This window comes from Dermacentor andersoni, chromosome 4 (genome assembly GCF_023375885.2).
Source record: "Dermacentor andersoni chromosome 4, qqDerAnde1_hic_scaffold, whole genome shotgun sequence".
Lineage (NCBI taxonomy): Eukaryota > Metazoa > Arthropoda > Arachnida > Ixodida > Ixodidae > Dermacentor > Dermacentor andersoni.
In genome coordinates, this window is record NC_092817.1 from 150,180,555 (window position 1) to 150,234,688 (window position 54,134).

At 46.9% G+C, this 54,134-nt stretch overlaps 1 protein-coding gene and 1 non-coding gene across 3 annotated transcripts; one reads left to right on the top strand and one right to left on the bottom strand.

Annotated features, from left to right (window-relative positions):
- Window positions 1–3,918: 3,918 nt before the first annotated feature.
- TRNAL-CAG (transfer RNA leucine (anticodon CAG)) lies at window positions 3,919–4,002 on the bottom strand. The gene has a single exon. It is a non-coding gene; the product is annotated as a tRNA-Leu (tRNA).
- Window positions 4,003–25,306: 21,304 nt separating this feature from the next.
- On the top strand, window positions 25,307–53,929 carry LOC126537921 (fatty-acid amide hydrolase 2-A-like). 2 transcript variants are annotated; one of them, XM_050185042.3, is made up of 7 exons: window positions 25,308–25,545; window positions 34,253–34,472; window positions 39,359–39,568; window positions 44,541–44,660; window positions 45,157–45,311; window positions 46,216–46,311; window positions 52,969–53,929. In XM_050185042.3, exons 1-7 carry the CDS (start codon window positions 25,357–25,359, stop codon window positions 53,563–53,565), a joined length of 1,587 nt encoding a protein of 528 aa, XP_050040999.1. In that variant the 5' UTR covers window positions 25,308–25,356; the 3' UTR covers window positions 53,566–53,929. The 2 variants fall into 2 exon arrangements, with proteins under 2 accessions (XP_054930507.1, XP_050040999.1); XM_055074532.2 differs by lacking the exon at window positions 46,216–46,311 and having other exon boundaries at window positions 25,307–25,545.
- The last annotated feature ends 205 nt before the right edge of the window (window positions 53,930–54,134 follow it).

The following is a 54,134-nucleotide window of genomic DNA, read 5'->3' on the forward strand; positions in this document are numbered from 1 at the left end:
TGGCTATTTATGAGTTACTACTAGAACTAACCTTGGGAGTGTTAGCCAGCGCCACCACTCACAAACCTTGGCGGCGGATGTGCAACATAACGAGGGTCTCTAATTCGGCAACGTTGATGCTTTCGGGTAGCACGTGCTGCCTTATTGACCAGTTTCCTTCACCCAGAAAGATCACGTACCCGTGACGCCTGCGGCAGGAAGGACGTTTATTATTATTATTATTATTATTGTTATTATTATTATTATTATTATTATTATTATTATTATTAATATTATTATTATAGGGCTGCCTTCACTTTTCGTTTTTTTTTCGTTTTCAGAAAACTGCGTTAGAGGGCACCGACGTCACTCTGGGATCGCGATCAAAGAGCCTGATCACGATTCTCGGATCGCGATCGTGCGGATCCGGATCTCACAAGATTGCGATCTTTCGTGACCTTGTAGCAACACTCGATCCGGATCAAGCTCAATCCTGGATTGGCTCCGATAGCGATTAGAAGTGTACGTGTGACAACTGTATTAGTCATTCGTCTAGGATGTCTTTCAACGTCTCCCGACAGCATCGCTTTTGTAGCAGACATTGTATAGCACCATTTCAGGCGCAAGGGCCAAAAACTGGTAATGTACCATAGCAGTACGTGCTGTCCGAGCCAGTAAGCAGCAGCAGCAGCCTGCGGTGCCAACGCCGCATGCCACCCACGTCCTGTGCGACCAGAGACCAAGGAAGCAGCAGCGGCCACGAAGGCCGGCCAGCGATAGCGGTACGTGCTTCCTTAGTGCTCGCTCGGGCACCGTGCGCCGGCTTCCGAGAGCGAGAGTGACGGTGACGTGGCGTCGCAGCGATGCCCTTTCCCCTCACGCAATAACTGGCGCGCTATCGAGGTAGGACGAGTTTCCTTTCGCCTGCTCTGCTCCGTCGCAGCTGCGGGGAATTTAGGTGCCGTTTCTCTGCTACGGACTACAGAGGCCGGTTTTTTCACTCAATGGGTCATTTTACGGTGTCGCATCAACACGTGTCCAGATACAAAGGAGAAAAGAAAAAACGAGGGCCACATTGCCACATACTTTAGTGGTGTTTATAACACCGTCAAATATTATCACGTAGGCGTCATGACAGGATGATTATATTGCGTAAATTAGCTGCACAGAACAAAGAGGAAGAAACGACAAAGGGGAACAACGCATCGCAAAATGCAGTGATCTGGATAATATACGTAACATCTTTCTAAGAATGACCTTATTAGTATATGCAGGGTGTGTTTCCTACAATAGATATATTTATAAAAAGCTATAGGCGCAGTGAACTTGGCGACATTGCAGTGGAGTTCCTATGGAAGTCGGACATGCTTTGCCGCTATTAACGTGTGCTTCAGAGGTCTAATAAATTAAAGCTTACTAAATAACTTTTTATTAGGTCCTGAGGGGCAACTGTTCCAAATGACGAATTCGAAGGCAGTCACATTTTATATGCACCCCCATTTTCCGAAAAAGATTATTGAAAATGACACCTAATTCAAGAAATTTATCATGCAATTTGAGTGGTAAATCCAGGCAATATCGAAACCTAGCACTGCGGGAACGCAGAAAGGCAGCACCGCTATTGTGTAAATGGTTCGGCGATTATGATTGGCCAAGACAGGGTCATCAGATTCCCTATTGTCTAGTCACCTAGGAAAGACGAGTGTTTTAAAAGCGGGCCTTTGGTGCAGTGAGTGCCTCCTGACGTGTCCTGTTGTATGCCCAGGCATGTATAGTGAGCTCAGACATATAGAGTACTCCTGCATATATAGCGGGCTTCCATATCTGGAGTCAGCGTAAGTATGTAAAATAAAATCCCATTTCTTTCGCTCCTATTCCCGGACGTACTCATCCCTGTGCCTGTAGGATTCCTGGCCTAAACGCAACCCCGAGCCGCTACACTGATCAGGACTTGCCACCCGCATGCTATCATTCAAACGTGGCCCCGCACTTTATTACGGGGCGATGCCCAGTGGGACGCGGTCACTCTCGATATTGCCTCGATTGAGCTTCGGAATTTGACGATGAATATCTGAATTAGGCACGATTCTCTAATTTTTTTTAAATGTAGATGTGCGTGAAAATGTCCCGCCCTCCAAACTTGCCGTCTTGACAACTGCCGCGAAGGCATATTATTAAAAATTTTAATGAATAAAATTTTGTTATAAAGTCTTTTGAAGCTCACTTTATTAGCGACAAAGTATTTCCGCTTCGCCTATAGCAATTCGTCTGCAAAAACGCCACGTTCGCAGTGTTCATTACTTTTTCATAAAACATGTGTATGGTTCAAAAAGCCACCCTGTATAGTCACAACCTTTAGGAGCCCAAGATGTACTGGCTCGCACTTACGCATATGAATAAATAAACGAAGTTACGAAAATATATTTGTAGAACGCACAGTCGGCACATGGGTGCACCGCAGCGCAGCCCTTGATTACTAATTGAACGCAATGGTATGAAATATTATATCTAAATATCGTATTAAGACCGCCACTACAGAGCATAATAGACCTCAGGTGACGTTGGTCTGTGACATATCTACTAATTGGTCCCTGAAACAAACTAACTGCTTAGCAAATGAAGCACTTACTATAAGCCTGATTTATCAAAGGTAGTAATCAGCTAGTAAAGCTAGGAAATTACACCGGTTAATACCTTTTTACTGTCTTTTTCCTAAGAGTGCATGTGGAATATAGCGAACAAACTTCTATGCTCAATGCGGCCGCGCACTCCGCGATCATTACCGCTTAATAGGACACACATTTTGTCATTTAATAGCAAGTTGTTTAAAACTTTGACCATCGATATTAAAGCGCCAGGTCTACGTGGTTTCTGCAAAGTTTATTCTTAAATTAAGGAACAGCGTATACGCGGACATTTTGAAAAAAATTTCTTAGTTCTTGTGTTATACAAAATTAATGCCTCTTTCGTAACACGATTCGATATCTTCTTTGTTCTTGTAGGAAGCTTTTACGCTTGAAATAAGCAATCTTCTAAACAAAGGGGTTGCTTGACACGCCCAATTTTTTTTTTTCAGTGGCTAGTGATATATATGCGCCTGTTGCATCGAAAACGGGCAAACATTTTTTTTTCACCGCCTTTAACGGGATCCTGAATTGTTCTATGACAACATTGAAAGCCAATTAGGTAGTAAGTTCAGGCATTAGCCAAGCTCTAGAAGCAGCCAGAAGCGCATAGAACGCGTAGCTATAGACTTGCTTGTGAAGTCTACGACCTGCGCTGTTCGTTCTGGCGTCATTGAAAGTTATCGCTCGTTTCGCTCCGTGCACCGTGGACGCTGTCCTAACTTTTCGCGATGGAAGCATTGCCCGAGTCATTTGATATTTAACCAGCCCCGCTACGCAGTGCGATGGTTGAGAGAGATTGACCGGCATCGACTCTCCTGACCGGGTGGCACGGAGGATGACATATGAGGCGCGGGTGCCAAACAGGAAGCACAGAAAATGAAAATTTGTTACGTAGATGTATATGTGCCCGGTGGCTGCTAAATAGGTGTCTCAGTAGATCTGTACAAAAGTGCAACTGAACAGTGGCTGCCAAGTAGGTGCCTCAGTAGACCTCTACTAAAGTGCAACTGAGCAATAAAGCTTTGTTTCTGCTTTCGACTCAATTATCTGAAAACGTCAGTTGTCCCCATCATTACAATAACTACTTAAGCTAGAAAAATGATTTTTCACCGGTGCTTAACAACTCATTACATAAGTCTACTGTAGCAGAATTATAAACATGCAATGAAAGCAATTATTTCGAAAAATATTATTATCAGATCGAGCTATTAGTACACAATACACCCGAGTTAAAGTTCTTAAATACGAGGTATGCGGTACAAGCACACGAAACATTAATGAATAAAAGGTAATCGCATAAGCAAAAAGGCTGTGTCAGAAGTGGGATTCGAACCCACGCCCGGAAGACCGGACTGCGACCTGAACGCAGCGCCTTGGACCGCTCGGCCATCCTGACAAGACGTGTATCCGCTGACACAGATTGCAACTTGTGCAAGAGAAACGCACCTACCGTGTAGGAAGCAACTTTTTTTTTACTGGAAACACTTTTAAATCATTTCTGTACTGTTGACGAGCTCGACTCGTTTTTGTCCAGAAAGCAATTGCTTTTTATTTGTAAAAGAAAACACTGTGGTTTCGTTTACAGCTGTTTATATTTAGTTTGGTTGCCAGCATCCATTCACAGATGGGTGCTGGCAAAATATTTATGAAAACGCCATACCAAGACGCAAATAGGCTGACCAAAAATTTTGATGACCAGGACCGTAAAGGCTGGGCACCTACCCACTACTAGAAAATGGGATCTCAAATTCACGTAATCGTCTTCGTCTTCGGGTAAAAACCCTGTAGTTGCGCCTCGCAATATGGATACCGCACAAAAGATTACTCTAAACTCTTGTGATTACGAAGTAAACTTTTAAGCAAAGAATGACAGTGAAACGCTATATTCGTACATTTTTCCCCGAATATTTAGATTCTGAAGAACACGCCGAGGTTGCTCAATGGCTATGGTTCTGGGCTGCTGAGCACGAGGTCGCGTGATCAAATCCCGGCCACGGCGGCCGCATTTCCAAGGGGGCGAAATGCGGAAGCACCCGTGTACTTAGATTTAGGTGCACGTTAAGGAACCCCACGTGGTCAAAATGTCAGGAGTTCTCCACTATGGCGTACCTCATAATCAGGAAGTTATTTTGGCACGTAAAACTCCATAATTTAATTTCTAAGATTCTGAAAGTAAGCGTCATCTCAGCGCGTCCACACCGGGCAAAAAATCGAATTGCGTACAACACCCAATCCGTCGGCAGGGCTAAGAGCAACTCGAAGGAACCGTGAAAACCTGTTCGTCTAATAAGAAGTTCGTCTTGACAGAACCGACATCAAGAAAGAACTCCAAACATGTTATTCCCAGCTGACGTAATATCTACGACGGAAATTTATAAATAAAGTATGCTTAAAAGAAAATGGCAGCTGCAAAAATACAGATTTATTGGAGTTCCATGACGCAGAACACTGTTCTATGGACTGAGTGATTGCTGGCTGCGTGCACTGTAAGAACTGGTTTGCTGTCACAAAAGCCGACATGTTATACCGAGCGTGCTAAAAAAAAATCTGTGTTTTCATATTGTCGAAAAAGAATGCACCAAATAATTCAATGCGTTATCAGTTGCATGAATTGTGAAAACTGCTGGGCTCGTGCCCCGCAGTAATTATGAGTCTGCAAGGGACACCTGGATGGCCTCCTCAGTCGCTATTTTTGGTGTCAACCCTGCGGGCTTCAACGTCATCACCGACGCTGACGTAGCTGTTTGTGTCCACAGATGCCCCATTCCCTCTTCCTAGCTACAGTAGGATACAACTTAAAAAAAAAAAACAGCAGCTGGCAACCAAGGCACGCGGACCGCGCGGGATTGTTACTCAGCCTGCCAATCACAGGCGCAAACAAATCGTCGTCATGCGGCCTTTTCAAGATGGCGTCGTACTTGATAGCTCCGGAGCGTCTGCTCTTCTTGAAGAGTCTTTTCATAGGCGGAAGCGATGAGGTGCGCAACAGACATGGACAAAGTGTATGGAGTCCGAGAACTTCACTCTTTAAAAATCCGCGGTACAGTTCATTTAATTGCTGACCCCGTTTTACCCATGAAACTTCACTACCAACTGAAGTGAAACTTGACAATAAATAGTTACTGCGAAGCAAGTGTTTTATTTCAGTTGAATAAACAATTAGGCTTTCAACGTTCCACTATAGTAGACGGATGAAAAGGTACAAAACTACGCGCTTATAACTTTATTTTTGTCGTTACTGCCTTATTTAGCTCACAGGGAAAGTTTGAAGTACGAACTCTTTGCAGTCTCGCGGAGTAACAGTGGCTGGCGGTTATGAGGGCGTGGTCGGGGCTTCACTGCAGACTTGAGTTGTATCCGGCTTTAGCAAAGCAGCCTCCTCCAAGGTTACCCATCTGGACTTCTCGCTGGACTCAGTACAGGAGCGTTGAGAAGTTTGGCCTAATAGAATTAGCGGGTCATGTTATGTGTGCCACTTTTGCACTGGGCATGCATATGGATAACTGGCCAAATATTTGCCAGCTATTCCTAATTACTGAAAAATTACTAAAGCAAGCGTGAAATTTTTGCAGCATATGGCACATTTGTAGGCCTTAGAACTCCTGATGAACACTGGTTCGAGTTTCAAATGTTACACCTACTACGGCATAGTGAACTCATGGACAAACGTACTGCCGAGCTACACCTCTCCGAACACCGCGCTCAAGGCTAAATTTAGCTCCGATTGCGTAATACGTGGCGCGAAAAAGGCGCCCTCTGTAGACACGATACATGTACAGTCGAGTAATGACTTCTTTCCTCTGCGCAATGGTACCAATGTGACGTGCGTATGTGGTATGCTAGCGAACATGTAAGCAACAATGCTATAACATGCTTTCGTTACACAGGTTTCAGTAAGAAATCCCATTTCGGACTTTTACAGCGAAACTGTTCAGCGCTACTTTCCCGACTATCGTGTCCGCGTGTAGTAAAAAATCCCGAAGATAGTGAAATGACTTTGTGAACTTTGTGATAGTGAAACACTTTGTATAGTAAACGGAGAGCTGTAGCCGGCTTTAACATTCGTTTGTTGCAAAATATAGGGTGTAGTTTTGTATATATGCTTTCTCGACGACGATGGTATGAGTCCTGCGAGAATCTTTGATCTGGCATTGGAAACAGAGCACTTTGGCGTCCGTTCCGATCAGTGGAACGCTGTCATAAGCAACCTGACCTTGCAGCAAGCGTTAGCTTAGCGATGCAGAGTATGCCACATAAATTTGCAGAACATGCTGCTAGAGCGTCTTTCCCAATGTACGAAGATGAATCAGAAAATATTTGCCTTATTTTTGTTATTAGCCAAAATATGGTACATACAGGTAATTACAAAGATACGTACCTTACACTATTTTTGCACATGGTCGTTACACCGGTTCAGACATTTTTCCCATCGCAGCGCTAAACTTGAGATGCCCCTGAGGTAGAATTTGCGACGCACGCGGCGTCCCTGAACGCTCATTGTCATGCAAGTCTTCACCGCCTTTTCCGTACTCAAAACACGACCACCTCCCACTTCTCAAAGCGAGATACCTTTCCCCATATACATGAGCTGCATTTCCCTGTGGATTTCAATGGGCGTCTGTCCCTCGCTCCATAGGAAATGAATCGCACTTCGTTGCTCGTACGCCGTGGACGTGCGAAACACAACATTCCGCCAGAGCTCCCGGCAGATAAAACCGGGCCGGTCCAAGAAGAATCCACCGCTGGGAATTGATATCCTGATTTCGCGTTTACAGCCGTAATTTGGCTAAAAGAAAATAGGGGACAAACACTTTCTGATTCACCCTCTTATGGTCACGCGTCATCTATAAACTGCCTCGAAATTGACGAGTCTGACACAAACGCCAAATCCGAAATATCCAGCTGTTTCAGCATGGCCGAACTAATAGCGGCGATTGAGACTTCGAAGAAACGAACACGTGGTCCCGATGGTATTCCTTGTGAGGTTTTTCCAGAACAAGGAAGGATCAGCTCTTGGCGCACTTCTACAGGTTATTAATAAAGTACGGGAGACTGGTAACGTTCCATCCGATTGGAAGCATTATGTTGTTGTCCCGATTAAAAAGAACCACTGACTACAACTGTCTGCAAGCAACTGTCTGCTAGCACGGAAAAGATGCTCGCCACACGTGTTCCCTAGTGCCTTGAACGTCATGATAAATATCATCCTGCTCAAAGTGGATTCCGTTCTTAATTGGGAATTAAAGACCGACTTTCTATCTTGTTAGACGATGTTTTACATGTTTCACCACACAGTCAAGCTGTAGGCACAGTAGTAGCAACAGACATAACGAAAGCTTATGACAATATATAGACCATGAAGTCATTATTGGCAACCTGATCGAACTGGAACATCCACCGCGGAGAATAAGACTTACCAACTCGTTTCTTCATGATGATGATGATATGTAGTGTTTATTGGCGCAAGGGCCAAGTGTGACCAAAGAGCGCCAAGACAATGGTGATGAGCACTGAATGGACTAATGGCTGATGTGACGTGGCTGTAGAGAGGCCTAAAACTGAGAGCTATAAGTTGCATAAAATACACAAGGAATGAAAATGTGAGAATGGCTAAAGTAGGGTATGCTATAAGTATAGGATGTACAACAACGGTGTAATAGCGTTAGATGAATAAAAAATGAACAGGTGATTGTTGTTGACGAATAGCAGAACAGCCTCAGCGGGTCCCTTGAGTACAAGGGCCTGGAGGCATCTGCTATAACATAGGTTCACATCGCAACCGTGGCCTCTCGCAAGAGGCCGTGTTACGAATTTCTTGGACGGAAAACGTGGAGCGTATCAACGTCGTTTAGAAAGGCTAAGGTAGATTGCATGTGAAATAGCGGTTCTTTGCCTAGAAACAGTGCCAGGTGAAGTGGTATACACTGACTGTATGCTAAAGGGAAGTGTTTTTTCCTCTCGACTTGTGTTTCGCGGCATTCTAGGAAGACATGTTGAATACTGAGTGTCTCCCCACATCTACTACACATTGGACGTTCACCGTCGCTCAACAAAAAGCTATGTGTACCGTAAGTGTGCCCTATTCTGAGACGACAGAATAGGACATCACTTCGTCTGGACTTGGTCAGTGATGGCCAGTATCCTAAATGTGGCTTAACTATGTGGAGTTTATTAAGGGTTTCAGCGTCCCATTTATGCTGCCAGTAGGTTCTGAGTTTTTTCCGTAAGTATGGCTTTAGGTCTGAGACCGGAACGGCTACGGACATGTTGCAAGCTTTTGTGTCTAAGGAGGTAGCAATTCGGTCTGCCAGAACGTTACCTTCAATACCTCTGTGTCCAGGCACCCAGCATATCGTTACATGTTGGCCAGATGCATAAATAGTACAGAGGAGAGAGAAAAGATCTGCAATTACTGGATTTGTGTGGTTGAAGCATGACATCAATGTTTTCACAACGCTTAATGAGTCTGTGTATATGACCGCCTTATGTAGTTTTAACTGTTTGATGTGTTTCGCAGCCGACCACAGTGCATACGCCTCTGCTGTAAAAATGCTTGTTTGAGGGTGCAGAACATCGGACTCGGAAAAGGATGGGCCGACGGCTGCATATGACACGCCAGCATGTGATTTAGACGCATCTGTGTAATACTCTGGACACGGGTATTTAAATTGTAATTCCAGAAAATGCATATGAATGTGCGCCTCTGGAGCATGCTTCGTTACCTCCACAAATGACGTGTCACAGGCAATAATTCGCCACAACCACGGTGGAAACGGCTTGGCAGAAGCCATGAGACTATTTTCATGAATAGGAACATCCATGTCTTCGCTCAGCTTTGTCACACGGATCGAGAATGGCTCTCTGGCTGTAGGTTTGTTACGAAAGAGTGTTGCAGAGGTCATGTTGTTTATGGTGGGATAACAAGGATGGTTTTTGTTAGCATTTACTTTCAGAAAATAATTAAATGTAGAATATGACCGCTGCAGATCTAGCGACCATTCATTTGATTCGACATAGAGGCTTTGAATCGGACTCGTCCTAAAGGCGCCGGTGGCGAGGCGGATACCAAGATGATGCACAGGGTCCAGCATCTTAAGAGCACTGGGTGTAGCTGAGTGATACACAACGGCACCGTAGTCTAACCGCGATCGTACAGGCTCCTGTAGAGGTTCATGAGGCATTTCCTGTCGCTTGCCCATGTTGTATGTGACAGTATTTTCAAGATGTTCATTGTTTTAAGGCATTTAGCTTTCAAATACTTGATATGAGGAATGAAGGTTAGTTTTGAGTCGAGTATTATGCCTAAAAATTTATATTCAGTGTTGAGTGGTATGTGTTGTCCATGCAGCATAATATCAGGATCTTGTATCAAACCTCTCTTTCTAGAAAAAAGTACACAGGAGCTTTTGAGGGGGTTTAACTTGAAGCCATTTTCATTTGCCCATTGTGAGACCTTGTTCAGTCCGAGTTGGACTTGGCGCTCGCAGACAGCAAGATTACAAGACTTAAATCCTAATTGCACGTCGTCTACATATATTGAATAAAACATTGAGGATGGAATGACTTTGTGGAGGGAATTCATTTTCACAATGAAGAGGGTGCACCTAAGCACGCCTCCTTGTGGCACACCAGTCTCTTGAGTGAATAGCCTGGACAGGGCATTGCCCACTCTAACACGGAACGTGCGGTTAGTCAAGTAGTTTTCTATCATATTTAGCATGTTGCCCCGTACGCCCATTGCAGATAGGTCTCGCAGGATTCCAAATCGCCATGCTGTGTCATAGGCTTTCTCCAAGTCCAGAAATACAGAGAGAAAAAATTGTTTGTGTATATAGGCCTCTCTAATATTTGCCTCAATGCGAACTAGGTGGTCTATTGTTGACCTACCCTCCCTGAAACCACATTGAAGGGGATCAAGTAGACGGTTGCTTTCTAGGAAATAGATTAGACGTCGATTTACCATTTTTTCATATAACTTACACATGCAGCTTGTTAGTGCTATTGGCCTATAGCTACTGGCTAATGCGGGGTCTTTGCCTTGCTTATGAATTGGGATGACAATCGCTTCTTTCCATGAGGATGGAATATGCCCAGATACCCACATGGTGTTGTAAAGGGACAGAAGTGTGTTCAATGTTTCTGGATGCATATTCTTGATCATTGCATACATTATGCGGTCACTACCTGGTGCTGAGTTGCTGCAGGAAATGAGAGCAGCGTTCAGTTCAGCGAGACTAAAGGGACAGTTGTAAGGTTCATCTGCTGCGCATTTTCGTTAAAGGCGCTCTCGCTCTATGCGTTCCTTGAACTTTAGGAAAGTTGGCGCATAGTGTGGTGCACTAGAAATATTTTCAAAATGCTTACCCAGGAAGTCTGCCTGATCTTTCATGGTGTTGCCTTGAGCGTTTACTAAAGGAAGCGGTTGTGCTTCCCTGCCTTTTAATCTGTTCACCCTGTTCCATACCTTACCCTCATCTTTGTAAGAATTGATACTACATATGTACCTTTCCCAGCTTTCTCGCTTAGCACGTCGTCGTGTTCTTCTGCCCTGTGATTTTGCCTTCTTGAAATTAATGAGGTTCTCCGCAGTTGGAGAGTCACGAAGCAGGCTCCAAGCTTTATTTTGTTTTTTCCGTGCCTCTTTGCATGCGTCATTCCACCAAGGCAAACGACGCTTATTAGCAAGTCCGTTAGTTTGTTTTACGCATTTTTCAGCGGCGTCAATAATAAAAACTGTTAAATATGCCACAGCATCATCAATGTTTAAAGAACTCAAATCATCGTACTGTAAATATGTGATCTCCTGAAACATTTCCCAATCCGACGAGTCGATTTTCCATCGAGGAATCTGTGGAGTACATTCAGCGCGTTTTGTTAAATTGAAGAGAATAGGAAAGTGGTCACTTCCGTACGGGTTTTTCAGGACCTTCCAATCAAGGTACGGCATTAGAGATGGAGAGGCTATGGTTAGGTCTATTGAAGAACATGATTTGTGTGTAGTGCTATAAAAGGTGGGTTCTTTTTTATTCAGAAGAACTGCACCGGTGCATAAAAGAAAGTCTTCTATAGTACGCCCTCTTGCATCACAGCGCGAGTCGCCCCATAGCGTATTATGGGCGTTCACATCACCTGTTAAAATGAATGGTTCCGGAAGCTGATTGACTAGTGTTTCAAGGTCCCTTAGTTGCAAGCGATGTTCCGGTGGTATGTAGAGGGAACAGACCGTAACCAACCTGTCGAAAAGAATCGCCCTAACCGCTACTGCTTCAAAATTAGTTTGAAGGTGGAGGTGTTGGCAAGCAACTGACCTCTGAGCTATAATAGCCACGCCACCAGACGCGGCATGGCCATCATCGCGATCTTTCCGGAATAATGTGTATTGTGTTAAGAAATTTGTATTTGATGTTTTCAAGTGTGTTTCCTGAACGCAGAACAGCCTAGGATTAAATTCTCGTATTATTTCTTTGATGTCATCTAAGTTGTTTAGAATGCCACGGGCATTCCAATCAATAATTTGTACAGCCATTTTATTAGGATGAGAAATGTTCTGTGTTCAGGTGTGTAGTGGTGTACTTTAGGTAACAGGACCGTCGTCTGGCCCTGTTATGGGTTTTTTGTTTGTTTTGGTGAGCTCGAGGGAGCCACGCCGGTGTTTCGGCATCAAACGTGCCGGTGTTGTGTCCATTGCCTCCTGGGAAGCACTGGACGCCCGAACGTGCGGGCTTCTAGTTTGTTTGTCAGACCTCGCCTGTCGAGGCGTGGTCTTGAGGCCCGACGTACCCGGGGTAACCGGCCTCTGTGTCTTGGTGGGTGGCGCAGGTTTAACTGCTTCCACCTCGGGGGCGGGCGATGCCACAGCCAACGGCTCGCTGTGCGCGGGCCGGGCAGGTGGCGCAGGCTGGTGCGGCGCTGCCCCCTGACGCGTCGCATCGGCGTACGTTGTGGTGTGGAATGGCGAGCACCTTTTTCGTGCTTCCTTGAAAGAGATGTTTTCTTGTACTTTTAAGGTGATTATTTCCTTTTCTTTTTTCCAGTTGGGACAAGATCGGGGGTATGCTGGATGTTCACCGTCACAGTTTACACAGTGAGGTGTTGCTTCACATTTATCTGAGGCGTGGCCTTGGACTCCACATTTTGCACATGTGAGTTTACCACGGCAGCTCTGCGATCCGTGGCCAAATCTTTGACATTGGAAGCATTAGGGATGTATGGTCTGACAGCTATCTTTGTGTATCCAGTTTCTATTGTTTGTGGCAGATCGCAAGTGGCAAATGTGAGGATCAGGTGCTTTGTAGGAATTTCTTTATTTTCCCTTCGGATAATGATTCGTTGTACGTTAGTGACATTTTGCTCTTTCCAGCCCTCTAACAGCTCTGTTTCGGACAAATCGATGAGATCTGCATCAGATACTACACCGCGTGCTGTGTTCATAGATCGGTGAGGGGAAACGGTAACAGGAATATCTCCAAATGCCACAAGTTTGTTTAGTTTGCTGTGCTGTTCTTTATCATGGATTTCAAGGAGGAGGTCCCCGCTCGACATTTTGGTGACCTTATAGCCTGGGCCAAGTGCATCAGTCAAGCCTTTTGCAACAAGGAAAGGAGATACGGTTCTAGCTGGTTTTTCTGTTTTTTCGCTGTGAACAACTTGGAATCGGGGGAAAATTTCTTTTGGTTTCAAAAGGCTTAGAATTTCGTCGGTGCGTCCCTTCTTTTGAGGGTGACGATCAAGCAGACGTGGAAAAGCAGGTGTTCCCATAATATTTTGGTCACTTTCGGCGGCAATGGCGGCCACCCACCATGGAGCCCAACAGGGGGACGCTGTATCACTTAACGTGTAAGGCTTCAGACGCCAGCCGTGCATTGCTGCTATAACCTAATATAACATACCCAAGGGAGGGCGCATACACAAGGTTAACCCTAGCCGCCTAGAAAACTGGGAAGTGACGGAAGAGAATAGATGATAGGACAGTAAAAGAAAGGAGATAGAAAAGAAAAGGATTGAAGAAGGGGACAGGAAAAGGCGACTGCCGATTTCCCCCGGGTGGGTCAGTCCGGGGGTGCCGTCTACGTGAAGCAGAGGCCAAAGAGGTGTGTTGCCTCCACCGGGGGGCCTTAAAAGGTCCAAACACCCGGTATCGGCTCAACCTCCAGGATCCCCTTTTCCCCGGACACGGCTAAGCCGCGCACGGTTAGACGCGGGAGGGTCCAACCCTCGTGTGCTCGGGTACGTGGTGTCGCAACGTACCAAACGCCTGCTGACGCAGACGCCCCTGCGGGGAACTCGTTTCTTCAGAATCGCGCCTTCGCGATTAAAGTAGATGGCAGGCAAGAAGGGTGCTTCACATCGAACAGAGGAGTCCCACAAGCTTTGGTTTGGCTCCTCATCAACTTTGCTCTAATACCTACAGCCTGGCTACTGCACCGGATTCCAGACGGGAAATTTTTATTCTCTGCGGATGAGGTCGCTTTGTAGTCCATGCGTAAGATGCCTCTAGACAAACTCAACAGCTTCAAGGAGCCTTTTAGGTTCTGCACAACTACGTTCGGCAAGTAGCGTTGGATATTTCCGGCCAAAAATCAAGCTACGTTGTGGTGGCTAACAAGGCAGGATGCAAAAAGTGTCACGCAGTACCCTCTTACATTTAAACTCGGTGCAGTGACAATCCCTGAGGCTTCTGAGGTCCGCATAGTAGGTCTTGATATTCACCGCTCCGGCAATGGTGCACACTGGCTCCGCGAAATCGGACAGTGCTCGACAAAAACACTTCACCTTATTAGTCGCATTGCAGCAAAAGCAGCTGAAGCTCGTATTGACGTATACCTCGACGGCTGGTACGTGCAGTCTTGCCGCTACGAATTTTATATCAGGCACAATTTCAACGGCGGACTTTGGCACAGTTGGAGACAACTCATCGCGGTGCTATGCGCACAATCACAGCACTACCCCGCATCACTCCGACACCAAACTTACAGCAACACGTCCAGCTCAACACAATTTCAGAGCCAATTTAGCAACGTGAGAAAGCAAGTGCCATCAAAAAGCAACTTGTTCCAGCTGTCGCTGCGTTGCATGCTCATTTTCGACGCACATCTCGGATTGAGAATCAGCCATATCCAACACTTCCTGGGATTTCGCCAGCATTACAACTAATAAGCCAGCGAAGTTACGACGCACGATACAACAGGTATTATTGACGAACACAATATCATCGATGCATCATGCGTTAACGCCTGCAAAGTCTATACGGATGCTGCTATCCTACCAGACGGCGGAAGGACATCATTCCTCAGTACTACGCATAATTTCATCAGTTATTTAACTAGGGAAGCCAGAGCTCTAGTAATGCAGCTTCAAGCCATCCACGACATTGTGCAAGATGCCATATCCAAGCTGCCTACAATCAAACAATTAGATATCTTTACAGATTCTTTAGCGGCTATTCAAGAACTCAAGAAGGTTTACAAGACGATGGAAATCTGCGAGACGATATGCACTGTGAGTAGTAAAACAGCTACTTGCGTCAAGGTACACTGGATTCAAGGCCAGTTGCTGCGACTTTGTTGCAGCAACTTTGTTGCTTTGCTGCAGCGACTTTGTTGCACTCGCAACTTTGTTGCTGATTCTCCTAATCTGCCCTCCTAATCCAAATCTTGCGTCTGTTCCCCTCCCACCTCAACCCCTTAGCTCACTCCGAGCCCGTAAAATTTTCTCCCACAGGACAATGTGTCCCACCGTGTTTCTGCTCCCTCCCGCTTCACCTTACCAGGGCGGAGGAAGTTGTGCTTAGGATGCTTCTGGCCGGGGTGGCCCTTACACGGGCTGTGATCTCAACGTGGAAGTGGTCGCATTTACCACTGGGTGCTGCATGTCCATATTGCTCTGTCCCAGCGATGGAAGCAGATGCGTACCTCCTAATATGTACATGTGGCGTACAATCGGAACGCTCGCGTCTTCTACTGCAAGTCGGCCTCCGCTACAGTCATAAACAACTATATATATGACCGCTATATAGCTGATAACAGATTCCCCAAAACACCTCTTCAATTCATACATAACAAACGCCTCATAGCACACATATAACAAACATATACACATAAAGAATTATGCCTGAAGGGCAAGTCTTTACCGCAATAAAGAAATGTGCAATCCCGGCAATCAGTTGGGCTCCTTTATTAAGAAGGACGTCCACATATTAGCCATGTTGATTTTTCAATAGCATTTAGAAAACATAACGACAGTCATCACGGCTTCAATTGCAAACTTTGGTACCTTATACAACAATAAGCGGAAAGGCAAGCGTAATATCTAAATGACACTGATAGTCGCGAGGTTCCTTGCGATTATTCCGGATACGTGTAGCTGCCGTACAAAACGAAACGCTTCGTAAGCATATTTTGGCAGACTACGATGTCGGTGCATGCTTTATTATATTGCGCCCGGTCATGCTTTTAACTCCGTTTATGAAAAAATATGCGCATTATTGATCGCACTGGGTTGTCAAGCTTTCCCGGCACTGTTCCAAGAAACAGACGCGAAGACCCGAAAGCGGCTCTCTAAAGTCCTCATCACAGCGTAAGCGACCTGGGCACACAAGCTACTCGCTATAATAAAGCTGAATAATACTGATGGGCACCCCATTATAGACAAACTAGTGGAGTCACCATTGGCCTCGAACTCGGCTATCGTTACACGTGGGTGTCGAGCGTCTATCAATCGTCGTTCCGCAGACTAGGCCTTGGTGTAGGCCACCGCAGCACTCCGCAGCGGTTCATCGGCGCCATGGCGCTCCGGCCCGGTTTGCACCCGAAGGCTTCGGCAAAGTGCGCCATCTGCCGGAGGGGAAGGTTGACCCGCTGCTCGGCCGGCAGCCGACGCCAGGCGCCGTACTCCTGTGCGCGGTGCGTGCGGTCGCTGTGCTCGCAGTTCTCGAGCACGTAGTACAGGAAAAACAGCTGGTCGGCCGAAACGTTGGCGAGGGAAGCGAATCGGAAGTTGAGTCGCCAGATGAGATCGGCGCGAAGCATCTCCTGCAACCAGTAAAGAGGCATCAAACGTGGATAGTTAGCGCAGTCACATGTCAATAATACGAGAGAGGCTGATACGAATTTCCGTATGCTACGAGTTGGAAAAGAGTCATGGCCGAAATGCAAATGGGCTGTGGAGTTCTATCAAGCTGCTCCTAGGGGTAGCTTTTAAGTTACTTAGCGACTCCTTCTTCTTTTTGATGAAAAGAAAATGTTATTGTATCTTGCAATTCGTTCTGTCGCGTGATTACTCAAACACTAACGCGCCGAAGTGGATGATACGAATGTCTGAGCCCGCCGCGGGACATTTCTGCAGAGTACAGGAGTGCGGCCCACAGGTACGAGATCGGGGGTATAAAAGCTTATCTTCCGTCATCCGGGTGGTAACCCGCGTACTTTAAGAGCAGTCACTACGGCGTGTGTAGTGAAGACCGAGAACACAAACAAAAGAACCAGCCCTAAGCGTTACGCATACAGGAAACAAACCACGACATTGGGGAAACAAAGGTCCAGAAAGCCATTAAAGACGTCTTCAGGCGAAAGTAATTAGCATAAGTAAACCAGAATGACTTATGTTGACTGCGGAGAAAGAAAAATATGTCATCCAAGTTTTACTGTGTAGTTACGCCTTGCTTTCAGAGTTGCACGTGAGAACTCGCTCGCATAAAAAGAAAGAAAGGAAGAAGAAAGAAAGAAAGAAAGAAAGACTGCTCTGTGGTGGTGTCCAAGTTGTACAGGCCGGACGCTTTTAATACAGGCCTCACGTTTTTTATACAGACCGCGATCGCATGCCTATACACCCGTGAGTCCTGTACTTGAGCTGCATAGCAGTGCACTACAACTATGGCTGCCGCCAGTTATGCAGAATACCATGTACTGAGCACACACGGTCATCACTGCAACACAAACTGTACGCCTTGGCTCACAGCCTTCCGCCAGCGCAAGCTGCAGATTCCGAAATTAGTGGAACTTAGTTGACCAGAAATTGAATTTAGAGTAAAGCTCAGGGGATAAAGAACAACGTCGCAGACCCAGTGAGAGACCATCCAATATTGGCGGCGAGGACTTACGGAGTCGCCATCTGTCGGAAGCACCTTCCTTGCGTAGTATGAGGGATCACGCGGCACGCTCCTCATAGGTTTGGCTTACGGCGATTAATAAAAACACCACGCGGCAGCCCTCCTGCACATTTTTGTAAGTACTCTCAAAAGGAGGGAACTTTATTACTGTCAAAATAATAATCTTGGGCAGACGAAAGCACAGAATCGTTTACAGACGCTCTCTCTTTACCGAATGCGTACAGTGAAAGCCACTGCGCCCGGTCGCCGCGATGGAGTCTCCCGAACCGGCTACTTGCCTGGAAAGTCGGCATTCGCTGAGCGCAATCTATGACAAATATGTTCTTACAGTGGGCGGTCTGTATAACCAAATGGCGCATAACAGAACGAAGCCTCAATGCATGCAGCGATCACACGGGTTTGCGGCGACCGACTGCGCGCCTGCATGCATGTCCGCGTACAATGTTTATCTTTCACTTAGAGCGTTTTCGCACCGTGCTGTGAGCTTTAGGCCGCAGCATGAGCATTTAACAGTCCTCAAGTAACTATTGTTGCGTGGACGTTATCAGAGCTGTTCAAACACAATTTCGTTTTAATAAGGGACTTTGATGCCTACGGTGACTGTGATGTGCCAACGCGACGATTCAATATTTATTTTCTAAATTCTTGGACGTTTCAATATTATTTCTAAAGTTTCGTCGCACTGTATGCCGTCAGCGGGCGATTTCGCACTGCTTCTTTTCCGTAATCTAAAGTGCGTTAATTCATAACACAAACATGACCATTTGCCATGCCTTTATTTAATGTGCTTCTCACCACTCCCTTTCCATTCCAGTGAACTTGCCAGCGTCTAGCATCAACAGGTTCATAGACCAAACCGCCGTGACATTAGCCGGGCAGGGAGTGCGGGCGAACGTGTCACTGCGCGTTTTCTGCTACTCGCCGAACATCGCCGTCACGGCGCCGTAGCAGAAATATTCCTCGCATTTGTGCTTGCTGCATACACGAGTTGTAGCCGATGTCTGTTTACCGGTTGTAAGTTTCGCGAGCCATGCTTTACGGAGGTTCTTGTCCTGCGGCTACGTGTGAATAAGGCTGACACCGGGCTCCGTTGCGTATACGTACGGCACTGCGGCACCGAGTAGTAGCCTACCATGCTGCACACCTCCAAAGGCAGCCACTACCTATTATGGTGATTTGAAATATTGTCAAGCAGACGCCCACGGCGGGAAATCCTCACCATATAATCAGAACCGCAGCTTTAAACTTTCGTTTTCAGCTTGCTTCGGCGCTTCTGAAGCAGACGACGCGGCCGCTGTGTCCATGTGATCCCTCATGCCACGTCACGCCGACGGTGGCGCCAGCTTTTCCAGTGGTGGAGCTCGCCCCCAATACTCGAAATAGCGCGTGCTCACCTTGAACGCCGCGAAGGCGAGGCCGAGGGCGGCTGTCTGCGCCAGTATGGCGGACCCGGCTTCCCCGCCTTCCCGCCCTTCGCCGTCTCACAACACGTCCGAAGCTCGGGGCTGGAGCTGCGAAGGCAGCGACTGCGCGTCCTTGGCCAGACACTTGCGGAGTCGGACAAGGGATCGCTGCGACTGCTGCGTCAGCGCCGAGGGCACCGAGCACTGGCCGCCCTCCGCGCTTGCCAGCGGCACCAGCGTCCGGAAGAGACGCGTGGCCACGCGGGACAGGTGGAAGGCGAGCATCGTGCTGTTCTCGGGAACAGAAGCGTTGACGAGACCAGGAGGAACGTACACAGTCTGCAGGGATTGTGCCAACCTGCGACCATGAGAGCCGCATACTATTAGGCTGCATTTCTGAATTCGTGCACCGGTGAACTCTGCGCGATGCCTTTTTTTTATGCCGCGTCACTCGAGAACGTTGGCTTGAAACAAATTTTATTCGGTATGCGCGCACTCGTGAAGCAGTTGCTCCGCTAAACAGCTATTTCTGACCAAGTGACAAGGACCGAACGTGGTATCCCTACGTAGTGGCGGCTCGGGAAAGGCTCCGGGTAATTTTTTTGTTTTGTTTTACTTGATTGTTCTGATGTAGAGGTCTTGCACAACACTGATCAAACGATGAAGTGTGACACGAAATCGGTGCTGTCGATCGTAATGTTGGTCATATTGGAAGTTGTGCCACATTGTCGCGCGAACTAGAGTTATATTAGATGATCGAGCAACTCTAGCTGTAACTCACGTTCTTTTCTCAGTGATGCAGCTATGCGTCCCTGCACAATATTCACATTTCTATACGTCGTTTCCTACTTCTAAATGAAAGAGCTGTCGAAGGTCGACTGCATGTGCGATCATTTCGACTGTGCACTACAGTGTACGGAAGCTTAAGAAAATAAAAAAATATCATTGGTGATTGACCAGCAAATACGAGAGAAATGCTTTAGTATTACGTTGACCGTCTTTGACGTCCCATGTCCGTGATTTAGACCACGTTCATCATCAGCCTGGTTACGCCCACTGCAGGGCAAAGGCCTCTCCCATACTTCTCCAAATACCCCGATCGTGTACTAATTGTGGCCATGTTGTCCCCGCAAACTTCCTAGTCTCATCCGCCCACCTAACTTTCTGCCGCCCCCTACTACGCTTCCCTTGGAATCCAGTCCGTAACCCTTAATGACCATCGGTTATCTTCCCTCCTCATTACACGTCCTGCCCACGCCCATTTCTTTTTCTTGATTTCAACTAACATGTCATTAACTTGCGTTTGTTCCCTCACCCAATCTGCTCTTTTCTTATCCCTTAACGTTACACCCGTCATTCTTCTTTCCATAGCTCGTTGCGTCGTCCTCAATTTAAGCAGGACACTTTTCGTAAGCCTCCAGGTTTCTGCCCCACACGTTGTTGGATCTCTTTGGACGAAGGCTCATCCCTAGCGCTGCCACCAGATGTTGGATCTGGAGGACAGTCCCAATTGCTGTCCCCCAGATTTTTGGACTTTGCCGTTGGGTGCGGGAGTTGGCCGAGGTTGAGGAGGACGTCGGGATGAACACTGGAGGTTTATTTACATTATTTACAGTGAGAGTACAAAGAAATTAACAGTCATAAAGTCATTACGGGCCGGCAGCAACTCGGACGCTGCGGCACGTGGCAAGAAGCACGAAAGAGATGAATGAAGGAATCTCTCTTGCTGCTCCCGGTCTGTGTCTTTTAAGCCCTTCGGTGTCTCGAAGTCACGTCACGTTCGGCCAATCGGCGAGCCCGCTCAGGGGACGCCATTTTCGGCCAATCGGCGAGCCCGCTCAGGTGTCGTCATTTTCGGCCAATGGTAGGCGCCCGTGCGATTGTGTCACCCAGCGCACAGGGTCGCTCCTTGAGCCCCAATTGTCCGAGGGCTTACTTCTCTCTGCGGTATTGCCATCCTGACTTGCAAACGCCGTAACAATAGGCGGAAAAGGGCGACGTTTCAGTACTGCAAAGCAGCTTTGCTCGGGCCCTGCGTTACCTGGAACCGAGCCAGGCTCCCGCTACACTTTCGGGAAGAGTGGGGGACGCCAACTCGTTTGCACGTGCCGCGCCTCGGGAACGGGGTAGATGAGCTTCTGCGCTCCTTAATTAGCTGTGACACGATTCGATGTGGTCTGGTGAACTCGAAGTAGGCTCAGGAAAAGGTCCCGTATCTAACAACGTGAGTACTGGTAAGACACAGCTGTTACATACTTTTCTCTTGAGGGATAGTGGCAACCTGCTGTTCATGATTTGAGAAAGCATAGCCAAACGCACCCCAGCCCATTCTGATTCTTCTGATTATTTCAGTCTCATGATCCGGATCCGTGGTCACTACCTGCCCAAAGTAAATGTATTCGCTCACCACTTCCTGTACCTCGCTACGTATTGTAAACTGCTGTTCTCTTCCGAGACTGTATATTGAGCTCCAGAGCAGCCCACCGTCAGTAGGACTAATATATATATATATATATATATATATATATATATATATATATATATATATATATATATATATATATATATATATATATATATATATATATGCGGTCAGTTGTTTTTTCATTCACTTTCCCTTCCATTAAATTGTCATTTATTTATTTCAGTTAGTAAGTACAACCAATCCAATTTCCCCTGTGTTGCCCGTGGTGCCCTTGTTCGATTCTTTTGACATATATATGTATATATATATATATATATATATACACCCCAAGTATGCAAATTCTTTAACAGTCCATTCTAGGGATACTTGCATACTTGGAGTCTGTATGCGGGAGGCCGCCATAGGTCTTCGCGCGGCCTTGGCGAGTTCTTGTATATTTTTGATGGCCAATGTTGACTTGCACGATTGTAACTTATTATGATCAAGTGCGCGAGAGTATATACACATAATGTTTTGTAATAAACACGAGTTCGAAGTTAGCGCTTGTCCTTGTCGCCTTTTTAGTGTCCCGTATCCACTCTTGCGCTAGTCACTTCAGCATGGAATACCAACTAGCCCGGGCTCACGCCCTCCTTCGCATACTTCACACCCACACTTTTTTTTCTCTGCGACACACCTAATGCTAACACATTAAAGATATTCAGTTATGAACTTGGTCGTTTCATGCAGCATGCGATGTCAGCATGCTTTGTCCACTAACATGAGGTGTACTTCGAAGAGGAATCCCGGATCCCTTGGTAAAAGTCGCTGACTTGTTTGGCTTAGCTACATCTCCTGATACGTCTCCCACGTAGCTAGAATGGCTGCCACGAGCAGAGACTTACTCAGTCGCCTTCTCGAAACCAGCAATTTCCGCACATTTTCACAACCAGCGCTATTTCTCGAAGCTTTATCGAACGAAACGTGAACAAGCTGGTAGCGTTCCATCTTCTTTTCCATAAGGCTTAGAGTCTTCTCCGATATCCACGCACAGAGGCGCAGGTTTCTCGAGAAGAAATCTTCTATTTGCAGCAGCCAGAACCACATGGCCAGAGTAGGTGTTCTCTTCTCAGCAAACATCGTCGCCTGCGGGTTTTCCAGGCAGGCAGGTACCACAGCCTCTGCAAGACGCATACAAAGGAGCCACTTCAAGTCATCCCGCATAAGCAGAAAGACACCTGCTTGTCCTTTCTTTTTTTTAAATAAATGTTTCTCCTCCTCCTGGAAGAGAACTTCGTCTTGCAGTGGACATAAAAATCAGGTGATGATGATGACAACTAAGTACACGAGCGTTTTTGCATGCCAACTCCGTCGAAATGCAGCCACCGGGGCCGGTGTCGAACCCTTGACCATTTTGTCAGACATGGGCTACCGCGGCGGGTGACGCGCTGGGTCGAAAAGAAAAATCAGGGGCCGAATCCAGAAAGCTGTTCGTTCGTGTCTGTTTTGCATTGGCCGGACGCCAATGCATCAGAATTGGTTGATGTATCGGCACTTACGAACAATTCTAGCGTACGAGGTCATTCTGAATCCGAGCCCAGAAGCACTTGATGGTCTCTAGTCCTGTACTCGGCCACTAAACCAACTGATTCATCTGCTGCAATGCTGGCGAGTTCACTGCGGTCAGCGAATTTAAATGCTGTTTAGACAAATGACCGACGCTATTCAAGGCGTCATTCGGCCTACTGCAATTTGTCCTCCGCGCACCGTAGTGACAGCGCCCCCACCGTCCGAAAAATACCGTAACTAAGTTTTATTAGAGAGCTTGCAGGAATTTCTATTTTCTGCTGGAGCAAAAAAAAAAAGTTTAAGTGCTTAATACTGATCCATAAGCTATAAAGAACAACAGCCAAAAAACTGCAGTTAATACTCCTTACTGTCCTTCGTCCTTTAGGCTTCAATGCGTTGTAGCCAATAGCGACTGTGACTCGCGGGACAGTTGTGGAGAAATGACCAAAAATAATTGCGCCATAAACGGATTAAGGACAAAAACTGTACGCGTCGAATAGCGTGCTGGATCTCTCGAGTAACGTTGCACGTCAAACGAAAACGATCATGATTACCCCAACGAAAAAAAACTTACAATTTTGCCCACGCATCATACCAACATGAGCTCGCTTCCTTCAAGTTACTTCGCAAGTTGAAGCTATACACAATGGTTCTCCTATACAACGAATTTCCACCTGCATTTAGCGCGGGTGCTCTAAGCGGACGTTCATTTCATGGCAGTCGCAATAACTGCTTCGAAGTAAAACGACTGTGCGAAAGTTCCTGAACATCTCCGATGGGTTCGATTTAGTGGGCTCGACGTGCGAGTGCTTTTGTGCGACCATCGCGAGCAGTCAGCGTCGCAGATATATTTTCCAGAAAGGAAACGGTGTACTGCAAAAAATTTACACCGCTCAGTAGAAAAGAGCAATTAAGATAAAAAGCATAGAAAGCAACGGGAAAGAAATAACGCTAGGGAACCATCCTTCTGTCCTTTAGTGTTCCTCCTGTGGAGCTGCTTTCTGTACTTTTGTCTTCCGCTTTCCCACTTAATAAGCGCCGAAATCGTCTTAATATCGTTATGGTTCCAACTAGCCTAACTTTCTGCAGAAGCAAAATAACGCACTTCTGCCAGCGGACATGCAGCCCCCTATTCCAAAATCTTCGGTGAAGGCGTGCACTCGTCGTCAAAAGTTCACGGGGCACGGGTTCTATAAAAGCTATGAACTTCTGCTGCGTTAACGCACGCGCTGATTCTAATAGATCGGCGTGTACAAGCCACGCAAACTGCTGCCAGACTGCAGCTCTCAATTCGGGGCTTCTGGTGTTCGTCCAAATTCAGCTTCTCGGCAAATCCTGTGTCTCACGAACTTCTGAGGCCGACTGTAAGTTCTCCCTCCATGCCCGACAGGAGTGTATATATATAATGCGTTGCAGATACGAAACCACTCAAAAATGATGCTTAATAAGCCCTGTTTGTCGCGCATTATTCGTCATCGATCTCGTGGATTTTTTCCTTATTTATTTAAGGTCGCGCACATAGGTGCACACGGCGCGCCTGACTCGAACGTGGTGAGGGCGCAGCTTTAGGCAAACGAAATGCACACAAGGCTGATAAAGGTTACTGAGACGTAGACAAAACTAAACCCCTGAGGATGCCGCAGTGTTTAAGAGCATCGCTTGTGTTCACACACTAAATGTTTACACCCTTTGAGTCGTATCTTGCCACACAACAATAAACGTCATCTGTCTTGTCCGCATTTCCTTTCTTTAACACTGCAAGCCCGGTATTTTCCAGTAACGAACGGAATGTGCGTTACCAGCATCACATAGCATTGCAGACAGGAAAGTAGCGGTCGCGGCGTTTTCAAGAAAGCAAATGCAAGGCAGATGACGATTATTGTTGTGAGGCAGGTATACACCCCAAAGGGTGTAAACGTTCTTTAGAGTGTACACTCTTAAGCGAATGTGCACCCTTTGGAGTGTACATTTGCCACACAACAATAATCGTCACCTGAGAAGAAACGCAAGAATGACGATTATTGTTGTTTGGCAAGATACGACCCAAAATGGTGTACATTTCTTGGATGAGTGTAGTCCGGCAACTGCTGTGTACTTGTTGTTGACCTCTATTTCTGACTGCGCTATCGAGAGCACAGGCTTAATCAGGTATGCACTGCCCACACCTGTCTGAAGCGAGATAGCGCGAAGCCTCTTCAACGCGTACGTGCAGCGATAAGCGGTATACTTGCGTACTCTGCTGTCGTCTGATACAGCGTTTCTCGCGCGATGGCTTCCATCCTTGAAACCTGTCGTGAGCTGCTGTTGGAGTTGGGCGTGTACTTGTGGTGCACTGTGGCCAGGCTGGTGTTTGCACTATGGTTCTTCTGGAAAAAGCCTCTGCCATTGCCAGCTGCCACCGACAAGCTTCTGCTGCGTTCTGCTACATCTCTTGCGGCCGACATCAGAAATGGCAAGGTGAAGTAACCTTTCAACGTCTCGCGAAACGCGTCTATGCAAATCTAACGCGATCACTGCAGAAGGGCGACACTTTCCGGATTCAACAATTGTTGCCTTAGCGGCACACACACGTAGCTCAGACAGCTACTTGTGTCTTTATAGTAGGCGCTCATAAACGCACTAAAAGCTAACAACGACGCAACGCATACGTAAAGGTCGTTGCGTCGTCAAGCACAGCATTTCGCCATTCGCGAAACATTATTTATCGACGCAATTATAACACCGACGGGCGCCACTGGTTGTTAGTAGAACCTCGCAGTCAGCGTTCCCAGATATGCGCAGCTTTCCACGCTGATCCACAGTGTGCACACTCGGGAGTTTTCAAAACGTACCAGCGTCTTCTACAGTGGTACAACTGGCGAGGGATGTAGAGCTATGTTCAGAAGTTAATTCGCTCTTGACCCGATTGTCAGCGCCGTAAATCTTCACCCCGCCTCTTGCCAGCCATTTTGCAACCTTATCTTGTGCTACCCGGCCATTTGGGAGAGTCTGCATAGAGAATGAGATTCAACAAGACTGGACACTCCCATAGAGCCCAGCGTCCGAATCGACTGTAGCGCAACAGGCGGATGGGATTAACATCTTCCGGTTTCGGTTATGGGCGTGCGCGTTTTGAACGACAGCTGGTACACTCCATGCGGGCTCCGCTTATCGGCGCGGCCTTTTTTTTTTTTCGCTTCTACTGCTGAACCACGCGCAGCCTTCACGCGGAATCGTTTTATTATTTAGTAAAGATGATTGCGAACGACCTTTACAAGCCTCCACCGAATCTGTGTCACGTGAAATTTCACAAAGTAACCGCAAGACGTCTTCTGAAATGATGAAATGTTTATATTGCCTTATATAAATGCTCCTTCCGGGCTTTTTGTGCATTCATCCAAAGTTGTGGCACCAGGTAAGCAGCAGTCGTTGGCGTACGAAGCTCCATCGGATGCAATCAGCTGAAAAAAGGTAAATTGCAAGCATGTATCAATTTGGTATATTGACCTAACAGTAATATTGCGTGTAAGGGCGAAACGTGCGTGAGTGTTGAATGCATGGCATTACAGATAAATTCCCTTTTACATACACTTCGTAGCAAATAGACTTCTCCCATACAATGCCATAAAATATGAAGAAAACATCTCATTTTCAAGCATCCCTCCCTTCCCGGGCAATACTTCCTGCACTTCAAGAGCACAAATACGCGGGTGACTGCGCGTTTCCAAAACAAGTTGGCCTCAGTCGACGCGATGGTACGCCAAGTACGCAGAAGTGGCCACAACACAGGCTCTCAGCCGGACCATGTCACACGCTCGCAGACAGCCTTCTATCGCACTCAAGAGAAATTCGTGCATGCAGGAGCGTGTTTTCAGTCGCTCAGAAGACAGATTTGTCAAGTTCTTGGTTTTTGAATGCCTCTGCGTTATCTTTTCACGCGTCCTGCCGGCGCAAGCAACACACTCCAGTGTTTTCACTCTTGGCAATCGCTCGTCGCGTTTTCGACAAGCGCGAGTACCGAAAGTAGGTGTATGTTGTTGCAGGGCCATAAAAAGTGTGGGTTCCCTTAAAATTCAGTACACGCCAAACTGTCACCACGACCGGCTTGCTTTTTTGCTAACTGCTTCAGAACCCCAGGCGCGGCGAGCATGGCTCAAAAGTATCCAAAAAAGTGCTGCTGCTTTTCGCTAACTGTGGCACAACGCGTGGCGCAGCGCGCGTACCTCAGACGTATCCCAGAAAGTTGTGAAATACAATAATGTTGGGGGTCAGGGAAAGCGTCATGAACTTGTCCCAGTAAGATTCAGTACACGCGAAGCCGTCACCACGGTCGAGCTGCATTTCGCTGCGTCACATAGCCGAGTGCTGCAAACGTGCCCAAAAACTACCGAAATAAGATACAATAACGTTGGGGCTCATAGAAAGCGTCGCAAACATTTCCCAATACGAGTCATTAACTCAAATTAACTGATCCAGAACGGCCGAGCTGTGTGTGTTTCGCTAACTGCGTCACTAGTCTCGGTTTTGTGACGCGTAAGCCTAAATTTGCCTGAAATCCGTCGCAGACTGTCAAACAAAATTTCTCACCTTCCCGTAGCCCAATAATGGGGTTGTGCCATGTCGAAATGCAGAAGGAACGCAAGAAAACGCCGGGAGCCCAACAAACAGGCTACATCCAAAAGAGACGGGTCGCCGAAAAGGCGAACTTCAATGCGCAGCCGGCCTCGCTTGCTTCGGTGGCCGCGTCTGACGCATCATATGGCGCCTCTGGTGTGCCGCTAGCTTGTTGCTACGTAACCGAAGAAAGATAAGTGGCGAAGTATAAGCTCATTTATACGCCAAACGTTTTAGTTGTAGCGGGAAAGGATAAAAAAATAAAATGGCTGTAAGTTCATTTCACATTTCTTTTTCCCCGATCGTCGCGTCAGCTATAACGGATCTCATTACCACTAGGCGCGACGTGTTTCCGGTTGCCAGTTTTCGCCCAGTGTCCCCTCTTCTTTCTCTATGATAGAACTACCGCATATCATCGTCAAACCAACAGCCTTACGAAACGCTTCAAACGTACACTCGGCGACATACTTGCGATGTACGTCCCCTCCGACCACACGCATTGGGACGTCATTCTGCCCTTCGTGACCTACGCGTACAACACCGCTACGCAGAGCACCGGCAACTTTTCACGCTTTTTCTTACTGTACGGACGGCGCCCATCACAAACCATCGACACAGTTCTACCATACCGGCCGGATACATCTGAATGAGCATTCATTTCGGCCATGGCAAGAAATGCTGAAGAGTGCCACGATTTCGCTCGGGCATTTACCTCCAATGACCAAAGGCGCCAGAAGAGCACTAGCGGTGACACAACCTCTGCGCCCACATTCCTACCTGGAGCGCTTGCGTGGCTCTCGGTTCCTTCCGCTGCACGTGGTCTATCTTCAAAACTACTACTCAAGTTTGAAGGGCCCTACTGTATCGTCGAACGTGCATCACCCGTCAGCTACGTAATCGAACCCGTTGAACCGTCTTCGGGCATGCGCCGTCGTGGACGAGACATTGTGAACGTCGAGCGCCTCAAGCCGTACTATTATCCACTCACTGTAAGTAGCTGTTAGGTCGCCGGGCGGCTCCCCATTCGTTCCCGGGGGTAACGGTAGCAAAGGAGAGGAACGACATAGTGGGCCATCCTCAGGCCCCTCTAGTGGGTCAATCCCGCGCTTTTGCTCGGGGAACGCCGCTCGTGCTGGGAGCTCGTGCCCTACTCTAACGGTCGCTCCCGAACTCCGGTGACTAATAAACGCCTTTATAGTTGATAAAAGGTTTCTATTGAGAATACAACACTCGGCAGATACACATACAATCCCAGAGCAGTGAGAGCAATTAATCACGCTGAAAATTTTCAAAAGAAGCTGCTAGCCTTGTATTTTGTTGCTCTGCTATTTCGCTGGTTACTACGCATGCGTAAATTTAAAGGTAATAACAGCCTTTCATATACAGACAGCGTTAATGTCATTTGTAAGGATGTTACTACATTGTAAACGAAAATAAACCCACCTGGGTGTTTTTAACAGGTGATGTGCCCTAAAACCTCCCTATCCTTGAATATTTACTCAGATTTACAGGAGAAATACAGAGGCATTCCCTCGTTTCACTCCGATAGCTATAGCAACGGGACGATTAAGGCGACATGACGCGATTTTACTCTGCTTCAATATCTTGCTCTCCTGTGAAAACTGCGCTCAAGGAGTTGTAAAAATCTCCCCCCGCCACGGAGGAAGGAAACTAAGGAGAGGCCCTACCCCCTCCGCGCGCCAGGAGAAAAGTGTGGCGGAAATGACGTAGTAGGTTCTAATTTTTTTGCTGCTTTTTTATTTTTTTTTTTTTGTTGTATGGCCACGCCTTTTGGGCCACAATGGCGGCGTTGTTATGGTTTTGAGCGCTCACACGTGTTGCTGTGGTAGGTTTCGGGCCGTGGCAAAGGCGCTGAGTGGGCGGGTTTGCGTTAGTCACCGTGTCTTGTTGCGCTGTGTTACCTGCACCGTGCTCTGCCAGATGTTGCGCGAGCGCGCGCGACACCACGCGCAGCGCGGCGTGGTTTCGCGAAAGATGTAAACAAGAGAGGAGGGTGGCCCAAAAGGCGGAGCATCGCCATGAGCAACGCCAAATTCCGGCTTCACTTTTGCTTCACAAAGAGTGACGTCAGGGCCTCTCCTTAGTTTCCTTCCTCCGTGATGAGAACAGTTCAGTTGGTTGGCCTTATATTTAAGGCATGTTTATTTTCATAAAAGCCGGTAAAAGCAGCCGATTCGACCTCACGGCCCAATTTGCGAAGTTCATTATGAACTTCTTTTAACATGGGTTCGGCAACGGCAACGCAATGAGACATCGCGATTGTTTAGTATTGCTGTGGAGCGAGCGCGCGCGCTCCGCGCGCGAAACCACGCGCAGCGCGGCGTGGTTTTGCGAAAGATGTAAACAAGAGAGGAGGGTGGCCCAAAAGGCGGAGCATCGCCATGAGCAACGCCAACTTCCGGCTTCACTTTTGCTTCACAAAGAGTTACGTCAGGGCCTCTCCTTAGTTTCCTTCCTCCGTGCCCCCCGCCGAAACAGGTTGGTCATGTGGCGCTTCCCATGAGGCTCTGCGCCGCGCCAGCGACCAGCGGCGTTCGGCGGAGTCGGCAGCGCTCATGGCTGTTGGTCTGTTTGCATCTGTGAAGTGGCGTCCCGTGACAGCTTTTCGTCAATTTGTTTACCGTGTTTCCTCGCATAAAGTGTTATAGGCGTACCTGAAGTTCAGTGTATCTGCGATTCAAGTACGTTAGCTGTGATAACTTTGCTGACGACGATGAATGCAAGAGCAACGTTTCCAAGTGCGGAAAAAGGCTTGTCCAAGCTGCTGATTGACTCGTGATGTCGGCTCAGGTTTCTGACTGTGTTTTCGGGCTGCGTGACCGTGGCTTTTGTTCTTCAATACGTAAAATGCGACTTTATGTCCGTGAGTACATGCCGACAACGTCCGGTGTAATGATTGAAAGGACCGCATAGCAATGACAACAGTATAGCCACTGTTCGAGCGACGGTATCCGTGCGAGTCGCACATGAATGGCATATTCCAAATTTGTTGCGGTGCTGTGTTATCAGTGAGAAAGAGTAAAGTGCAAGCAGATATCCTGGCCCAAGAAAAAGGGTGTAGGACATAGGTATGCGTAATGTAAATAAGGCTTCTTACTGAGCGATGTGAATAGAATTGTTATCGCGCACATCTGTTTTGATCACGTCGTTGCTTCCGATATTGCATTAACATTATGATCTATGCCAGACACTGATTAAAAAGCATGCCTGCCGGTTCCGAGAGCGAGGATTCGTTCGACAGATCAGCGATGTAGCTCCGTTTCACAAGGAAGAGACATTGCTTGGAGGCTAAGCAAGTAGTGCGGTCTAAAAAATGTATGACTACGCACTTTTCGATGTCATGTCGGCTGCTGCGGGTCATGCTCACACATAATAAATTCCTGATACGCTACCTCTATTTCGCACAAATTTAATTTTGCCATGAACCACATGCACTTACATTTTCCTTGCTTACTGCAACTAACGCACTACTTTCTGGCCACGAAGGCTGGCTGTGTGCGAAGTCGTTTCAGTACTCACAGAATGGCATGCTAATTTTGAAAAATTGCGCCATTAACATTTTTTCTCACTATTCTGAATTAACACTTTTGTGTTGACTATGGTATGGTATGGTGAACTTTATTGGGTCCTGAAGGTCAACCCTATGTCAGGCCGAGCCTTTCAGCCACATCGCGGGCCTTCTGGACTGCCCGTAATTGGTCAGAGGGTGATTCACTGTGTAGCATTTTCCGCCACCATTCTTGTTCCTTTTCACAGTCTGTGGAGACCGCGGGACACTGCCAAAGCATGTGGTCAAGAGTAATGATGCCATTGCACTTATTACAGTTGGCCTGAGATCTTCTGTTAAATTGAGAAAGACAGGTCTCGTATGGGCAAGCATGCGAGTCGTACTTCTGAGAACAGCACAGTTGCTCCCTAGGTGGTTTCGAGGCACACAGTATCGTGGCTATACATACTGACAGCGTTGCTTCTTGTGAGTCGTGTGTACGTTGGAATGTCGTTCAAAGTCCTGCATTGGCGTTTCTCAAATGTTTATGTAGGTCATGATTTATGTGCTTTCATTGACTTGTATCGTTGATTTTCACGTGGTTTGCATGAGCTGTTCAAAATTAGACCAGTAGCCTCTGCCTGTAAAAGACCACGCAAACTGACACTGTACTTCTTTTGTGCTCCCGTTGCACCTCGAAAAAACTCCGTTCAGTACACAGTAAAAGAAAAGACAGAAAAATATACTCCCATGGTACCACGCGACAATTCCGCTCGCACGGAGTAAAAATTCTACTCCGATCATACGGAGTATAATAAACTCCCAACCGGGAGGCCGCTAGAGGACAAGCATTATACTCCCACCTTCGAGTTATTTCCGTTTACAGTGTACCAGGAGTGTCTGGAATTTCACGAAAAATAACGATATGTCGGTAAAGAGTTACATGTTAGAATGGATCTCATTAGGTAAACCGTTAATGTATATTAGAAAGAGAAGAGGGTCCAGGACTGATCCTTGAGGAATGCCAGATTCAACGGGGCTAAGTGGAAGAAGTGGTTATCAGATGCAACGAAGTGTGATCGATTAAGAAGAAAGTGCCCGTAGCCATGCAAACTTGAAAGCATTGAAAAAGCAAAGCTCAAGTTATATGTTTCTTATATACATCAAAACAAGTCAGTCCAAATTTACACCTGTAGCAGTTTTATTTCCATATTCCATACCTCTCGTTTCGTCTGGCTGGTACAATGAGTGCAAGTATGAAGGCTGAGCCACAACAAGACAACATTCCACAAAAACATTTTCCCAACACATTGAGTTTGAGCAGGCATCTAATCGCCTTGATTAAATGATTTATACGGCAAAAGGCCTAGCGCATCAGAAAATTTCATGGAGACTGTTTTAGATGAAGGCACAAATTTAAGCATCATGGCTTGGATGAACGAAGTTCGTGTCGACTTTTTGCTGCATTTTGGGTCGCCCGAAAATATAAGACATAAGTGACTTTGTTGTTGTTGTTGTTGTGCTGGTGCACAAATGTGCCCAGCAAACGGGCATAGCAGGGTGTTTTCGCCGATCAAATTGTCAAGCACCTTTCCTCTCACGTCGTGAGCCCGAGAAGTCAACGTAGTGGACACATGCGTAGCTTCGTTGAAATGACAAACGCTAGGCAACGCCGCACTGAATAATGCACGCACATGTATGACCGCTACAACAGCTCCAACACAATACAGCGGAGGTGTGGCACGGGCCTGGTCACCCGGATGTCGCCGCTCTTAAAGGCGGCGCTGACATCGAGGCACCGTATTCCCAATTAAAGCCCCTTAAACTTCGTAAAGTAGCGCCACGCTCTCAACAATGCCGCCTTCTCCTCGCGCGCTCTGGCCGAGGCCGACGCCGCGTCGCTATTGGCCTAATAGCATCATGTAGACCCTCGCGCCGTGCATTAGCGCCATTTTTGCTCGAGAAGCGTCTACGGAGTGGCGAGGAGCGTATGTTGGCGCCATTGCTACGCTCGAGCAGTGTAGGTAGCGCCACGGTCGAGGAGGGAGCGTGAAAGAGAGGAGAAACGAGGAGGAGTGAAGGCGGAGGAGGAGAGTATCACTACTTTACGAAGTTTAAGGGGCTTTATTCCCAATGTACGTGTTGCGACATCTGGCGGTGCCCCCGCAGAGTCCGTGCGGGACGCGTGTGTGAGTCAGTTTCTCGCAATAATTGCTAGCGGGAACGTTGGCGCTACATTTCCCTCTAAATGGAGTTGATTAAGGCACTCGAACCCATGACCTTGGGTGGGAGTCGAGCGCTCCATCATTGGAATTAAGAGGGATGGCTAAGCGAAGAACACTAAGCGAATTAAGGGGGATGTGTGCGTCATGTGTCCGCCTTTAAGTAATCGGCACTTGGGCTTTCCCCTTCAGGTCGTCTTAGGGATAACATAAGAGACCTTGTGGGCTTGTGCGACCATCTGTGACTTTTAATGCAATTTCTGTTGGACCGCACACGTCAGCGAATTCACCGCAATTTCCTTTTTTCCTTCCCTCCTCCCTCTCTCCCTGTTATCTTTGTTTCCCTTTCCCATTCCCCCGGTGTAGGGTAGCCAACCGCACGTTATTCTGGTTAACCTCCCTGCCCTCTACTTATCTCTTTCTCTCCTCCTCATTGTGGCTTTTCATTTATTTTTCATCATTTTAGTGAAATAAGTCTTAAGTCTTGGTTTTCGGTACTTATTGTATGCACATATAGGTATTTACACCTATCAAATATCTAGATATAAGCATATATCTTGATTACACTCTATACTTTGCCTGTCATTGCTTATGTTCTTCTACTCTCCTCGACTTCCGAATTCACTGTGAATTTTAATCCAACCACTTCTGTTGTCTGAGTGAGATGTATAGAGAATTAGGGATGTCATTTGATGCACTATCCCGCATTCGCGCCTTCGATGCAGCTTCGTCGACCAGACAAATTTATTTTTGGTAATGTCGTCTGAATAAACAACGACAGCAAACCAACGAACAAGCTGCGGTAGCTATTGCCTCACACGCCGTTTCCTTATTCTCGCAGATCAAAAGCGTCGACCTCGTCTCGGCCTACATCAGGCGCATCCGGGAGGTTCAGCCCGTCATCAACGCTGTCGTCGAGGAGAGGTTTGAGGAAGCACTCGAAGACGCCAAGGAGGTCGACCGACTGGTGGCATCGGGAAAGATGAGCGCCAGCCAAATGAGCGAAGAAAAGCCGTTGCTGGGGCTGCCGTTCACTGTCAAGAACAGCATTGCCATCAAAGGTTATTTGTGGGTTGCCTTCCACGCTATGCCGGCAGCATTCAATCATATAGAGACCTTGTGAAGAGATGGGGGGTTATCATGAATCTTTTCTTCATTCGAGGCCAGACGTGCTAGAAAAAACAAATGAAACCTCGGTGGCATCGCTACGTTGAAAGGCTATGCTATCGCCCATGCTAACACCTTCGAAAGCCCACTGGTTCCCCTTTCCACTTCGTGTATGTTCCCAGGCCATCCAGTGGACAAAGGACACAGCGCAAAAAAAGACAGGGACACGAGAGAGCGGCCGACATACAGCGCACTGTCGTGCCCCTGTCTTTCTTGCGCTGTGTCCTTTTTCCAATGTGTCACCAATAACCCCAAGCTTCCATGCTAAATCGCATCCAGTGGACAACTCCTAACGATACACACGATCATTTCAAGGCACATCCATCGGACATTTGGAGACGGGCATTCGAACTTTTCACTGCAAGGAAATAAAATAAGCAAGAAAATGCTCATTGTCGAATAGAACAATACTGATGCTGGTCAGTATCGTTCATCTTCTCAGCTGTATTTCACTTCGAAAGAGGGCGTGCAATGTAGCATTGTACATGTCCAGTGCCAAGTAGTTCACTTGAAATCACTTATTTCAGCGTGTCATCGCTATAGAGTTACCTTAATTGAAAATTTTTTCTAGCCGCTTCTTTATCACGACCAGAAACTGCGTGTAAAAAGTGGGATTTCACATATAAAACACATTGAGAACGTGTGTACTTTATTATGTATTTTGTTTTATACACTGTTCTTGCCTACCTAGCTTGACAAGACATGCGAGCAGGACACATAAACCTGTACTCCTTGCAGTTGTCAGTGTTTTATCTGCAAAGGTAAGTGATTTATTGCAAAGTGTATAAAAATAGAATATTTGTGAGACATATCTATGCCGAACACCAAACTATGATTACAAGTCGTGGCGTGTGAACTCAATCGGATACATGTTTGGCACAGCTCATGGTGACTGGAGAGGACTAGCGGAGCATGAAAACAAGCACTTGTAGGGCCATTTGAAGAATACTCGCAGAAATTAAGCAAACTATATGAGTTGAAATCAAGCTGTAGAATCTGAATCCAACTTATACGCAAGCGCTGTAGCAAGCGCCTGAAACGTGCGTGCCGTATGCAAGATTGGAGTTATAAGCAGCCAATGTCGCTGAAACCAGACGTTATGTTCTTGGCTGATTTATTGGCAGTCTTGCAATATACTTTAGAAGTTTGTCGCTTAATTGATACGAAAAAGTAGCTAAATTTTCGCAATGTTTTGCTGAGAAGTAGCTGAAATTGTCGGTAAAGCTTCTGAGTGACTATTACTTCAAGTTAGTCATTTCCGAAATATAAACTTTTCAAAGGAAGCTTTAAAATCTATTCGCTACGCTAAATTTCAAGCTATAGACAACAGCATTTAGTTATCATTCATTCGGTTGCTCAGTGTTTCTTTTTTCTGCCTTTCCTTTTTCTTTCCTTCCTTTCTTTATTCTTTTATTTATATATTTATTGCATTTTAGTAAACTTTCTTTTTCCACGAGTGCCACTTCCCGCCATTTTTATAATCTCTTTCATTGAGACGATAGCTCACTGACCCCTTCAACGAAAAAGCACACGGCCGGCTAAAATGGCCATGTCACCGGCCGTCTCAATAGCACTCCTTTCGTTTGAATTCTACCCTCTCGCCGCTAGCACACCTTTGATCGTTGCCTCACCCACTCTGCTTAACCCCTCTCTCCCATATAGAAGAAGCCTACCCTTAAACTGTGCGGAAGGAAGCATATCTTGCCTTGAAAAAAACCAAGTGAACTTGTCGAAACGTTGGCGGCCCGCTTTTACCTTCTCGTGTTGCTCGTCGTCATGAATTTCCATGTCCCGCCTTACCCGCGTTCTCCCTTAATACACGCTAGTATGGCGTAAATCATTTATACACACGTCTCACGTTTGTCTAGGCTCCGTGTGAGTGAGGAATAAACAGTGGATTTACCAGCAGTTTGTGGCGGCCTCTTACTTTACTATTCTGCTTTTACATAACGGACAATTATGGCTGAAATTCAGCGTTTACCCGGATATTGTAATGTTCCAAATGCTGCACGATTCGAAAGAACACAAGCCCCATGATTTTGCTAGCACGCAAAGGCACTTACTTGGTTCACATTATCCATCATAATTTTTCCAGCGAAGCTGTCAATAGCTGTAGAGTTCTGTGCATTTTTCGTCTCCGTCGACAACTCTGTGTGAGCAAAAAGCATCAGCAGCAGCAATGGCTCGTGCCACTTCTTCCCCGCTCGTCGTCGTGGTCGTCTTCCAGAGCTCACTGCAATGCCGGTCATCGGGCTAGCGTTCCCATACTGCCCCTCCCTCTGCGAAGGCGCTGACGGCACTCGTCCAGTGCACCAGTCGGTGCGGTGATAGTGCTGTCAAATTCTTTGCCTCTATATATTGCGAATTGAAAAAAAAAAACGAATGTATATAGCGAATGTACAACACGAATGAACGCGGACACTTAAAAATAAATGTGGGTGTGTACCTTTGGTCCCGATGACCACCGATGAAAATAATGAAGTTGTGCCTTTGTTCAAAATTCTGTGTCAGCTCTTCGTCGTGTGCTGACACAGCTTCGCTGGCCATGCACCTTTTTCTTCAGTTTTCGGCACTTCTGATGCACAAGGTCGCATGTCAATACGATGACAATTGCGCGACTTTTGTCTGCAGGTCAAATACCGTATTTACTCGCATAATGCTCGCACTCGCGTAATGCTCGCACCCCCCACATTGGCTATCAAAAATTAGAAAAATTTTTTTCCCCGCATAATCATCGCACTCCCCAAAATTACTGCCGCGAGCCGTCTGCTTGTCGTAGCGATCGCCATGGTTGGGCGCGCGTGCTACTAGGCGGCGGTACTGTGGTACCATCCGCTGCCACCGCCGCTACCGCTCATCCACTCACCACCGCTACGCCATTTTGCGAAGGTGTCTCCAGCTCTCCGGTGTCTCGTAGGTCTCGTTTGCCTTGTTCGCGTGTTGCACCGTGCTCTTTGTGCCACTTCGCCATGGGACGCTACGCAAGCTACACAGCTGCTTTTAAGCTAAAAGCTATTGAGTATGCGTTGGAACATGGCAACCGCGCCGCCAGCAGACACTTCGGCATCAACGAGTTTTGCGTCCGGTATTGGAGACGGCAGCACGACGAACTCAAGACGACTGGTAAGACGCGCCGGGCCTTCCGTGGACCGAAGACTGGGAAATTTCTGCCGTCGAATCCTCTTTACTGGAATATATCAGGGCTCGACGAGCGGATACAATTGCCGACGAGCGGAGAGTACAATTGCCTGCAGGGCGTACGCAACGCGAGTAGTGACGGGGAGGTTGCGCGCGGCAAATAAAGTGCTTTAGCAGCTTGAGCTTACGTTCACCCTGTACTTTCATAACGAAGGTAAGTTACGCTTGAAAGTAATGTTTTCGTTATATTTACAATTGCGGACCTGACAATCCTGATCTTGCACCCATTCATCTTTGCATTTAACCCTCCGAAACATTTGCTTGAAAATTTTCCCCGCATAATTATCGCACCCCCAAACTTCGCGTTGATTTTCAGGGAAAAAAAGTGCGAGGATTACGCGAGTAAATACGGTAATACGCTTCCGTCCCTTGGGCTAAGCGAAGGCTCTTCGCATTACTGATTTGTCGAAAACCCATGCGTTTGAAAAGCAGTTTGTTCAGGCTCGCGTGAACCAGCCCAGCCACTCCCGTGTTATACGCCTTTGTACAAACGATCTATCGCATTATGCACATGCCGCGATCTAAATCTTCTAAAATTTTAAGATATCCACCAGTCAAACGGATTAAAAGTAATCTGATCAAATTCACACGTATCCTAGAGAAACGCGAGAGGTATGTTTGTGTAAATGATTCACGCCATACTATCATATATTATAGTGTTTCAAGAAAATCTAACCTTAAGTAAGATTTACAGAAGCGTTTTTTTTTTTTTTTTTGCACTTCGCCCCCATCGAGATGCTGCCGCCACGGCCAGGGTTTCATCCTGCCCCATAGGGACTAGCAATGCCATTACCCACCAGGGCGGGTAATAGTGCAAAACACAGTGCAGAACACAGAGCGTTAAGACAGATTCAAATCGGTTTCGTACAGAATTGAAAACAAAAACAACGACAACACGCATTCTGTGAGCGCATATCTGTGACCCTTACAAAGTCAACCATTGCTCCATCGTGGTCACAGAGCCTGCGCGTCATACCGCCAATTTCTGCCGGTCACATAAAGCTTTTAAACAACAGAGCGCGTTCTAGAAGGCTATTTTCGAAGCAACTTAGAAGTAACTAAAATGACGCCAATTGTTATGCCATATCGCTAAGAAACGTCACCGATCGCTAAATAAAAATACATTGCTAAAAGGGCAACGCTGATTCTTTCTCAGAATTTTTTTATAATTGTTGCGCGGAAAGAAAATACCATTAGAAATTTCATTGACAGCGCTAGCTTCATACTTTACATTTTCTGATCCTACTAAAAGGTTGAAAAAACTTATTAGTGCTCACATTCTAAAAGTGATGTTAATTCCAATGACGCCACTCATTACGGACAGCGTAACGCGGCGTCCATGCGATGCCCTACGCGCGTGTTAAACATGCCCTACGCAGCGTGTTAAAGCTTGTGAGGGTGCCAGAAGTTCTTGCGCACCTGCGTACAGTGCAAACGCAACGTTAAATTTGGCTATTGCTGACAGTGCTTCGCAGTCCGGGCAAAACTCTTAATTTTTGTTTTTATTTTACGCACACCCGCTTCCTGTTGGGTAATTGTGTGACGCCGGGAGTTGGCAAGTAGGAATGTCTTCGCCTTGCAGGTTTGCGACAGGACGCGGGATCCCTTTTCTGGCGCGGACGGCGGGCCGAGGAGGACGCCCCAAGCGTGGCGTTGCTCCGGGCAGCCGGAGCCTTCCCGCTGGCGCTGACCAACGTGCCCGAACTGTGCATGTGGGGCGACTCGCAGAACCTGGTGGACGGCTGCACGCGGAACCCGCACGACACGCGCCGAAGCCCCGGTGGAAGCAGCGGTGCGTGCTTCGTTTAGCCTCCGTTCATCCGTCGCAGGAAAACAGAGGACTCGATGACGAGTTTTTGGCTGCCACAACGCAGTCCATGAGTGCAGGAATACTTAGAAAAGGTCATGCCTTCTCCTTATATGAAATGATAATACGAATATTAAGGGTTTCGTCACGCCCTCAGCACGAGAACATTGATGTGTCAAATTAACCGCCAGCAGTGATGTTATCCGGCTATGGCGATGGCATGTGTTTCCGTTCACCAGAGCATTCAATGCGTGTTAATGACGTTCCCGTTAATTCATCCGTCAGCGATTGTCTGCCATAACCTGATCGTTATGGCGGACATGAAGGTTCGTAAAGATTGCTGCAGCGCAGCGTGAACAGCACACGCTGAAAAAGGAAATGGTTTCTACACAAAATGGGTAAAAATTCGTCCTTGTTGGTTCGGCATGATGGAAGTGAAGTGCAACAACAAAAAAAAAAAAAAAAAACACAAGGACAGGCGAAGGGTACAATACGTGCGCTAACTTCAACAAATGATTTGTTTGAAACATACGAGAGTATATATTCATACACGTGACACTCAAGTGCCATCCAGGCGCGGACTAATTAGCATTTAAAACAAGTAAATCGTTTTTTTTTTTTTTTTTTGCGCGGGGGGGTCACAGATATGGATGGGATGCTGATACACTGAGAAGCAAGAGAATTAAGTTTTGCAGATTCAAATATAAGCCTATTTAGAGCCTTTATTTCTTGTCAGAACGGCGCAACTTTGAAATGCCAGACGACAGCGAAACGCGCTACATGCAGTACAATGCTAGCCAACCATCTCGACCGTTTCTAACGTTGTTCCTATATTCTCTGAGCCCCTCGTTTAGGCAGCGACCGGTCTGCCCTGCGTAGTAATTGCCACAAGAGAGATGGATGTGGTACACTACTCTCTCTTTACAGGTAACATATCCAGTTTTGTGCCACTTCTTGCACCCTTGCATATTACTACGACGTGGGTGGCTGGTATTGGACAGTCTATATGGAATTTGCAAGGGGCGGTAAGACTACATTTATGCTTGCGCGTTTTTCTACCTTCATCAAGCGGTGTGAAATTTTTCTCTAGTTATGGCACAATGGCAATTTGTTGTCAGACCCTAGAAGTGTTCACAGCATTAGCATGCTAATGCGAAAACATTTCTTTTAGCATACGTTCGACTTCAGACACATGGATGTGCATAGGGTAACCTGCAAAGAAGAGGCGGTCACATTAACTGTCATTAATGCAATGGCATCAGCATTTCCTTGCGGCATTACCAAAGCACAACCTAGCAACGGTTCGTTTTGCGAGTTTCGAATGTGCCGACTTGTAGAGTAGCAATTGGGTGTCTAATCAATCAATCAATCAATCAATCAATCAATCAATCAATCAATCAATCAATCAATCAATCAATCGAGGTACATAGCAGCAACAGGTGCGATCGACCAAGAATTAAGACGATATCTAAGAACCTCAGAATCTCAATATGTGAGTGTCCTTTCCATATCTCTGCCAAAAACAAAGTATCTTCTTTTAAATGTTGATTAGCCCATGCATGACATTTAAGCCGCTTCAGTGTCACTTGTGTGTTTATGTATACTCGCGCCCTGTTCGAAGTAAATCATTTGTTAAAGTTAGTACATGTATTCACCCATTCGTCTGTGTTTTTTGCGCTTGACTTGCAGTACACAGAAGAATATAATGTAATTTTCTCCACGACACCCTTTTCCATGAACGGACCTTGTCGCGACCAACGCGCTCAGATTCTAACTTCCCATTGTTACGTTTATGGCAACAGAGTGAAATTTTAAATACGCTTCTGATACTCTGTCCTATAACGGGTATACCATAAAAATGGGAATGGGTTTGTAGATCGCGTAAAAAAAACAGTTAAATAGTGTCTTCTCGTCTTACATAGTTGTCTTCGGCACACGTACAATTTTTGTCTGGCCACTATGAGAAAAAAAAAAAAAAGGCTCAGAAGGTGTTGCTATTTCTGTCCTCTTTTTGTTGTACGCACTTGCTGTGATCACAGGACGCCCGCCATAATTCATATACTGTTAATTTTTGTTAACAGTCATACCACTCATCAGTTCGAATCAGGTTTTCCATTCATAAAGAATTCTGGGAACATTTACGGGCGGCCATGCTACAGCCTTTGGGACTCTCCCATAGGCTCTATTTATATGTCTTAGGAACCTACGCGCTTCGCAGCACGCTACTGGAATTTCACCAGAAGGCCCCAGTAGGTCTCTAGTATGTGCAAGCTCGAGCAATTTTGTATAATTAATTTGGTTCATGAGGTATAATTTTTTCGTCTTTTTCTCATTCAGTTACGGCAGGGTGCACTGAGAAATGGCGCGACGTGTACATGTCCCGTAGAGTTACTGTACAGGCTTCGTATACAGTAACTCTAATGTACCGAAATACTGGACACTGTTACGATCGGCCTGCGGGGTCTGGCGATCTTCGGAGAAGCGACCCCCGAACCCTTCCCAGCCCGCGGCGACGACTCGCTTTGTAAAGACAACAATGCACCTCGTGAACAGCCCGACGGCGCCGGCATGTCTAGCCATGTTCGGCGGGCCGAGGGTTGTTAGTTGATTCGCTGCCGTCTTCATGGTTTGCTTGGAGCGGGGGAAGTCCTGGAAGGGGATTTTTTTTGCGGTGTTTTCCCACGGGCCCCAGAGGTCGTCACAATCAATGGACAGACGCGGCGGCTACTGACTGCGGGGTCAGCTCTGGGATCAAGAGGCGCCTGCTTGGGTCAAGATCCCTGTCTTCAAGAACCCTCTCACCTCGGTGTGTTCAGTGAACCAAAGTGCGGAAGTGAGTTTGTGAACTCTCCCCCTCATAGGCGGCTCGACAACAATGACTTTGGACGCTCCCATTGGTCGAAGGTTGAACGGCAGTTTTCCCTCACCTAGGGATCTAGGGAGGACACAGTGTTTTAAGCAGCCGTTGTCGGCTCTTCAGTGTGCATTCTCTTTCAGTCATGCTAGACTGATGAAATGCAACGTTCTCCACCTTTCACGTAGATATTCTAAATAAATCCCATATTCCTCGTTTTCGATGAGAACAAGTCGCTCCCTTCAACAACGTCCTATGCGTGGATGAGTCGGACTACGGCATCGGCCAGCTACGACTTATTTCATGCCCGACCCCAACTCTTACAGCGCATACCCTGTCACACATTGTGTTGGGATGTTCTGGGTCCGAGCGATCACGAAGGTTCCGCGCTGGTTACGTGCCAGGTGCCGGTCGAAAGACAGGTCTAGGACGACGTCCGAGCGATGAGGAAATAACGTTTTGTGTACAAATTTACATGATGATGGTTTGCAAGAATGGCTCCATGATTCTCGGAGTACATTACATGCGAAAGTCTTTACATGTCCGAGCACTCCCCACATGATACTCAAGCTTCGCTATTTAAGCATTTGATTTCCATCTTTCGCTCGACTTGGGAATTGAATGTCCTTCTATCAGCCAATAGATTGTCGCATAGTCGACAAAACCCCCGCCTATGGTGTCGCACCCCACCGCCGGACTCCACCTCTGGTATCCCATCTTCGACTGGTCCTCGATTCAATGAAGAGGCAATTTCAGGTGAAACCGAGTTCGGCACTCTTCCACGGAAGTTGTCAGCGTCGACTCATTGCAGCAATTAATAGCCTCTCGGTAAGGGCCAGCTTGTAGCGATTTTCTTCTTGACTGCCACTACCGCATCCAAAGAATGTGACGGTTGTTTCCACCTCAAAGGCAGGTTCTCTGTCTTCATGTCATAGTCTGCGCACGGCCCCGTCGTTACACAGGGGGGCGATGGAAATTACAGGGTTTTACGTGCCAAAACCACGATATGATTATGAGGAACGCCGTAGTGGGGGACTCCGGTAATTTGGACCACCTGGGGTTCTTTAACGTGCACTTAAATCTAAGTACACCGGTGTTTTCGCATTTCGCCCCCATCGAAATGCGACCGCCATGGCCGGGATTGCGCTGCTGCTTCGAGTGAAGCACACAGACTGGCGTTGCCGTTTTGAGACGCACATGGCTGAGTACCCACCGCAGTTTGGGGTTTCAGAACTCTTCTCGTTCTTCAGCTCTGGGTTGTCACACCAGCTGTGATGATCCAGGTGTCAGCTCTCGGTCGCGACATACAGTCGCTGTCAATTATCTTGAGTTGACAGTGGTTTCGTCGCCAGCACTTTGGCGTCGAAAAACTATGATGCGAGGATGGCATTCCGTAGCTGCAAGCTCGCTGGGGAAGCACCTTTTGTCCAGAAGAACCGCCAGGCACAATAACACCCAGGCACATCAGTTGGCGTTAAGGAGGTTCCTTGAAAAGCGGCATATAAGCAATGGCACATGCCCAGTAGCATAAACTGGCGTGAGAGAGAACTGGGTTCGCGAGAACGAGCCCTGACCTTTGGCCGCTTAACCAAGGAAGGTCAACCTGAGCCATGCGTGCCACCGGTAGCCTGGCCACCTGTGGAAGCCAGTAAACTGGCGTGAAACGAGTAAGCTGTCGTGTTTTATAGAGCTGGTTCTTCCATATTTGCATAATCCATCTAGCTCAAAGTGCTGCTAATCAGGAGTTAAAAGGCTTCCAAGTGATGATATTCCACGCTTGCTCGTTTATGACGCCGCTGTGTTCCCCCCTATTGCCCAAACACCCTCTGAAAAACAAACGGGCCCACTGCGCATAGGGTGTGAGCACGATTGCACAGTTACTTTGTAAGAGCCTTACTAGCTCTAGCATAAGTTAAGCATGTAAGCATTTTAATGCGTAAAAGTGTAAGTTGCCTGCTTGGTTACGTAATTTCTCTACCACATATAGCCCCCATGCACCCTCTGAAGCAGGCACACAGATGCTGTTTCATGCACCGAACTGCGGCTGCGTCCCTGATACACGGCCTACCAGATTTACAAAAACATTTTTTCCATCCTCCGCAGGTGGAGAGGGAAGCCTCCTGGCTGCAGCTGGCTCACTGATTGGCCTAGGCACAGACATCGCTGGAAGCGTGCGAGTACCAGCCGCCTACTGCGGGGTTTTCAGCCACAAGCCAACAGCCGGTGAAAACTATACATCGAGCTTTTCGAATTTATGAACCGAGTAATCTCTTTTCTTCGGCCCACCATGATAGTAAATTGACTATGACACCGTCTTCATGAGCGCAAGTGGTATTATATTAAATTCCAAACCTCACCTACGACATTCTGACGGCGCCCGTGGGCAAGAACGCCGGTGTGTAGAGGTTTCGGCAAACGTTTGTGGCACAAGAAGGTTTAAATTAAAATGACCCTGAAAACGAATACATCTTTCGTTAGTGAAAGGGTTGATTATTAGCATCATAAGGTACCATAAATCTACAACTTCTTCACCACTTCCCTCCCCCTTGCAAATTACTTAATGTTTTCTTGTGCTCGCAATTCAGCCCTGAACTCCCTCCAATCACGCTTTCGCTGTTAGAGGCAATACTTTGCATTTGCCAAAATTGGGCTTAGATGGAGGCGATGATGGCGCTACCGTTGTTATGCTGACCTCTGGCCTTTCTCACGTTAACGTCAGGAGCGGTGCCCAACACAGGCCTGCTGCCACATGTTGGAGAAAATCTGGAAGAGTTCAACTGCGTGGGTCCCATGGCCAGGTTCGCGGAGGATTTACCGCTGATGCTCAACGTTCTGGCAGGAAGTGCGACCAGCAGGCTTAGACTAAATGAACAGGTGTGTACGATTCTATGGGGTGCTGTTGTAGAGCGAGTGAACGAGTCACCGTTATTGAGCACATAATGGACAAAACTGTGAGCATGCAATGCGAACAATACACAGCCTCACTTCGTGGAAGAAATACACGCAGTTGTCAGTGTGTTAAAGTATACAAACATGTTTTGTAGTCTACTATGAAACAAGCCAGGTACTCCAAAGCAATGAAAGAGCGCCGATCGAACACGCAGGCGAGTGGAGAAAAAAATGTTTTTGCTTGAATTCATTGTTCGTCTTTACGGGATGAATGCCGAACACAAATGAGCCAAGGTTTCGTATAGAAAAAAAAACATACCCGATCACTAACTCTTCAAAACTACTAAAAGCAAGAAAATAATGCAATTTGCTTTTTTTTCAGCAAGGTAATTTCTGTATATCTCTGATCACCTACTAGAAGCTTAAAAAAAGTGCTGATCGAACGCAAAGATTTATGTAGAGGGGACAATAAAAGAAGTTAAAATTGCCTATCGAAAAAAAGCTTATTGTATGAATAATCTGCAAAAAGTGCTTTATCTTATAAGTAGGGGAACGAGTAAGATATTAGTGTAGCTAACTTTCTTTTCCTCCCGGCAACTAATTTATCCAAATATCTGGAAAAAGTCAACTTAAAGAAGCAGCCTTCAAGATGCAAATCTTGTGGCATGGTAAAAAAGTTCAGCCCCATGATTTCAAGACAATGAGAACACGAATGCGGAGAACTTGCTAAAGCAATCGCAACGCATTTCTACACATTTCCTCGTGATTACTGATAAGATTGACGCGTGTTGCTTTTACGTAGGAATGCACTATTGCTTCACCGGGGCGCCGTCCTTAATAAAAGATATATCGCAGCACTACAGAAATGCAAATATTTTTTTCTCTTCAGGTAAATCTGAAGACGCTGAAGTTGTATTACATGGATACAGAAGAAAGCCTTTACATCAGCCGTGTGACGTCTGAGGCTCGCCAAGCAGTTAGACGGGTCAGTGCTTTCATAAAATCTGCACCATGTCACTTTGAACATGTCATTAGAAAGAGAATGGCAAGGGTGTTCTGTTTCGATGGGCATATGCCACGAGATCGAGCGGAATCGCCCCCTGGCGGACATTCATTGAAGCACGCATAGTGTGGTTGGTGCCTTGCGATGTCCGCCAGGCACTACGTGTTTACGTCTCTCCGTACGGCGTGGATATCGTATAAAAACTCCTTTTACGTGGCAATAGCCCCCGCCCCCCTTCCTGATTCTTCGACACATCTTGAGACTACCAAGTGATCGTGAGAAGTTCTTACCTGCTCATGTGGAAAACTGAGAAACTGAAGTGGTACTGAACGAAATCTCGAAAAATTCTAGGCAACTTGAAGAAGTTCCCTGCATCTAAAAAAACGAATTTAGCAGGAAACGACTAGCTTAATCAAGCACCTAATTCATTGACAAACAACGCATGCAGGACACGCCCAGTTGGCGAGAACTCTACGAGGAGTATGAGGAATCTTGGCGCATCGCGTTGTGTATTTTCTCAGTGAATCGGGGAACCTCGTTGACATCTACAGTTGAATGAGAACGGCGTCGGAACCAAGTAAAAGATTACGGTAGAGCTCATCTCAAGCTGAATATCGAGGTGAATGCGATTAGCATTGAAGCAACGCAGCGACAACGACACCCTATTTCCACTACAGAAGCACGCCATCTATGCGGAGTGTATGCAGATGGGCTCACCTTCACTCGCACTTCCCTATGGACACGCTGCACGTGAAATTTGGCGGCCACGCCGCGACGTTCGTGGGTAGCATCTATGTAAATATATATTCAGACAAGATTGTCTGGTTGCTTATGGTGTGGGATTGATTCGGCTTAGCACCAGATGAATTTTAGGGAATGTTTCTGTGTCCTTGAAGAGTGGCACATATCCAGTGACCACGTCGGCGCCTATGACTCATTGATAAGCCGCACATACCTAATGTTACATATCCAGTGACTCACGTTGGCGTCAATGGCTCATTGATAAGCGGCACATACCTAGTACATATCCAGTGATCCACGTTGGCGTCAATGACTCATAGATAAGTAGTACATACCTAGTGCTGCATATCCAGTGACCCACGTCGGCGCCAATGACTCATTGATAAGCAGCACATACCTAGTGCCTTATATCCAGTGCCAGCCCAGTGACATATACATTGGTGTCAGGTAGGTGTGGCACATGACCAGTGACCGATGTCGGCATCAGTAACTCGCTTATGAGCGGAACATACCTACTGTCACATATCCACTGCCACATTCCCAGTGCATATTTTTGCCAGATAGGTTCATTGAAGAGTTGCGCATAACCGGAGACCGATGTCGACGTCAGTGATTCATCTATGAGCGGCGTATACCTAGTGTCACATAGCCACTGCCACATGCCCAGTGACATACGTTGGTGTAAAATAGTCTCATTGAAGAGTGGCACCTAACCAGTTATCGATGTCGGCGTCAATGACTCATTGATCAGCGGCCCGTACTTAGTGTCACATGTCCAGTGCCACATGCCCAGTGACATACGTTGGTGTCAGGTTCATTGAAGGGTGGCACATAACCAGTGACCCACGTTGGCGTCAATGACTCACTGATGAGCGGCACATACCTAGTATCAAATATCCACACCATACGTTCGTGTCAGATAGGCTCATGGAAGAGTGGCACCTAACCAGTGACTAAAGTTCGTTTCGAACCCGGTGCTGGCAAACCTTTGCTCAATATTTTGAATATACGCGTACCTATCCGCTCTGTTCGCTGGTACTGCTAGCACAACCACGAGGATTACCGGAGAAGCTTTCATATGTTCCCCGCAGCCGCTTGAGATCGAGGTGCGTGGCGATTCAGGCGGCCGTGACTTTCCGTTGCAGATGCTATCAAGGCGCTAACCCGCGAGAGAGTATTTCAGTTACCCCAGGCGCTTCCGCAGCAACGAAAACATCCAGCGCCATTTTTAATGTAGGCGCGACAATAACTCCCCTCTCTCACAACGCTCTTGACGGTCTCCCCGGTCTCTGTACGTTCATTTAGGAACTTTGTTTCTAGGCTTTCGAATTTTTTGGGCTACTGCGGAGAGCAACGGCACAAGTGGCGGCAATCTCTCAGCGTCTTGCGGGACTTCATTCGATTACTTCGGAAACTCGCACATTTTGGCGATTATTTTGTGCTGACACGCTCACCGCAGGTTGGACAGTGACTCTCGTATTCTTCTAATATCTTTTCATGTTGTTGCCGTTGATGAGGTGTCAGCTGCTTCGGTGATGTGAGCAATTTTCCGCCGCCACTTCCAACCAGAACCACCTAGACTAGGAGACGGCCTCCGCACTCGCCCACACCTATCCTCTGACGTCACCACACTCTGCCCTAGCCGTTCCACTGCGCGCGGTGTCGCCTTTGAGCACCAGATGGCGCTAGGTTCTAGGTGCTACGCGACGCACGTGACGCGCATATCCTGCGCCGTCGAGACACCGCAGGAGAACGTCGGTGCACGTGGTTCGCTTTTTTGCATTTCCTCTGTGTACACGTACGGTCTGTTCAATGTCATGGGCCGATGTTATGTGCGAAACTGTAGAGGAAACTACGACAACGGGCCAAAGGTCAGGCTGTTTGGGTTCCCAAGTGATCCCGAACGAAGGAAAAAATGGCAGCGGGCAATACGACTGGACGATGTCAACATTGGAAAACTGAAAGATCCGCTGGTAAGTGTTTTCTCGCTTTTCAATTCGTGCAGTGATTATTCATATAAACAATGTATAATGAAAGTGTATTAGTGCAAACTACGATATTCAGTTGTTATATAAATACGTTTTCAAGTGGCCATTTATTTACACGTGTCAACCACGTGGGCTCGCGTGCGCTTGCGATTGTGTGTGTATATTCATTCGTTAAATGGCTCATGGGTCAGTAAAATGCGCTTTTCACAGATCTCGCGCTTAGATCTGTAAGCGTATGTCACAGTTTTGCAGGCGTCAAGGCATGTTCATAATACCACGGCGCTGGTTGTTTCGCAGGTTTGTGAACAGCATTTCAAGCCCGAGCACCTACGTACAACATCAAAATACACGGAATGCGACGGACGGACCATCGAGGTTCAAATGAAGCTCACGCGGCTTACGCCTGATGTCATTCCAATGATCTTTCCCAACTGCCCGCAATATATTTCGGATTCTCACCAGTCGAGAGAAGACCCCGCTGCAAAGCGACGACGTGTGGAGAACGAACAGCTTCAAAGGGCCTTAAATCAGTCAGCTTAAGCGTACGAGAATGAGGAACGAGAAAAAAAATTAACAGCCTCCAAGACATCAGTTCACACCTGCACAAGCTAGGAGCGAAAAGGTTTTGGACAGCGGTACCTTGCGACAGCTACATGATTTTTGCTCACATCAAAGTGGCAACATACGCTCCTGATATTTTGGTGTCAGTGGCTGTGTCGTCGGATATGTCTGTGCGTGTGTTTTGTAGAGGTGCTCGTCTTACATCTGACAAGTGTTTTGAGATCCCGGATCATATCCACGATGTCCGCGTGCTTGTTCAGCTCTTGGCTAATGTCGAGGACCACTGCACTAATGAAGAACCACCACAAGTGGACAAAGGAAAGGCTGCACTGAAATTGGTGATCTCACTCCTTGATGACATTTCAAGTGGAGACTTTCTGGAGGACGAAAAGGTGGGCGCTGTGATGTTCCTCAGCGTCATGTCATCATGAGGAATAATGCTGTTCGGTACTCTGCGTAACTTTTGGTGTTGTGCAGCCTTTTCTACACTATTTCACCGCACGGCTACAAGTTTTTGAGGAGAAGCGGAAAGTTAGTGTTGCCTCATACTGAGACAATCAAGCGTGTCTGTGGTGCACATGATGTTAGTCTTTTAAAGGAGCAAAATGAAGAGGGATTCCTAAGATATATGAAAAGGAGATCAAGTCTGCTGAAAGCTCATGAAAGAAATGCAACATTAATGGTAGATGGAATACACTTACAGCACTTCTTTGAATACAAGGGTGGCAGCATAACAGGGGCTGCTGCAAACTGTTCTGAACCTGCTAAAAGAGCGCATGTACTTATGGTGCAGTCTCTCCTGTCACTGTTCAAAGATGTTGCACCCATCCTTCCAGTGTCAAGAATTACTGCGGAGGAACTGCATGAAACTGTAAAAAAAAAGTAGTCTTGAGACTTGAAGAAGCGAACCTTCATGTCGTTGCAGTCATCACAGACAATAATTCCATTAACCGGCAAGTAATGGCTATGTTCAGTGAGGCCCAGAAGCTCGAAATTGTTTACCCCCATCCACCTAATCCGCAGCAGCCACGCTTTCATATTGTTGACTCTGTGAATTTGCTGAAATGTATCAGAAACCATTGGCTAAGCTGAAAAATCCTTAGAAATGTCTATATTACCCACCTTTTCCTTGTGGAACCACAAAAAGTAAGAACATGGAGGGTGCTTCATTCACATCACTCAGAAAGCTTCATCAGGCTGAACAAACTAATACTGTGAAAGTGGCTTTTGGGCTAACATATAAAGCATTAAATTCCACAAATATTGAGATTCAGAACGTGAAACTTGCTCTGCAAATTTTTCACTCTTTTGTTTCATCGGCTTTGAGGATAAGAGGCGAAACCCTGCATCTGACGCTTGCAGATGATACTGCAGATATCATTGACCTAAATGTGCGATGGTGGAGCATCGTCAACGACAAGACCCCCCATAAGGGACACAGAATGAGAGATGTGTGGCAAGAGCCAGTACGTGAAATCAATGGTGAGCAGCTGCAGTTCCTCGACACGTTTGTTACCTGGCTCGACGACTGGAAAAGTAGGTGTGCATACAGATGCGTTGACAAACGAGACCCACTCAGCTCTCTGGCTTTCAAGGCATACGCCTTGATCGAGTTGTCAAGATGTTGTTTGGAGGAGCTCGATTTTACGTACGTTCTCCTTGGAAAATTTCAAACTGATCCCCTCGAAGCTCGGTTTGTGAAGTACCGGAAGTTGTATGGGTCCCATTACAATGTGTCGATCACGCAGGCATTTGAAGCTGAGGCAAAGATCCACCTCCAGAGCATACTGATCTTGCCAGATACGCCAGCATCCACTGACACTTGCAAAGAGACGTGTGCTGAAATGCTGATTGGCAAATGTAACATAGAGCTTAGAAGCTGTGACCTAAAGAAGCCCCGGGAAGACATGCCGGCATTGGTGTACATCGCTGGCTACTGTGCCTATGCTGCTTTGAAGCACCAGCCTTGCAATGACTGCTGTGATTTATTCACAATTACTGAGAGAGAGCTTGAACGCAGTGAGCATCTGCTGATTGATAATATGAGCAGAGGCGGCTTGAAAGTTCCACGGCCATGTGTCGTTCATGTGGTGCTGTGCACCGATTGTGCTAGAACATAATACAGGCAAAAAATATGAGAATACGGTTTATGCAGAGAGTAATCAGAGAGCAGCACTTCTAAGTGTGATGAAGTATTTGCTCTGTGACAGTGAAGACTGGCACTTGTGCAGCTGGTCACAATCAAGAATCAATGTTAAAGAACATCCTTAATCCAGCAGTAAACACTCTGCTGAAGAATTACGCAGCCTTCAAAAATGACAAGATAAAGAAAGAAAGTAATAATGGGAAAAAGAGAAAGTTGATTACCCTTAAGTGAAAATGATGTGTGCTGTTTTCGCGAATGTGTATGCTACAAGATATAAAAATATATGAACTGTGTGTTATGTTGTCTTGACTTGTCTGGAAATCTTTAAATTATTCAACATTGTAAAGTTAGCAGATTTTTCTTATTAAGCTAGTGAGGTTGATGAATGTCATATTTTATTGATGTGAGTGTTGTGTGTTCGAATGTCCTTCTGTGATAGTGGAAACCAATGCCAAATAAAATGTGCGATATGAGTTGTACAGGTGTCTGTGACAAACTGAAAAAAGAAAGATGTTCTTCCGGCGCATCGTCTTTCTGGACCCAAATTGTGTAGTGCATTTTGTTGTATGGGGGCCATTGTGAGCTTTGCTCCAAATGCCGAAGTTGACGAGGAAAGAACTTGTTTTAGTTCCTTAAATCATGCCAGTGCTAAATGTATACTGGATGCAAATAAGTTCCGGAGGTATACCATCGAACATGCTGCAGTATTGTGATTTTTTATTTCTTTCGATGGCACCTCAAGCGGAGGCGCACGGGCTGAGTGTGGTGACATCACGGCAGGAGTGCCGAGGCCTTCTCCTAGTCTAGGCGGTTCTGTCCCAACGCACGTGAAAAGAAGACAATATCCTCTCGCACCGGACGGCGTAGTTCCGTGATCGACGTCTTCGTCTCAGCGTTTGGCGACGCAGCTGCTTGATTACGTGAGTCGAGGTGGCGGCAGTAAATTGTGTGAGACACCGAAATGACCCCAAGCCACACCGCTGTGCTAGAATTAAACACGTCGCCTCAACTTTCGCCGCGTGCTTCAGCTTGTGACCACTGTGTTGCAGCAAGTGTGATGGTATACCCTTGTTTCGAAGACGTTATAGAAAGTGTACCCGAACTATGTGCCTCTCTTACGGTCTATCTTCTCTTTCGTTTCTGTATTAATCAAAATACGTGACATTATTTTTATATCCGTTCTTGTCTCTGTACTCTACACAGGTGACCCAGTACCTGAGTGGGGCGCATGGGCTCGAAGCGCATCGGCTGCATCTGCCCGAGATGCGATTTGGCATGTTTGTATGGTTCAACGTGGTTGGCATCAAAGAGCCTAGACCTATAGCCGAGATGTTCCGTCCCGGTGGCTTCAATATCTTAGTCGAACTGTTCCGCCACCTAGTGGGCGCTGGCCGGCACACACTTGCTGCGTTGGCCATCTCCAGCATGGCGCCGCTTTGTCGCTTCCTTTCGAAGCAGAAGGCTGCAGACTACATCACCTCCTTCGAAATCGCCCGCGACCGGTTCGAGGAGGCGCTGGGAGACAACGGAGTGCTTGTCCTCCCCGCGGCCACCAGCGCTGCCCCGTTCCAGAATAAGGACTTGCTATTCTTTGATTCGGCGGGCATGACGGCACTGTTTAGCTTGTTCAAGGTGCCCGTATCAGTGTGCCCCGTAATGCTGTCAGCGGAGAAGTTGCCATTGTGTGTCCAGGTGGTGGCGAAGAGGGGAAACGACAGGCTATGTTTGGCTGTCGCCAGGGAGATCGAGAACCACTTTGGTAGATTTGATCTTTCATTGAAACCGCAAGGGCGAGCCTGATGGCCCGGCAATGGACACTTTATTATAGTTGGCCCTTCTTGTGAGTGCTTTATGTGTTGGCGAGAATTGCCAAGAAACTGTTTCCAGGTGTGCGCAATCAGAAAGTAGGAGAGTGCTCCAGGTGCAGTAGCTTGTACGTGTGCAAAATATTTTGTACATTGGTTAACCTGGGGAGTGAAAACATGCACCGTAGAAAGCATGTGACAGTTTCAAAAATTAGGCGTCACATCCGCGTATAAATATATTTCCTCTTGTATGTTATTTTAAACCGTTCAACAGAAAGACTAACATTTCTAGCGGTTTGTTTTGCAGGAAGTATTAATAAAAGAAATTGAAGCTTTTCAGGCTTAATTCCTTGCAGGTGTCCCTTGCGTCAAATATCATCTTTACCAATGCATGTCTGGCTTTATGGAGTGCCATAGTGCTAGGCGTACATATGCACAGGCAGTGGGAAGGCCAACAAAATGCCAATTTGCATACGTTATTTGCCCAGATAAAGTGTGTGTACATCTACAAAAATGCCAAAAAATAGTCAATGTCCAGAATCGGTGATACCTCTGGTTGTGGGG

What these genes read in the sequence shown, in the direction of transcription:
- LOC126537921 (XM_050185042.3), top strand. Translation starts at nt 25,357, where the DNA reads ATGGCTTCCATCCTTGAAACCTGTCGTGAGCTGCTGTTGGAGTTGGGC. An exon ending in GAACAGCATTGCCATCAAAG is followed by an intron (nt 34,473 to 39,358) that starts GTTATTTGTGGG and finishes TTCGCCTTGCAG; the next exon opens with GTTTGCGACAGGACGCGGGA. An exon ending in CAGCCACAAGCCAACAGCCG is followed by an intron (nt 44,661 to 45,156) that starts GTGAAAACTATA and finishes CGTTAACGTCAG; the next exon opens with GAGCGGTGCCCAACACAGGC.